This window comes from Manis pentadactyla, chromosome 12 (assembly GCF_030020395.1).
Source record: "Manis pentadactyla isolate mManPen7 chromosome 12, mManPen7.hap1, whole genome shotgun sequence".
Lineage (NCBI taxonomy): Eukaryota > Metazoa > Chordata > Mammalia > Pholidota > Manidae > Manis > Manis pentadactyla.
Window position 1 is genome coordinate 613,639 of NC_080030.1, and position 60,948 is coordinate 674,586.

The 60,948-nt window shown below is 56.2% G+C and overlaps 3 protein-coding genes and 1 long non-coding RNA gene across 7 annotated transcripts; 1 reads left to right on the forward strand and 3 right to left on the reverse strand.

Annotated features, from left to right (window-relative positions):
* Positions 1-4,636: 4,636 nt before the first annotated feature.
* On the reverse strand, positions 4,637-11,041 carry PLPP2 (phospholipid phosphatase 2). Of its 3 annotated transcripts, none has more exons than XM_036889893.2 (6): positions 10,871-11,041; positions 7,901-8,052; positions 7,421-7,698; positions 5,758-5,815; positions 5,383-5,547; positions 4,637-5,153 (listed from the first exon to the last, which is right to left on the reverse strand). In XM_036889893.2, exons 1-6 carry the CDS (start codon positions 10,920-10,922, stop codon positions 5,004-5,006), a joined length of 855 nt encoding a protein of 284 aa, XP_036745788.2. In that variant the 5' UTR covers positions 10,923-11,041; the 3' UTR covers positions 4,637-5,003. The 3 variants fall into 3 exon arrangements, with proteins under 3 accessions (XP_036745788.2, XP_036745787.2, XP_036745789.2); XM_036889892.2 differs by having other exon boundaries at positions 5,383-5,559; positions 10,871-11,040; XM_036889894.2 differs by having other exon boundaries at positions 5,383-5,559; positions 10,912-11,036.
* A 5,883-nt stretch (positions 11,042-16,924) lies between these two features.
* Positions 16,925-39,315, reverse strand: MIER2 (MIER family member 2). 2 transcript variants are annotated; one of them, XM_036889914.2, is made up of 14 exons: positions 39,278-39,315; positions 32,453-32,540; positions 31,178-31,320; positions 30,061-30,186; positions 29,335-29,458; positions 28,717-28,805; positions 28,265-28,334; positions 22,028-22,179; positions 21,646-21,727; positions 21,449-21,543; positions 19,670-19,794; positions 19,458-19,585; positions 18,218-18,647; positions 16,925-17,796 (listed from the first exon to the last, which is right to left on the reverse strand). In XM_036889914.2, exons 1-14 carry the CDS (start codon positions 39,284-39,286, stop codon positions 17,775-17,777), a joined length of 1,683 nt encoding a protein of 560 aa, XP_036745809.1. In that variant the 5' UTR covers positions 39,287-39,315; the 3' UTR covers positions 16,925-17,774. The 2 variants fall into 2 exon arrangements, with proteins under 2 accessions (XP_036745809.1, XP_036745810.1); XM_036889915.2 differs by lacking the exons at positions 31,178-31,320; positions 32,453-32,540; positions 39,278-39,315 and adding an exon at positions 30,395-30,606.
* A 101-nt stretch (positions 39,316-39,416) lies between these two features.
* On the forward strand, positions 39,417-40,629 carry LOC118914765 (uncharacterized). Its single transcript, XR_008992935.1, has 2 exons — positions 39,417-39,534; positions 40,525-40,629. It is a non-coding gene; the product is annotated as an uncharacterized LOC118914765 (long non-coding RNA).
* On the reverse strand, positions 40,511-51,977 carry SPMAP2 (sperm microtubule associated protein 2). The gene is made up of 8 exons (XM_036889962.2): positions 51,670-51,977; positions 51,196-51,312; positions 50,527-50,588; positions 49,832-49,898; positions 48,527-48,644; positions 45,684-45,843; positions 42,389-42,535; positions 40,511-42,354 (listed from the first exon to the last, which is right to left on the reverse strand). The coding sequence occupies exons 1-8, from the start codon at positions 51,975-51,977 to the stop codon at positions 42,206-42,208; spliced, it is 1,128 nt and encodes a 375-aa protein (XP_036745857.2). The 3' UTR covers positions 40,511-42,205.
* Positions 51,978-60,948: the final 8,971 nt, after the last annotated feature.

Below are 60,948 nucleotides of genomic sequence, written 5' to 3' on the forward strand. Positions count from 1 at the left end.
TGTGCCTTCACATGTGATCGATGCTGCAGAATGTTCTGTATGCCCTTGAACAGAATGCATTCTCTCTTGCCGCTAGGTTGAAAATCCTGGATATGTCTGTCAAATCTTTACTGTTACTCAGGCTGTGTTTGTTGGGGATTCTCTCTGGTGGATCTATCCACTACTGATAATGGATACTGAAGTCTCCTACTCTTAATTGTACTGCTATTTTTCCCTTTAGCTTAGTTTAGTTGATGAATAAGAATTCCAAATAATCGATGAACATGCTCAGCCAGCAAGGATGTGGATCTCAATCCCCACTCCTTAAATATGACCTTAGCCCTAACCCCATCCTGACCCTAACCCTTACCTTAGCCCCTAACTTTAACTCTAACTCCTAACTGTAACACTAACTAAACTGCCTTATCTTTAATCCTCTAAACAAAAACTTCTCAATACACTTCGGACAATGTCCTTCATCTTCCCCGCTGGCTAGTGGGCACTTTAAATATGGCTACGAAAACTGGATAATTAAATTTGTATTTTGTATTTTGCATTTATTAAAATTAAAAAAGCCGTGTGTCACTAAGGGCTTCCATACTCGGAAAAAACAACCAACGCTGTGGCGCGACTGGCCTAGGAGATGATCGCCACATGCATGGCTGGGTTTGGATTCCTACACTTTTCCCCAACAAGTGGATATGCAGCAACTACATGCATGTCTGGCCTTTGGGATTACCACCGAGGAGATCCATGGGAACACCAGTCTCCTCCCTAGCGTGTCCTTACGACATCATGTCTACGTTGCCTGGGTCACCGACCCAAGGACCTTGCCAAGCTCCCTGGCCTGTCTGTCAGGACCCAACCAGACAGCATGCTGAGTTCAACTGTGAGAAGAACAAAGCCTTGGAGGTCACTTGAGGAAACACATCAGCTTTTCTTTATACAGAGGGACACTGCTGGAACTCTACAAATCTCCACAGGTGTCGATGAGGGTGAGGCGGGGCACAGATGACAAGGTGATTTTGGCAGAGACGTGAAAGGCCAGGAAAATGAGTGAGGAGAGAACACCTGCACCGCACAGCACTCTGGGAGGGGACGCTCTCTATTTGCCCTGGCAACGATGGCGAAGAGAATGGGGAATTCGTGGACTGAAGGAAACCTTAGCAGGTCCTGCAATAGCTTGTGAGCAATCTTTCCAAGGGGCCCTTGCAGTGATGTTGAAAAGAAACTATGGTACTGAAAGGAACCGCTGCAGTCTCACTTCTTATTGATAACAGAGCTGCTCGATATCCGGAGTATTCTTCATGGCATGTGAAAAAAAGATGTATTTATTACTCCAGTGAATACCACAGAAATAGTCCCTCTTGATTGTTTCTTCAGAAAACAAAATGGGCCAGGTTCTTTTCTTCCCAGTTAAGTCACCTAAGTTCCCTTTCTCTTCTGCTCAGTGTCAGGGGTCACTCTCCGCATCTGGACCACGAGGCCTCACTGGTGGTGTTATCACTGTGTCAGTGCTGGACCTGGGGGGAGCCAACTGTCTGTGATGACAGAAGCAGTCCCTCTGGTGCCAAGGGAAGGCGGAGACAGGGGGATCTACCCGCCCCACGTAAAGAAGGTCTGTTGTCAAGGGACTCTGTCCTCCTTCTAATTGGAAATTCTTACCCAGTTTCCTAGATGTGCACAAAATGTGGCCATTAAACATGGAGACTGAGCTGCTTTGGTCCTACAGATCACAACTATTAAAAGCAAGCCTAACAGAAAACTTGGCCATGAATGATTATGTCTCAGACATGGGGAGTCAACAGGCTGGTAGACACCTGCTGGCTATCCAGGTTCTGAAAATAAGCTGACTGGGGTTTAAGAAAAAAACAGATTTTCAAATTGCAATAGTGTGTGTGTGTGTCTGTCTCTCTCTTTTTTGGACAAGAGGCGCTAGGTGGCTAAGAGTGCCATGCGGAAGGTTACCCAACCAGGCCTGGGGCTCAGCAAGCCTCCAGGAACCGTGCCCAAAGCCCATGGCCTCTGGGGATGGACGCCAGAATATCCCTACCAATGCTGGCTTGTATTCAGATGTGGTGATTGCACAGGGAGGTCACAACCACTGCTGGACACCAAGGGCACTCCCATATTTGAGGCCAGCTGGGCTCTTGGCCACGTCGTCGTCCTGCCCTTCCTCTGCTCCTCGCTCTTCACTGGCCCTCCCAAAGCAGCCATCTGCATCCTCCACAAACCACATTCGGCGTGGTCTTCACTGTGGGTGTTTCTGCATTTTGGGTCAACCTGTGGCTGTGCTCTCAGCTCCTGGGAGGCAGACGAGGCACCTGGCCCCTTCACTCCCATCTGCGCCCTGATCCACCTGACTGGAACCCAGCAGGGAGCCCCTGCCCCCTTCCCGACAGACACATCCAGCCTGGACACGGCCTCCTCCCGTGCTCAGGGCTCGGCCACTGTGTCCTGGGCTACCTGGGCTCCTTGGCCCTGAGCAGCCTCACCGTGGCTTTCCTAGTGCGGAACCTGCCTGACACCTTCCTGAAGCAAAGACCCTGACCTCATGCTGGTCTTCTGCAGCGTCGGGGTCACCTTCCACCCCACCGACGGCAGCGCCCCAGGCAAGGACACGGCGGCTGTGGGGGTTTCTCGCGGCCCCGCAAAGAGCTGCACTTTCCTGCTGAGTCCAGAGAGGAGCAGCCCGCAGGGCATACAGGGTAAGACGGTTCCAGGTGCAAACACATTAACACGTCGCACTAGATCACCCCTTTTACAAAGACTAAAAATTAAATTTTCTACTCACCCTGTCATCGAAAAGATGACTTATGTTCTGTAATTTCAGGACAACAGCCCCTCAGTTATCAGTACAGAAGCTTCAGTGTCATCTCAGACATCTTCTCAGCACAGGCAATCTATTACTCATGGCGCGCTCCACTTCTTTTCATTGTTTTTTTTTTATGAAATGAAATACAGTTTTCAGGTGTACAACATAGTGGTTTGACATTTACATACCTTATGAAAAACGTTCACCATGGTTAAGTGTAGTTACCACCTGACACCAGTGTTGTTACTATATTACTATATTCCCCATACTGTATTTTTCATCCCTGTTCCTTATTTTACAACTGTAAGTTGACACCTCTTAATCACCTCACCACCACCCACCCCTCTAGCAACCACAAAGTTGTTCTGTGTAATCACTAGACTCTTTTTTTTTCAGATTCCACTTGTAAGTGAAATCATATACTATTTGTCTTGTTCGTACTAACTTCACTGAGCACAATACCCTCTAGATTCGCCCATATACTCAGACACGGCAGGATTTCGTTTTTTTGTGCCTGAGTAATATTCCTGTGTGTGTGTGTGTGTGTGTGTGTGAGATATACCACATCTTTATCCATTCGTCTATTGATGGACACTGAAGTTACTTCCATTATCTTGCCTATTATAAATAATGCTGCAATAAACACAGGAGTGCAGAGAAGTTTTGAATTACTGTTTTTGCCTTCTTTGTATAAATACCCAGAAGTGAAATTGCTAGATCATATGGGACTTCTTTTACCTTTTTTAGGAACCTCCAACTGATTTCCACGGTGGCTGCACAGTTTACAACCCCAACAGAGCCCAAGGGTTCCCCTTTTTCCACATCCTCACCAACACTGGTCATTCCTTGTGTTTCGTGCTAGCCATTCTCCTGGCAATGCAGGTTCCACTCCTTGAAACACTGCTCTGGCCTAGGCCCTGGGTTTCCTTCTATTTCACTTTTGCTATTCTGCCCAATTACTGACCCAAACAAAGTTCCTAACACACTCTCTTTAAAAATATATATATATTACTAGAGGTTTTTTGTGGCCTTCTCTGTTATGCTTCCTTGGCATTTGTTTTTCCAAATGGTAAGAAGTTATCATTACAGGGCAGAGAGTAGGAGATGTGCTGGAGCCCCCTGTGCGCAGGGTCCATGTGACAGAGGCAGGGAGTCAGGACGGAGGGTCAGCTGTGGGGAGTCCTCGGGAACACAGGAGTGCACAGACGGGAGCCGGGCAATCCCAGGCACCTGCAGGCACATGGGCACTGCCAACAGGGAACACCCATGGAAGGGGCTTTGAGGCCTTGGGGGAGAGGAGCTTGTCTGACTCTGAGCCGAAACCCTTCATGTGATCACTCACTCAAGCACAGCGATCTGGAAGGCTACACACCGCAGAGCTGGCGAGCGCTGCCCTCCCTGAACACGGCCTGTGCAGGACCCTGAGAGCTCTCTCATCCGAATCTGAACTTCTGCCCCAGCAGGTCCACTTGGGGGCCTGTAGCAGGGGCCTCCGCAGGGACCTCCTTACTGGACGAAGACCGTGTGGTGTTTTCCCCACTCTGCCTCCAAACTCGGGCCCCAGAGTTTGGACGACTGCAGGCATCCTCTGTTCGGGGACAGCCCAGGGCCTGTGAGCACCCACCTGGCCCCTGAGTGCAGCACTGTGCTGGGGAAGCAGACCAGAGAGTGCCCTCTCCCAGGACCCTCTTGCCAACAGGCTGTCAGTGATTAGGGCCTCAGCCATTGCTTTCTTTTGCCTTGTTGACTTAACCAGCGAAGCCCGAGCTCAGCTGGGCCGGACCAGGAAGGGTCACCCTGTTGCAAGAGTTCTTGGACAGACAAAAGGAACAGAGGCACTGATAACATTTGTCAAGCAAACGCCCTATTTTACTAAAAACCCATATAGGTTACATTGTATAAAACACATCCACCCCATCTCTCGGTCCCTTCCTGCCCAACCAAAGAAGGGGAGAGAACTGAGAGCTCATGAGGACAGGGTCCCCCTTCCAAATACTGGGGCTGCCCTGGGCACTCTGATCCCTGGTCCAGTGCACAACCAGTGGGGTGAGTGGAACCCCCTCTTGGAAACAGCTAGGGCACCTGGAGCCTGTCCAGAGCCCTGTCACCATCACAGGCAAGGGCCCTGCTGGGACCACAGACACACCGGCCCACAGCCTGAGCCGCCAGTTGTGTGCACACATGGGCCCTGGCCCAGCAGCTCCCAGCCTCAGGAGGAGGAGACCGGGTACCCGTAGTGCCTGCGGCCAGCCTCGCCCAGGGTCAGCGTCAGTGACAGGCTGGGCTTCCGCTCCAGCTCTGCCTCTGGCAGGCAGTGCTGCGGGGGCCGCACCTTGAAGAAGTCGGAGACGTAACGGACCTGGAGGGGACAGGGAGGAAAGGCCTCACTGGATGGGGACAGCAGCGGGACTGGGGGAGGAGTGGGGTCTCGGGAGGGGCCCTGGGAAGGGCACCGTGAGAGAAGCAGGGCCTGGGAGGGCCTGGGAGGACTGTAGAAGAGAGACAGGGGCCAAGGCAGGCCTGGGGAAAAGAAACAGGGCCCCACAGCCGGGTCTCCGGAGCAGAGAGGGTCAGGGCCCCAAACTCACAGTGAGGCCAGCCACCAGTGCACCCTGCAGGAGGCCGACCAGGACATCGCTCCAGTGGTGTTTGTGGTCAGACACGCGGGTGTAGCCCACATAGAGGGCAAAGGCCACCAGGAAGAACTGCACCGTGGGCCTCAGCAGCCGTGCCCACTTCCAGCAGAGCCGCGCCTGCACATAGAGCTAAGGGGCCAGAGGGCTGGGACTGGGGCTGGGGCTGGGGCCCAGCCCACACGCACTGCAGACGGCAGGTCCAGTAGACTTGGGGCCTCCAGGTGTTGGGAACAAAACCGGCAGCCCCTCCAATCACCACGCCCATCCTTCCACCCTATTTTACAGAGAAACAGAAGCCCAGTGGCAAAGGGAGTGAAATAGACTCACCGCCAAGAATGTCATGCAGTACATTCCAAAGGAGGAGTGTCCGGAGTAGAAAGACAACCTGGGAAGGACAGCGGGGGTCAGGAGGGCCCCGCTCTGAGACTAGGCAGTTCACTCCGCGTCTGCCTGCGGGACCCCTGGTCCCCCGCCCCCTCCCACTGCGTGTCCCGGGTGGGACCCCGTAGGGCAGTATGGCCCGTTACTCCCTTTCCAACTCCCCGACGGTGTGGGATAAAGGCTCTGATTAGGGCTCACGGTCAGACCCTCCGGCCCTGTGCTCAGAACCCAGGGCAGAAGAGGGGTGCGGCAAACAGTTACCACTACAGCTTTCTTCTCACAGTTTCTTTTCGGGATCATGTTCCATCTGCAGGAACTGACAGCCCTGGAGGCACACAGACTAACCAACCGCTTGGGAGTGAGATGCGGAGGCCACGGCGGGACACATCTCAGGACAGGACAGGCCTGGGGACAGGCTCTTGCCTCCGGCTGCCCCTCAGGGCTGCACCAACAGGAAGGCGGGCTGACATGCAGGCGCCAGCTGCCCAACTCAGCAGCCACAGCCCACCTCCAAGCTTGGGAAGGCTTTCTTCCCTGAGTGCAGGCGTTTAAAGGAATCTCTGTCCCATCACTAGATCACTCAGTAACCGAGCCACAGGACTTTACAAGGTCAGTTCAGAGTCACCAAGCCGCCAGCTACAACAAAGAGTGCTGACCACCCCTGGCGCGGAGAGTACACACTGGTTTCCGAATTGCTAGCTCAAGGTATTCAAACTGCCCAGTTCTCAACAAAAAAATTACAGAGCATGCAAGAAAGTAAGAGTGGCTGGCACACGGAGAACAGAAATCTAATAGATGCTGCTCCTGAGAAAGTCCTGATGTGAGACTTAGTACGTAAAGCCTTTCTACCGACCGTACATGGATGTTCAGAGCTAAAGGAACTGTCAGAATAATGTCAACAACAGAACCACAAAATACATAAGCAAACACCGACAGAAACTACAACATGGGAGAACTTAAGAGACATTAAAGAAGCCAAGCACAAAAGACGTGTGGCCCCATTTATGGGAAATGTCCCAACAGGCGGATCCACAGACACAACGTGGGCTTGTGGGCCACAGGAGCTGATGGCTAATGGACTCTGTAGTGTAATGAAAATATCTTGGAGTAAGATAGTGAACATGGCTGCATGACACTGTGGGTTCACTAAAAATCAATGAATTGTACACATAAAAATGGCTACGCTGGTGAACCGTATGCTGTATGAATTGTATTTCAATTTTTAAAAAAGGAAAATAAGGATGTAATTAAATGACAAGTTTATCAGTAGAGACGGTTGGTGACTGTCAGTGCCCACAGACATGCAGTGGGTACTGAAAGTTTAGGGCAGATGGGTCGCCCCTCCTGACAATGGCTGCCTGCTCCAGCGCCCCACATCCCCAGCCCCATCTCAGCCCCTCGGCAGGATCCAGGCCCATGGGCTCCTCCTGGCCTCCCTCCGACCTTGTCCACTCCACAGCGACTTTCTTCTCGGCCCTTCTCCACGTGGCAACTCGTTCATGAATGCCAGCTCTGGAGGGCCCTTCTCTACCCTCACTGACCCCCAGTGGGTGGGAGTGTCTGTGGCTTGGGCTACCCCAGCATGCCCAGAGCGAGGGCCAGCACCTACCTGGACTCGGTGATGTTGGTGGAGCTCCCCCTGCACACCTTCTCTACCTGCACATAGACTGAGCAGTTGACGCGGCTCCAGTCAGGGTCACACACCGCCAGGAAGTTGGGCCGTAGACGGCCTATCATGTACTTGGCCAGGTCTGTCAGCGACTGGCTCACTGCAGCCCCAAACAGGAACGTCCCCAACACCTTGTAGACGGCAGCCACGTAGTTGTTGAAGTCAGAGCGGGAATAGAGACGTTCGGTGTACACCAGGTAGGCCTCCCCAGCCGAGACCTACAAAGGCAGCAGCCACTGTGGGGGTCCCCACCAGCCTTTGGTTCATGGGCCTTGGACCTCCCCAGTGAAAGGGGCTTAGGATCGCTAGTCTCCTTGAGGCCGCTGGGAACCTAAGAGGTTCTTCCCCACAAACCACCCTGGGCATTACTTGACCCCCACCATGTCCCACCCCATCCCTTGCAAGCCCCTCCTGCCTTACAAGGACAATGGTGGCTGTGATGGTGACCCCAGCCATGAGCCCGTGGGTGATGGTGTCTGGACGGTAGGGGTAGCGGATGGAGTCATCTGCACAGTAGAACCCGCGCTTGTATGGGGTGTTCACGAGTGTCAGGATGGCGAAAGGCAGCGAGGCTGGGGGTGGGGGAAGAGGTGGGTGGCCGCGTGCTTCTAGCCCAGCTGCGGCCCCGACCAGGGGAGCCCCAGGGCCCACAGATCGTCCTTCCTCTCGCCCTGGGACACCCAGCCTTCTGGTTTCCTCACCTCTACACCCACCCAGCGGCTAGAAAGAGGTTCTCTCATGGCAAATGGGAGGCCGCTGCCCCCATTAAAACCCCCTTCTGACCCCCACCATCCTCGGATGAACACTCAAGTCCTCCCCAGACCCCCTGTCCAACACGCACCCTGAATCTCCACCCCTATGGCACCCTTTTTGCAATTCAAACACACCCGGCGAGCACCCACCCCAGGGACTCTGCACACGCTCTCTCCCCGATTCATTTCTGACGAACTTCCATCCGGTCCCAGCTCCACCCTCCCTCCCTCCCTTCCCACTACTCATGTCACTTCCACTGAAGGGAATCTCCCTCTCCGTGTCCCTTACCGCTGTGGGCAGTCCTGCAACCACTGTGTGACACTTGACTGTTCCCCCACCCGTCTGTGAGCACCTGAGAGGGTCTGTCATGTTCACGGCTGTCCCGGGAACCTGCTCAGTGCCTGGCTGAGGCAGGTCTTTAAAAGCATCTGTTTAGAGAAGGCAGGCTCCCTGCTCCGGGGGGCACACCACAGTAAGGGCGGAGCGGCCGTGCCTGGGCTTGCCTGTCTCTCGCTGGGCACCCAGTGACCAAGACAGACCCACCCTGAGCCTCGCGAGTTCAGTTCAAAGACGCCCTCGGGAGCCACAGCATGAACAGTGTCACTGTGGCACTGCAGTCCTGGGGACTTGCTGAGTGAGGGCAGCCGGGCAGAGGCCTCCTTGCCCCGTGGGGTAGGTACACAGAGGCAAAGCCAGGCAAGGTGCTCTTTGCCCCCGGTGGGGCAGGCGACAAGTGTAAAAAGGTGTGGCGCTTCTGGGACCCGAACACAGGGTGGGGGGGTGGGGGGTAAGGCTGACTCCTCCTCCTAACAGGCCAAGTTTGAGGAGCCCGGGGACCACTCAGGGAAAAGTGTTGAGCACCTCTGGTGCTGTGTCTGGGGAAAGACTCAGGGAAGGACAGGCGGGCCCAGGACCAGAGCTGAGGGGCTGGGAGTAAGAGCGGCCAGTAAATGACAGCCCGGGGAGGCTGTTGGGAGGCCGGAGGCAGTCAGGGCAGAGGGAGCAAAGTTCTGGAGGTGGCACCACGCCTGCACAGCCATGCCCTGGGGCCTGGAGGACATTAGAGAGTGCAGCTCGCTGTGAGTGAGGTGGGAGGTACAGGAGGGTTGGGACGGACGGGTGCAGGTTGTTTTCAGAGCTCTGGCTGCTGAGTGAGGGCAAGGGTGGAGGCTAAGGCCAAGGAGGAGACCCTGACGCTGGGTGGAAGGGCTGGGAGAGGCTGAGAAATCAGGACCAGCCCCATCCTCGCAGCTGAAGGTCAGGGGCTGGCACAGGGGCCTGGAGTGAGGTCAGCAGCAGAACCCCTGTCCACAGCCCCTTCCCCTGAAGGCTCAGACACCAGCAGCGGAACCAGAGCTGGGCTTTCATGGGATTCAGGAAGCAGAGCTCAGAGCCCTGGACGGAGGGGGGGGGGCCTTCCTCTGCCTGGGAAGCTCTGGCTCAGATGCCCGCACGGCTGGCACTTCCGGGCCTCACTGCCCTGACCACCAGCTGGCCGCTTCCTCAGGGCCCTGTCACCATCTAACGCTGGTCAGTTCATGTCCTCAAGCTTCTAGAGTGGGATCTGCGTCCGCCTGGGCTGCCAGCACACAGCATCGATGCGCACCAGTCTCAGCTCCACCGCCTCCTGGGCCGAACTGGGGATCATACCAGCACCTCCCCTCACAGGACGTTTGGAGGAAAAGGTTCAGTTACTTGTATGTCCCTTAGGGCCTGGCATACAGTGAGTGCCACACAAATGTTTAAATAATTACACAGGTGCTCAGGAAACCATGCTGGGGGCTGGCAGACGCCCACTGAGTACTTGTTCTTGCTGCCACATCGCCCACCCCAGAAGCGGTCTCATCTCAGACATGGGAGGAGGGGCTGGCCTCTGCAGCCGGTCGGAGCTGATCCCTCCATCCATCCCTGCGCGCCCTTCTTCCCCAGTAGAGGAGCGGGAACCAGATGGGGGGCGGGGGGGGCGCTTAGGCCCGAGGGCCCATCCCCGCGCTGGGGTAGAATTCCGGGCTATTGTCCGCAAAGCCTCAGAGCAAACACTCGGCCTTTGTTCCCGGGACCCTGGGGGAGGGGCGGGGAGGGGGCCTCTGGCCTCAAACCCGCCGGACAGGTTTGGCCCCGAGCTGCCCCGAGGCCCCCGGGTCTCTGTCCCTCCGGCCCGCGCCGGCTTCGCACCCCGCCGACCAGCTGCTGTCCCGGGCCAGCGCCCAGCCCTCCCTGGGCCCGTCGGGATGCCGACCCCGGGCGCTGGTGGGGGACCCCCGGCTGTGGCCGAGACCGCGCCCCCAATCCCGCCTCGCCCCAACCGGGCCGCCGCCCGCATGAATCACCGTCCCGGCCGGGCCGGGCCCAAGAGGGAGGCGCGAGGGGCCCATCGGCGGCGACTTCCCGCTGCCGCAGGCAGGGCACGCTAACCCCCTCCCGAGCGGGGGCAGCCGGGGAAACTGAGGTCTGCGAGGACGCGCGGGGCAGGCGCGCAGAGGCAGACCCGCGGCGCCGGGGTGCTCCCCCACCTCCGGGGAGCCGAGAGGGGCGTGCCGCGGCCGCCCCCACCAGCCACACACACCTTCGCGGGGCCCGGCGGTGCGTGCCTCCTGGGAAGGGGTTCCCGCACCCCCGGGCCCCAGCGTCTCTTACCGACCAGCACGCACAGCACGTCGAGCAGCACGAAGACCCACCTCCGCTCCATGCCGTCCCCGTCCCTGGCCGCGCCCGCGACCCCCACGTCCGTCCCAGCGCGTCCCGTCCCGTCGCGTCCCGACCGGGCCGCGGGGGTCACATGGCCGCTGAGCCTGGCCCGGCGGGGCGGGGCGGGGCGGGCGGGGGAGAGACGGGGCGGGGCTGCCGCAGGGGAGGTGCGGACTCTGCCCCCGGCCGGCCCTCCGCGCGCAGGGAGGGGCCAGGGAGGAGAGTTCGGGGACCCCGGGCGCGTACCCGGCCCGCCGCTGTGGGCGAGGAGGTGTCCCTGAGACGGGAGGGGTTGTCAGCCGCCAACGCTGCCCCCCCCCACCCGGGCCTGGAGGCGGGGACTCAAGGACAGCGAGTCCGGGGTCGCCCAGGGCGTCAGGGTCCGGCCGCGCGTGCGCGCGCGCGGCCCCCCCGGGGCAGGCCGGCTGAGTCGCGCTGGGGAGCCGGGGGCGAAAAGGAAGGAAGGAGGGTGGGTGGCTGGGTGGACTGTGAGTAAAGCTGCAGTATTTCCGGACCCACTTGCCGGGCCTTAGCGCATCTCCGTATCAATAGGTATTTCCAAGGGGCGGGGAGAAGTGATGCATCTCCAGATCAATAGGTGGTTATAGGAGGAAGTGAGGGTGTATCCGGACAGGAGAGGTGGGGTGGGGTTCCTTCTTGCAGCAGGGTCACGGGACATGGGTGAGCAGAGGTGGACTGCTAGTAAGCAATAAAGGGGTTTTCTCCCACTTTATTTCTCCCTTTGACTGATTTCGGCTTCAAAGGTTATTTGCCCCAGGGTGGGCACATATTCCCCCCACACACCGAGTTACAGTGGGCGACCCCGCAGATCTGTGGGGTGTGGAGGAAGACGGAGCTCGCACCCCTCCAGTCCACTCTCTGAGCTCGAGTCGCAAGGCCAGGTGGCACTCTGCTGTGGCCGTCTCAGTACCTCTGAATCAGCAAGTGCCTAAAACTTGGGCTGTTGTGGCAATTGCCCAGGGTTTACCTTCACCCTGAAGCTTAGTCCTGGCTTTCCTGCCATCTCTGGCATTTCAGATCGATCAAGTTCCTCAACAGCCGCCGTGGAGGCTGCTGGTCCTGGCAGCTCATGCATTAGCCGTCTTACAGAAAAGCAAACAGGCGCCAGGAAGTGGGAACTTGCTCACAAGCTGAAAGGGTTACTTACGGTCTATGCCCTGGAGCCCTGAGCTGGGAGGCACCTGCGGGGCCAAAGCACCCAAGCCAGGGCAACAGACCTGAGGGACCCATCCCATCCACTGCTCCTCACTGGATCCTTTGAGCTGGAACCTCTGAAGGCCTTGGAGGGTGTCACCACCTCCCGGAGAACCCTGCCTTGAGCTGGCAGGACCCCTGACACCTGGGAGGCTCTTCCTCTCTGGACGTCCCACAGTGAAAGTGGGCAGGTCTTGGAAACAACCCACGTCTGCCGCCCTCGACCGCTAAGACCACACCCACAACCCCACCTGCTCCAACAATCTCAAACTGTTTCCCGGCCTTTTTCACAGATGAAAGGGGCCAGTTGAAGACGGGCAGCCCTGGCCCAAGGTGGGGCAGCTGGACTTGAACTCAGAGCCCTTCGACCCTACTTCCCAGAGGATGACCAGAAGTCTGCAGGACGGGGAGGGGGTTCCAGGACAGGGCCAAGGGGTCTGCGGAAAGGGCGCTGCTGATCTGTGACTCCTGGCTGTCGGCCAGACGGTGGGCTGGGAGTGTCTCTGGACCAAGTACTACCCTATGCTCCGAAACACTTTCCTTGACCAAGTGAGCAGAGACACTAAATAGCTCAGCTCACCCCCAAGACATGATGCGGTCCTGCATGGAAACTTGTGGACCTGGATTTTCCCTCTGCGGTGCGGCGCAGAGATGGAGTAGGAGGAACGCCCCGAGTGGGAGGGCACATCCTAAAAACTGTAGCTTTCTCTCCCGCCCCGACTTCCTCCGAGGCAGCCAGGGCTCAGAATCGCTGGCCCGGAGGGTTTTGCCAGCGTCGGGCGGGGTGGGGCTACACCTGCAGCTACACCGACGAGCTTCAGGCGCCGCTGGGTCCAGCGTCCCTCCTTCCGCGCAGGACGGGCCGGCCGTGCACTGACGCCATTCACGCTGTGAGGTCGCAGCCATCAGCCACCTCAGGGTGGAAAAGGTGCAACAGGACTCTAGCGTCAAGGAGGGGCAGGATCGCTTCCGGAGCACCTCCTGAGGGCAGGGCGGGGCCGCCAGGGGCGCGGGGACCACACGAGGTGGGGAGGAGGCTGCTCCCCAGGGCCAGGTACCTCAGGCAGGAAGGAGCTCCGAGAAGCGGGACATCCAAGCTCCCACCTGCCCCCTCCCTACTGCCCTCGGTCTCACCTGTCCTTAAAATACCTGGGCAGGGTCAGGATTAAAATCTAGTGAGGGTGGCAGGATTAGGACTGGAGTTGGGATTGGGGTCAGGGCGCTCCATCTGCTGGCTGGGATTCCCCACACTTGAAGGACTTTTCACAGAGGGCATCTGCTATCCAGCCTTTGGTGGGGCACCTGAGCCAGTGTGGCCCGCTCTGGCGACAGAGTCTGGCCCACAAGCCAGGCCTGAACGGCTTCTCCCTCACCAGCACATGCAGCGCTGGGCCTGAGAGTGCCAGTCCCCTCTAACTGAACCAACTCCTTGGTGCCTGGCGGTCCCATGCAGTGGCACTGAGGACTCAGAGATCATCAGTTCTTGTCATTTCGTGGCCTCAGCTCAAACAGGTGGGCCCCCGCGCCTGATCTCCACATGGGAGTGTTGTCTAGTTACTAAGGGAGATGCCCGGGAGGTGGCAGGGGTGCCCACTGTGCACCAGGTGCCAACACTCCCTCCAGCTTCTGGCACTTCTCGGGCCCAGAGGCCACTGGACCTGGGGCTTCATCCCCTGCTGAGGGTCCTGGAATGGAGCCTGTACCCCTGGGCACACTGAACAGGTGGATGCTGCCCTCTCCATATGCATAATGGGACCAGGACAGTAGCTACCCACTGAGGTGTAGTGAAGTGCCTGACGGGCAGCCACCGTCATCAGGAAGCACCAGGGAAGGGGAGGGCTAAATGAACATAAAATGGTGGGGGTGGCATCGGGGGTGGCCTTTGTCCAAATCCAGCAGGCCAGTACTGAATGGGGCTCTCAGGACTTCATGATCCCTGAGGCACCACACAACCTCGGAGGCAGGGATAGACTGGGCACCCCAGAAGCTGAGTGCTCGGCAAGGCTGCCTCATGCAGACCACCGACAGCAGCCCCTGCCCGCCACCTCGGCACCAGCTCAGTCCACACTCACGTCTTCCTCGACCCGGAGCTCCAGGAGGGCAGACTGGCACAAACTAGGGCTGGATCCATGTTATTGAAACAGGACCCAGCAGATAGTGAGTGACCTGGTGCCCGCAGCCTGAGGGTGAGTCAGGCGGGCTCTCCGTAAGGGAGCATCAGCAGGGCCACAGCCAAACAAGACACGGATGTGGCCTGCTCCAAGCTTTGGCGGGAGCCGTCTTCACGGTGTCCTCCTGCTGACACATCCGCACGACCACCACAAAGCTGCCAGCCTGCCTCTACGGTCAGACACAATCCAAGCCATCCTACAGGTTCCAACCAAATCTGTCTCCCTGAAGTGCAACCGCCACAGCTCAAAAGCCATGAAGACCACCTGCTCCCTACCAAGGATATGTCCAACTCCTTGGCTATGATGGTCTAGCACAAGGCACTATGCTGCCCTCTGGGCATAATGGCCCACCCCATGCAAACAGATGTCTGCTCCTGTACACCCAGCTGCCACTCCCTGCTGCCCACGTGCCCTCTGCTTCTCATTCCTTCTGCCAAGAATGCCAGTCCCTCCCTGGGAGGCCTGTCCTACTGCAGGCAGCCAGTCAGAAAAACCCTTCTGCCAGGAGAGAGTGGCTGGTTCAGTTACAAGCGACCCAAGAGCTAGTCTCCCCCAAGGACTTTTGCTGGAGCTGCTGGGGAGGAGACATATGCCTTCCGAGGGACCACAGGTGCCTGGAGCTCCTGGTGGGAAGTGTGTGCAAGCACGAAAGTACCTGGGGCAGAGACAAGAGAGGCGGCACGCACTGTGCTCCTGGATCCGCTGCAGAATGTCCCTGACTGTCCCCAGAGTGCAATCTTCCTTGCCTTCCTGAGAAGTGCGAACATTCTCAAGATCAAGAAGGACAGAAAACTTGGTGCAGTTGGCCAAGGAGAAGGCATTCCCAGCACCCCAGTCACAGGCACAGCTGGGCAGGGTGTCCGATGATCCACAGCAAGCCCAGCAGGAGACTGCGACCCGCGATCCAGAGGAAGCAGTGAACAGAAGGATGTCCAGAAATGACCTGGGTGCTGACGGGGCAAAGACTTAAAAGTAACAACTATAAAAAGGTTAAGGAATGTAGAGGAAAAGACAAAAGCAAAGGAGAATGTCAGCAGAGAAATGAAAAAAGCAAGTGCAAATACTAGAAACGAATATACAACAGGTGAGTCACACTCAGTCGGGGCCAGAGGATTAGTGACTTCAGGGACGGTCACTGGAGCGAGTCCATGTAGCATCAGCCCGCGGTCCACTCTGAAGAAGTGACGCCAAGATGGCCCAGGACTGATGAAAGGCATCAGCCCTCAGGCTAAAAAAGCTCCATGCACCCATCAAGCTGCATCCACACGTCGGAGGAGATGACACCACATTTGGGCAAACAGCAAGAATTGTGAGTTTCCCATAAAAAACAATAGAAACCAGAAGTAAATGGAACATCTAAAAATGCTGTAAAAAGAGAGTCAACCAAGAATCCTGCATCCAGAGAAAACGTGCTTCAAAAACAAAGGCAGGATTAGGACCCTGCAGCCAGTGGAGACGCACACCACAGCAGCAGCTCAGGCAGAAAGACGGTGACCCCCCCAAAACACTCATGAGAAAAGAGCCCCGGCAAGGGTGACACTGACTTGAAAGGAGATGGAAAACGGCAGGGTCCCCCAAAGGCCTCAAGGTCCAGCCAATGGCTCCAAACGCAAGGATGCTGCTGGGGGTGAAAACGCTCAGCCACTCCCTGTGGGGTCCCCCACAAACGCGACCTCGCAGTTCAGCTCCTGAGTGTTGCTCAAAGGAATGACAACCTGCATCCACAGACAGCTGCGCACGGGAGCACAGAGAAGCGCACCCCTAACGCTGCCCAAACCGGGAAGTGACAGCATGTCCTCCAGCCAGAGAGTGGGAATGAACTCTCCGTGAAGAAACGAAGACCAAGCCAGAGAAACACATGCACGGGACTAAGGCTGTCCAGCCTGAAAAGCCGTATGTGCACCTAGCACCACCCCCAGCAAGGTAAGATCCTGATGAGAAGTGGTCAGTGCCAGCAGAGGTCAGGGCAATACAGCTCTCTCGCCGAAGCAGAGCCGACCAGGAAACGAAGAGCAACATGTCTGCGGGGCTGAAAGAAAATGTGATTGGCTCGACACTCCCACTACAGTCATTCAAAATCTTGGGCCACCCCCATGCCCTGGCTCCCCACACTGTAAGAACTCAGCTCCAAGTTCTGGGAGATGCTGTGCCTTCCCACACAGCTGAGCGTTAACTGGCCCCAAACCCACATCTTGGCCTACACACCCTCAGTCCAGGTCAGCCTCCACCTTGCCGCACCCGTCCCAGTCCCCCCCGCCCCACCATGGGGTGACCCACCCAGCCACACCCCAATCCCCATGCCCCCCACCCTGCCTGTGAGCTGGGAAGACTGCCCATCTCATGAAGAGCCCCTATTTTCCCCAGGGCTGGGACAGGGGTATAGACCCAGAACCACACCCGTGGCCCCGGCCCACCTCTCAGCGGCTCTCACCAAGCAGGGCCTCTCCCCTTCAGGGTTCGGCCTAAATGTGCCCCAGTGAACCGAACCCCCAGCACTGCACGTGTCTGTGACCCCGAGCCATCTTGGTTGTGACTTAGCCCAGACCCTCGAGCATTCCCAGTCCCACGGTGACAAGATGAGCTGCAGCTCCCAGTGGCTCCAGCACCCACAGGGCTTCAAATCAAGTTTAATAAATAAAACAGCAAGGGGATCAAGGCGGCTGTCACTTCACAGTGTGGGCCGTGGTACGAGGGAAGCCGAACCAACACTGCAGACAGGCTCAAGCCGAAACCCTCTCTGGGTGACACTCTGGGCTGGGGAGCACTGCCCTGCCCCCCTGGGGAACCCCACTTCCATGTGTGAACAAAACATAAATAAAACAGGAAGTGGGGGGAGAAAGGGGCCAGGACCCCAAGCCACCTTGCTAGGGAGCTTCAACAGAAATATGACCTGGGGGGCTGGGGGAATGGGCAGCAGGCGGCAGTGCCTTGGTACCAAGGGGGGTGCAGGTCACCTTCCTCCTCGAACCCTTGTGGGGGAGAGGGAGGAGGCAGGCGGGCGTAAAGTGCGCTTTTCCTGAAGTGGAGGGATGGGCGGGGCGGGCTGACTTCGAGGTATATGGCTCTGTGCCCCATGGGGTTTGGCACCGAGTGGCAACCGCCCACCGAGCCCTGGAGTCGCCTGGGGCCCTGCCAGGAGCACAAGATGAGCCGAGCAGCAAGCTGAGGTTGCCCAGGCGGGGGCTGCTGGTGGGGGGCGGCGTCCTGCTCTGTCTCCCTCCCAGGATGGCGGGACCTTTCCTTGCCTCGCTGGCTGGCCAGCACCAGGCCCTTGGCACCAGCTGCCTGGCGGGTCCCACGGCGGGGGCGGCAGCCCGGCCACCGCTCACCCCAGTCCTTGAAGAGTTCTGAAGCAGAGGATGTGCGACCCAAGGCCCGCGATGGGGGGAGGGTTGGGAAGACTGACAGGCAGGTCCCAGTGACCCCAAGTCCAGTCCGGGCCACACACGCCTACCCGAGGCCAGGGATCAACAGGTCATCACATTACAGCTGCAGGGGAGAGACCAAGAGACCACGGGTCAGTGCGGCCCCACAGCCCCGTGACCTGGTGCCGTGTGCCGACCACATGGCTCCCGGCCGTGCCGCCCCAGCGCACTGTGTTTTCGTGCACAGATAGGCCCCCTAGGGCAACACTGTCCTTGGAGCCAGGGGATGGCTGGTGTCTGGGGCCCAGCTGGGGGACCTGGCACCAGCCCATTTTTACCTTTTTGATTTTGAACCATATGAATGTATTACCTAGTCAAAAAAATAAGCCAAATTAAAAGTAGAGAAGAAATCAGAGAACAGCCTGTTCCATGGGGCCTCACTGTCCTGGGGCCTGGGGCCAACCCTCCCACACTCCTCTGCCCAGCCTGAGGCTGGGGGCACGACAGCTGGGACATGGGGGGCCCGAGGCAAGGGCCACACTCACTGTGACAGGGGCTCCGCGTGCAGCCCAGGGGCCGGGCATGCTGGGTGGGCAGCCAGGAAGGGGTTCACGTCCCCGATGCCGATGAGTCCAAACTCGGTGACCGACAGGGCCACCTGGGTGGGGGCCACAGCGTCCTCGGGACCCCCGCTCACATCTGCCTGGCTGGAGAGGAGAGGAAGCCCTTCCGGGAGGACACCAGGAGAGGCCAGGTCCACGGCCAGTCGTGGGCTGGTACTGGGCTCCGGGGAGGCCACAGCCAGGGGGCAGAAGGCAGGCTCAGCAAGGGCTGGGGGCCGCCGGAGCAGGGGCACAGTCGAGGATGTGTCCAGCTGCTGGAACGGACAGGGCCCTGGCTCAGAGGACGATAGGCCATCGGCACCATCCCCAGGCTTGCCAAGACTGCTGGCCGTGCTGTCCACGCTGAGCGACTCTGCAGAGGGAGGACACGGCTGAGGTCAGGCCCCTGCAGGACCCCACATCCTGCTGCCTGAAAAGTCACCCACTGAAAGTCACACTTCTGCTGACAAGCTGCAATCCGCAGGCCCCTCATCAAAAATATTTTCATGCAGATAAAGAACTACACACAGGCACAAAAGAAACGAGTCACACTGACTGCACCCACTGAAGAGGCTCTGCCTCAGGAGCCTGTGATCCTGTCTTTCACATCAGAGCAGACCTGGGTGAATACAAGCTGCCTGTGTGCACAGCAAAGTGAGGGTGAATGTGAACCTTGCAGGGCTCCTGCACATGCCCGCGTGACAGGCTCTTCTGGGACCAGTGGGTATGGACGCTCTCTGGACAAGCCAAGGACCCAAGAAGAAGCTGGAACCACGGGACAGGGAGCCCCAGAGTCCAGCAGATCCAGAGAGCAAAGGTCCTCATCCTCCCCTTCGTGGTCACCTTTGGAAACTCAAGTCACAACCCAGGCCTTGCCTCGCCCCTGTGTGGCAGTGGGCGTGGGACGGTGGGGAGCTGGGACATGGTCCTGGTCTCCCATGTGGTGGAGGGGCCTGTGGAGGAGGCTCTCACTTCAGGCCATGGGCACACACGGTGCCCACCACATAGAAAGCCAAGCCACTAGAAAAAGTCATGGGGGTGACCCCACGTACACATGACATTCGTGACTAGTCGTAAGGGTGGAGTGGCATGGGCTACCAGACCTCCACTCCTCAGAGCCCACCAGCCCCCAACAAGGTGCCATGAGGCAGGGGCCTCCCAGAGGAGCCCGTCCCACTCTCACCTGTGTGCATCTGTGCCATGGGGTCCTGCTCAGAGCCCAAGCTGTCGGTGGCAGGGGGCAGAGGTGGCGAGGAGCGGGGGCGTCCAGGGCCATCAGGGTCGCTGCTGTCCAGATCCTGGTCGGCGTCCCTGTGCGGAGAGGGCGCCTCAGATGGCAGGGGCCTCCCCACGACCCCAGCCCCTCGCCCCCTGCTGGGAGCCGGCTGTACGTACGTGGCTCCTGGCGGGCCACACTTCCTCCGGCCCAGCCGTGTCTGCTGGGAGAAGTACTCGTAGCGCTCTGACTTCTTCCACAGGTAGTAGTACTCCACGCACTCGCCCACCGACCGCGTGCGCACCTGGGGGCGGTGCCACGTCACCTCGGCCCCTGGGCCCCGTGCCCACCGGCCTAGCCCCCTGCCTGCGGGACAGTGGGACAGGCCTCCGCACCCACTGCTCTCAGACAGGGCGCTGACCCGCCCTCAACCTGCAGTCCCCAGGCCCAGCCCGTCCTGGCTGCAGCACAGTGGTGCCCCAGTGCATGCCGCTGCACTGTGTGGGCCCTTTCTGCCCCAGGGCCATGTGCCTGGCCCACATCCTTCACCCCAGGCTGCAAGCTCCCAAGGACAGTGGCATCGGCCATCCCTGCCCCTCTCAGGCCCAGCAGAGAGGAGGGAATGATGCCTAAGAGCCAGGAACAGAGCCTCTGCCGAGGACAGCACGACACGGCAAGCCACTCTCCCACTGGGCAGAGTCACTAACACTCACAGGAGAGCAGCCTGCAGTTGCAGGATGCCGCTGAGGACTCGTGAGGGTTCGTGACCCCAGGCACTGCTGCACTTGGGAACGCTGATGCACACCAAGCACCCTAGGGGGAGGTGGGTGCGCCACCTGGGAAGGCCTCCTGTGGTGACGGGGGCGTCCTCCCCCTGTGGAGGACTCCCCCAACAGCTGTTCACACATAGAGGGCCTGCACCAGTTCCCAGGGAGGGTCTGGGGACCATCAGGGGTCAGGGGCACACTGAGACTGCCCCACCTTTTCAATGAGACCCCTTCCAATTCATCCTTCCTCCCCGGGGTCATCTTTGCTGCAAACAGGAAACGTACACAGCCAGAGAGGCCACAGCCATGACCAGGGCACAGAGGAAATAAAGGCAGCGTGCGCACGGCAGCATGCCCACAAGGCACTGACCTCAAAGGGTGGGTCGGCGCCAAGCGCAGTCCCATCCCTACAGCAGTGGCAGGGGTGCCACATTCACCACCACCCTCCGGAGGAGACACCCTGCTCCTCTCCAGCTGCAAACCCATGAGGAGCGGGAAGGGGCCAAGGAGGGCGGTCCTGTGGGTGCAGGACCTTCTCCGACAAGGCTGAGGAGGGGGGAGCCGTGAGACACAGGGAACAGGCTCCCCGGCAGAGCCACGGAGTGCGTCCAGGTGTACCTCGGGCCTGCAGGCCAGAGCGGCCAGGGCTCTGTGAGTCATCACTCAAGAAAGCACGGCCAGGGGCATCGCTATGGGATGTACAGAGACCAGCAGTGACCCGTGGCCAAGGGAGAGGGACCCAGGTCCAGGGAGGGCAGGGAGCCCGGCACTTGGCAAGCCCTTGGGTCATGAGCCTTTGCCACAGTGACAAAGGGCCTGGGCTGTGTTTTGAGGGAACCAAGAAGCCCTACGAGCCTATGGCAGGGGTTGAGGGTGGGGCCCAGACTGGGGGTCGTGCTGTGGACCGGCCCCAGGCACTGGGCCACAGCTGTCATCCAAGGGCGTGGGAAGGGGTGCGACAGACCACCGGGGTGATAAGATGGGCTTCGCTGTGAAAATGCACCTTCAGGCCAGTGCCACCCAAATGGGAGCCTTCTCCTTGGAAATGAAGATTGGCCAGCAGACGCACCAGGACCCAGGACAAACACCAACAGGTGCAGCCAGCGAGGGGCTGCTCTGGGGCACAGTCCTCAGCTGCGGCAGCCTGCCTGTTGGCCTTGCGGCTCCCAGCCGAGGTGCACACACGCTCACCTTGTTCGCTTGGATCAGGTGGAAGTTCTTCCCGTGCACTCGGAAGCCGTGCTCAAAGTTCCGGCACTCCTCCTCGCCCCAGGCACAGAGGCCATCTGCACAGGGACAGCGGGCTCAGCAGGGGCGAGGCAGAGGGGAGGGAAGGGGCATGGGTGAGGCCAAGCAGGGGGCAGGCAGGGAGCCTGGAATGCACTCACCTCGGATCACCTTCACGTTGAAACGCAGCCTCCTCAGGGCTTCCTCTGCATTAAAATTGCATTTCACCAGCTCGTATAGCGCCTGGGGGAGTCATGTGCACACTTGTCACTTGCTCACCCAGGAGCAACAGCAGGGATGTGGGTCAGGGGCTTCCACACTACCAGGGCCCCTGCGACGAGCGATTCCACCTGAACCCCTGCCATCGCGGGACCACACCATGCTGCCCATCTGGCTTGGCTTCATGACAGGTCCTGATCCCCGTTCCAGGGCGGCCTCTCCGCTCCCCACACCCCTGCAGGCCTGACCACCCCGTTCCCCCAAGGTGTTCCCTCCTTCTCAGCACTATAGTGCCGCAGCCCGCTGCTCCCGCGGCAGCCCCACCTGTTCACTGTCCCTCACAGCTTCTCCGTCTGGGAGCTGTGGCCCGGCCACCTCGTGCCACCTCCTCTTCACAGCCCGGTACAGGAACTCCTCCACCTCCCTCTCGGGGAGGATGCTGGGGTCCCAGAGCAGCTGGTCTTCATTCTCATAGACTGTGTAGGAATGGGGCCAGGTCAGTCATGGGAGCCTTGAGGGGCGTGCACTCCCTCCCCTGTTTGTCTCCCCAAGCACCCGCCAGGGCAGGCCACCTCAGCACCCCACAGCACAGGGTCCTGGTTCTTTCACCCCTCCAGGGCCTGATCTGGGCACCCACACACCACGCGCAGGCTGTGAGGTCACCAGGCCAGGCTGCTCAGGGTCACTGAGTGGTGAACTGCAGGGGACCCACAGGGCACGGACCCAGCCAGGGGGTCAGAGGCGGCCTCCTTGAGGCGGTGGCAATGGGCCTGCACTGCGGGGAGGGAAGCCTCTGGGCGTGATCTCTGGGAGAGGGTTGTAGGTGACCGGTTCCAGGTGAGACCCGCCTGAGGCTGAAGCTACGCATCCAGGAAAAGCAGAGGCCCAAGGGGTGAAGAACCTAGACTGGAGAGTGGCACAGGAACCAGACGCCAGCGGGCTCGCTTAGGCAGGCTCTCCTGCGGCGGCCATAAGCGCACTGACCGTGGCCTCACAGGAGCCGAGAGTGTGCAGCCCTGAGGTGAGGAGGACCCTCTCCGCGGAACCTCCCCGAGTGGGACGCCATGCAAGAGCCGCACTCAGAACAACAGCTCCCTGTCGGGGAACTGGCTAGAGACCAACACGCCTGGCCAGTGCCGAGCACCTCAGGGCCAGTGGCCTCTCCAGGGACCAAGAGCTCCACAGGGCCTGCGGCCACCTCTCTCCACCTTCACAGTCAACACTGGCTCCCAGCCTGGACCGCGGTGCTCAGCCCGGAGGAGAGCAGGCCCCCATCTGGGAAGAAGAACACCCTCTGCGACTTTCACACTCTGTCCGCCTAGCATGTGAACCTGAGAGGAAAAGCATGCAAGGACAGGAGCCCGCCAATGGCTGCACGTGAGAGTGACTGAGCTGCTAGAGAGACCAGAGCACACGGGACGCAGGCACGTCCCAGCAGAGAGCCGGAACCCGTACAGAAGGATCACACGCACATCCTAGGACTGGGGCTGCGGTGTGTGAACCTAGGAGCCTGCTGGGCAGCTCTGACAGCAGCCTGGACAAACAAAAGACATGATTATCGAAGACAAAAAGAATTAAAAAAAGAATAAAACAAAAGAACGTGGAAATGAAGCTTCATAAGAACATACTTTAGGAAGTGTAAGATGGTCAAGCCAGCAGGATACGGACAAAGCAGGGGGCAGCAACATATTGAGGAGACAGTGGCCACAAATTGTGCAAAACTGGTGAATGCCACGGAACCAGAGATCCAAGAAATCCAGGATAAATACATAGAAATACACATAGAGGCACATCAGAGTCAAAATGCCACAAAACAAAAAGGTTATAAGCAGGCAGGGGAAAAAGGAATAATGGTTTCATAGGAAACAGTAAGACAGGTTCTGACTTTTTAATTGAAATGACAGACACCAAAAGACAGTGGGATGGAATCAGTCAAGTGCTGAAAAAAAGAAAAGCCTATAATCCTAGACATATATACCCATGAAAATATTCTCAAAAAAAAAAGGAAAGCGAAATTAAGACTCTCAGGCAAACTATAGATCAAATAACTCATCAACTCATCAACACCAGACCGGCACAAGAAATGCCCAAAAGGAAGTTCTTCACACTGAAGGAAGGGGTCCCAAACGGACACATAAACAAACATCCACTGTTCCGAACCACAAAGCGGTGATCTTGTGAGATGTGACGTCTGGAAGCAACAGCACAAGGATAGGACAGAGCAGGGATGAGTTAAAACTGCTCTCAGGTTCCTCAACGGGGAGCTAGGATGCGTTGATTTAAAGTAGCCTGATGGATCACTGAAAAGATATTAGAAAAATTAAAACTTACAAGCTAAACAAGGAAACAGAATCAAACCACTTGGCTAATCAGCAAGAAGACAAGGAAATACAGAACTCGTGGAACACACAGCGGGACGTGGACTCACACCCAACTGTTTCATAATCTACGTGAAAAGTAAGGGTTCCAAATACAGACTAAATACTCCCATTAAAAGACAAAAGACAATCAGACTGCATAAAAAGTTAGATCCAAATATATGTCATTTGCAGAGAATTCACTTCCAATAGGAGAAAAAAGACAAATCGTGCAACTGCCTGAGAGAGCAGCAAGCACACGGAGCATCGGCCACCAGACGACACAGCGGCCCTCGGGAGGGTCGGCTCAGGTCCCAGGCTGCTGTCACCCCGGGTCTCCGACACGGCGGCGTCTGGCTGAGAGTCAGCGACAGAAGGATAACCGGAAAATCCCCAGTGTCGGGAACTAAACAGAAGGCTTCTAAGTAGCCCATGGGACAGAGAGGGTTCCAGGACGCAAACCAGAGAATGACAAATGCAAACAAAATGAGATCGAAGGAAGGAAATAAAGATAAAAGTGAAAACCAAACAGGCAGAGATCAGACAAAAGAGAAACATCAACGAGCTGAAAGTTAGATGCTCACAATGGGTAATAAAATCCACAACCTTGAGAAGAATGAACAAGCGGGAACCAGAAAGGAGAAGACACAGACTTAACCAAGACCAGGGCTCCAAAGCGGTATCAGCACAGCTCCCCAAGGACACTGAGGACAGAAGGGGCTGCTACGGGCTTTTTGAAAATACAGGTGACAATGTAGGGGAACGTGAACAACTGCTCAAAAATGCACCTTGTCGAAACAGAAACACAAGCTCTGAACAGACATATATATATTATGAAAAATGGATTTGCAATATAAAACGGTCCACAAAAATGAAGCTAAACCACAGGCACACACAGCTTCACTGAAGAACCCTTCCCAATACCTAAAGGAGAGACGGGAGGAGCGTGATACAAACCTTAGAAAAGGCAATTGCAGCAGACGTGAGAAGAGCCTGAAGTACAGTGAGATGACAGGCTGGCACCCCTATGACATGGGCAAGCAAAGTCAAGCACGGATTTACCGTGGTAGCCACATGCTCTCAAGGCGCCACAGACCCCAGATGCTGAGCGCTGAACCGCTGCTCCTGGAAAAGCACCGGCAGCTTCCCGGAGCTTCTGGTCAGAGCCCTCCCGCCCACTGACCAACACACAGCCTCACCACCGGAGTGCTTCTGCGAGGACCCTCACAGCACTCTACCTCTCTGCTCACGCCTGAATAAAGCTCCTCAACGTGTTTTCTCCAAAAGGCACATTGCGGCTTCCCTGTCCTTATTTCACCAGACAGCTACACATGAGGCCAGTTAAACATCAGAACTGCCAACAAACACCATGAAGATGTGAAACACGGGTTTTGGAAAAGACACATTTATGGTGTGAAGGCCAAGAGGACAGGCAGGGCGCCTCCTCGCTCGAACTTGGCTGGGAGGCGCACACTGCAACATAACTTTCCTGCCATTCTGTATGTCTTCATGTCTAAGTGTTCACGAAAACAGCCCAAGAGGCAATTCTGGGGCTACAAATGAATTTTAGCCAGTATGAAAATTCAGATACCGGATACACAAATGAGACGGGCTGAACGTGCGTGCAGGAGTGCATGCAGGCACACACACACACGGCCCGACTGAACATCTGTCAAAAGCACATACTACACTAACAGAATAAAAGGAAAAAAAGGCCATCTCCATATGGGCAGAAATATGATAAAATTCAATATTCATTCATGGCAAAAACGTCAGCTACTAAGAACAGAAGGAAACTTTCTCATCTGATAAAGAGCATCTGCAAAAATCTTACAAGCAACATCGTACTCCATGGGAAAATGCTGAATGCCCTCCCCAGGTCTGCAGACAAGACCCTCCATCACCACCTCTCTTCGCATCAACACCAGGTCTTCCCAGTCCAGGAAGGCCAGCAAAAGCAATAAAAGTTACAAAGAATGAGGAATAAAATAAAGCTATCATTCACCGATGAATGATTTAAACCAAAAAAATTCAAAAATCAGCAAAATACTAAAATTAGTAAGTGAATTTTGCAAAGTCAATGTGTACAAAATCAACTGAAATATAAATATTCCATTTCAACTGGCAAAAATCAGGTAGTAAATGAAATGTTACATTACATCCCTTACAGTTATGCCAACAGGAGAACAAGCACACACAGAACCCCTACACAGAAAGCTGCCAGGCCGGAGACTTACAGACCTCAACACAGAGGTGGACCATTCCGCGGCCAAAGCGTCCAACTGTTAATGGATCAACTCTCCTCAAATAATCTAAAGATTCAATGCAACGCTAATCAAAACCCTAGTAGGTACTTCTCAAGGCATGTGATGAGTTAATTAAAACCTCTGATGGTGCAGTGAAACTTGTGACGTTGGAAGACTTGCATCATGTCAGACTTACTTCAAAGCTACAGTAATTAGGATGCGTGGAAATGACCCAGGAGCAGAAGTTAATGGAACAGCAGCCCAAGCAAGACATCTGCGTCGTGGACACTTGGCTTCTGCCAAAGGCACCACCCCAGCAGTCCAGTGGGGAAGAAGGGCCTCTCAACAGGTAGCATGGAAGCAAAACGAACCTGGACACGCGCTTCCGACCACACACCAAAAAGCAGACCAAGTGAGATCACAGCCTCACAGTGATGGGGAGAGTGAGGGTGGCCATTTTCAGCGCCTGCAGAATCTTTGACCAGCACACACACGCATGGCTAAATACGAGTAGCTAAGTTGGACTTCAAGACACTGAAGATGGAGAAAGCGTCTGCAGTGCATGTGGCCAACCAGCACCCAGAACAGAAAGGGCCCCCGGGTGAGAGAGACACAAGTGCTCTAGAACTGGGGAAAAGCCTCCGGCGGGGCACACCACAGGCAACATTCTGATGGCCAGTGTGCATACGAGTACTCATCACAGAAATGCCAATGAAAGGTGGGTGAGACACCACACCACCCACTGCCAAGGCACCTCCAGAGCTGCGGAGGGCGTGCATGACCATAACCTCACACGCTGCTGGGAGGAACCCTCTGAGCAGCTGCTATGGACCCAAGCACAGGCATCGCATACGACTCAGCCACCTGCCCAGGACCCAGTCTGCAGGCCCACAGGAAGACACGAGTACATTCATGACCACAAGTAGAAGCAAGCAGCCCGTGGATCCCCCGCAGAGATCAGCCAGTACGGCGTGCCGGCACCACGTGTGCAGGGACCTGAGCTCACAGGTGTCCCGCGGCAGGTGGCCAGTTTCCACCCCGAGGGACCAAGGGCTGGCTGCTTCGTGGGGCAGGCTTAGAGGACAGAGAGAGCGGGACGACAGGCTCCGAGGCTGAGTCCTCCCAGGCTGAAGCCAAGGCATGGGCACCAAGGCCGTCTTCTGGGTCAGGGTCCTGCGTGTCCTCACACCCAGAGAGTCCCTGCTGCCGTCCCGACCCAGCCAGGCCACGCTTTCCTGACTCCCATCCTTTGCCACCGAACCCACAGCCCACCCTCCAGCCCCGCAAGGCCTTGATCTCTTTACTGAAGGTCCCTGTCTCCCTTGTCTGTCCCATCCCACCCTGATCCCAGCTACTGAATCATCTCAGATGGGCCACGAGTGCCAGCCCATACCCTACAGAGGCTTTGGGACAAGAAAAATATGACCCAAGTCACCAAGCAAGTGACTTCCCATCCAATTTTCTTCCCCTATACACAGAGATAACCATTCCTATTTCAAAGAACAGAGCCCAGCTGTCTACTCCAGTAGAACAGGGCAGAGGGACACCAGCCTCTGGAGGACATCAGAGACGAGACCTGGACAAGGTGAAGCAGTGACCTGCAGGCCAAGTGTGGAGGAGAGAAACCAGGCCGAGAGGGAGAGGGATGGAGTGGATGGAGCCGAAGGCAGGGCACGGGCTGCCAAATGCCCATGGTGGCGGGACCACTGAGCATCAGGGTGGACGTCAGCTGAGCTGCCTTGGCCACAGGGTCAACAGTCTCCCCACTCCCTCTCCCACTGGCCTCGGCCCACTGAGTGCCCTGCAAACTCAGGGTGGCACAGGGCGGGCACCTGCCTGTCCTGCCCCCAAGTTCCCCCAGGACCAGGGAACTGGCTCTGGCTAGACAAGCAGCAAGTTCCTTCCTGGCGGGTGTGGGGTTTCATGTCTTCGCTCCCCCATCACCAGGCCCCACTTACTCTTCTCACTGTGGCGGTTCAAGTGCAGGTGGCTGAGGTCAGCTTGGAACTGAGGCCCAACCATGATCTCCTGCAAAGGAAAAGGCCTGGAGGAGTTAGGGCAGACAGGAGGCCCGGCTGTGCGGTGCTGACGTGGGCGCCGGGCTGCCACACACACAGCCCCAGGCTGCCTCAGTCTGTGCGACCTGCCCGAAGACACCAAGTCCTGTGGCCCCAAGAGGCCTGGGTGTGGGTGTGACTGACTGACTGCACCCACTCACCCATCTCCAGGGGAGGCAGTGGGGTCCAGAGCCCCCAGGACAGGACCCCAGGGCCACGTCAGCAGAAGCAGCACGGTGCCAGGTCCCAAGTCCACAGTCAGTGGCCGGCCCACCTCTCGGGAGCTGCGCACTCAGCCTCCCCAGATGGGCAGAGGCCAGTGTGGAGTGTCCCATGGGGTAAGAACCACGCACCTTCTTACACTTGTTGGCAGGAAGAGGGTCCTCCGTGTCCGACGAGGTGGAGGAGCCAGGCTCTTTGTCTGCGTCAGCCAGGAGGCAGGCTTTGGGGACAGGGGAGCAGGTGAGGCACACCCATGACACCAGGCAGCCCACCCAACCCAGGGCCCAGGATCTCCACTGCCTGCAGCCTGTCCCCTATTCTCCAGCCACCTGACCCCCACAGGCTGTGCCCCTCGAGAGACCCTGGCCAGGTGGCAGCGCACCACAGGAGCGGGAATAGGGATGCCGGAAGCCTCCCTCTGCCGGGGTTGCTAAGCCACCAGGCCCTCAGCCCAGCACCTCATGCTGAAGGGCCTCACAGGCCACGGAGGCAGGCAGAACTGAGGAGAGGCAGACCTTAGGACACCGCCCAGACATGATGGTCTTGCGGCTACAGGATCCAACACATTCCCTCCTTGTCCAGCTCACAGGCCAGGGTAGGGAAGATGGGAACCCCAGGGCACCCCCAGGGTAACAGACACCTGTTGCACCTGTGCATGAGCTCCCTGACAGCAGCCCGGGGGCCCCTCTGTCTGTGCCACCAGAGCCCTGCCCCACCGGTCCAAGTGGAGGAATGGGTGGGACACCTACATTCACTCTGGCTAGGAAAAAGGTCGGAGGCCTCATGGGAGGTCACAGACGGGGTGAGGTCGTCGGCCGAGGACTGTGTCTCTTCCTCTTCTTCCCCTGAAAGCAAATCCTTCGCTATTTGTTCCTTTTAACAAGAAAGTAAAGAACATTTTTGCAGCGTGTTTTAACAATCTCAAAATAACACGACACTGATGGCACTAATGCAATGAGCCTCCCTCTGGGAGCGCCCTGAGCCTCAGGTGGGGTGGTTCTTCCCACTCTGCAGATGGGGAAAACAGGCGCAGGCCAGGCCAGGCCAGCCAGGGACGCTGGCATCAACTGCGTGCAGCCCCCGAGCCCATGCCCTGCATCTGGAAAGGGACACCGCCCACACCCAGAGCTGGGGCATCAGAGCCCCGTCGCTTTCTCCACTTGGGCACCTGGTTGTCAGCTTCAGGAATCAAGCCCTCCCTCCTGACTCCCACCCTGGACTCGGTCAGGCCCGGCCTGGGTAACTGGCTCTGCTTACCTCCGTCCGGCTGCAGCTCTCCTGGCCAGTCTCCATCAGCCTCCCTCCAGCCTGTGGGCAGGGTGCCTCTGCCCCCGCCCCCTCCCTGGGCCTCTCTAAGCCTGAGGAGGAGAGCGGGGCCCCGAGGGGGCGGACCAGCCTGCGCACTCTGCTTGCCCTCCCCACTCCGTGTCTGCGGTCCCCGAGTCCTCCCAGCCGTTCTGGGAAGAGCCCCTCACCTTGTCCAGGGTCATGTCCGGGAGGTGGGCTGCAGGGCCGCTGCCTTCGCTCTCCCGCTCTGAGATGGGGTCTGAGGGCTCATAGCCGTACAGGGCGAGCAGCTCATCAAGGGGCATGTCCCTGCTCTGGGGGGAAGGCTCTGTCAGGCAAGGCTGCTCTGGGGGTCTGTTCCCCCTCCTGCAGCTGAGCCCTGTCACCGACCCAACGGGGACTGCTCGGTCACATCCCAGCTCTCCCCAGTCGGGCCCCAGGCCTGGTCCTTCATCCAGGGACTCCCTTGCAACCCAGGAGTGGCACAGACGCAGGGCTGCACCTGAGCCCCAAGGGGCTCACCGTTTGCCTTAAGTCAGAGCCTGAAGGGTGCAGCCAGCACCGGCCTGGCGGTGCCGCCCAGCAGCGTGGCAGAAGGAGGTGCACACACCACCACCAGCAGTGCTACAGGAGAGTGCTCGCTGGACGTGGCTGTGGAATCCACGCCACTCTGCTCTGCTTTCACAAAGCTACCACTTGCTCTAATTTGCGGTAGCAACAAAATATATCCACAACTACCTGAGAAGGTTGTTAAACACGCTTCCCTTTTCCAAGAATGCATCTATGAGGCTGAATTTGTGTTCAACCAAAAGAATGCACCAGGACAGATTAAGGTCTGTTTAAAAGGCAACAGCTGGAGTCTCGTATCTGCTTCTACACTTAGAGATTTAGGCAAATTTCACTGTTTTCCCTAATTTTTTTTTGGTCCAGAGAACTGTTATTTTTTCACTTTCATAAACATGTATTATTTCCATTAATAGTGGATTTACTGTATAAGCTACATAAACAAAGCTCCTTGAGATTCTCAAGAATTTTGAAGAGCATAAATGGGGCTCTGAGGCCACAAGTCTGCAAGGAGGGTGTTAAGCTAGCTGCCCCATCTGGAGCCTCGGGCCCGAGGCAGGACCACACCAGGGCCGGGGCCTCAGCCAGGCGCTGCCGAGTGCTTATCGGCCACGTGCAGGCAGTGCTGGTCACTGCAGCGCCTGGGCAGCACGGACACTAATCAGCCAGATGAAGAACCATGTAGCTTGCCCAGGTGGGCTCCACCCACACAGGGGACAGGGGACAGGCTCAGCCTGGTACCTGGGACATGAATTCCTTCTCCAGCTCCTCCTCAGACTTCTCTGGGCCTCCCTCGGCCTCCTCACTCTCCTCCCGCACACCGTAGCTCTGCGACAGGATCTCTGCGAGGTGAAACTGGTGGTCCGCAGAGCCCATGGACACCACTGTGGAGGAGGCGCCAGCCCACATGAGCTCCTCAAGCCCGCCCCCATCATCGCTGAGCCTGCAGACGCCTGGGGCAGAGGAGCAACCGTGGCCCAGCTATCACTAGGGATGAGGCCTTAGCACATAGACGTGTGTGCGTGCATACATGTTCCGCTATGTGCGTGAGACTGTGTGCATGTGTACAGGCAAGCACACATGCATGCTAGTGGTCACCACTGTCAGTACACATGTGGAAATTCCCAGAAGAATGACTCCTGACCAAACAGCACACACAGATTCTGGGAATCTGGCAGATGTGTTCTCCTGGGGGATTGCTTGGTCTTCCTGACCAGACACCTGCAAGGGTTTGGGAGAGACCAAGTGGACTAGGAAGAGATGAGCACCAGTAAGCTAGGATGGGAAGAAGCAGACAGACTTGACAGAGCTGGGTCCCTGCCTGATCAGAGCGGCTCCTGAAATGCAGGTGTGATGCTGTGCGCCCACCTCTGTGAGTTTCCACAGGAATGCACAGGGCAGGGGGGACGCTCATGGGCAGCACGCCGTAGGCCCCCCAGTGCCAATCCCTTTTCCTGCCACTCAGTGTCAACTGTACAGCCCAGCAGGTGATGGAGGATACCACATTTTGGGGTTTCCCAACAGAACCAAGATGTGTTCTCTGCTATCTCTGCATGACCGGTCTTCAGTAAGTTAAAGTGTACAAAAAACAAACAAAAAAGGACATATCTAGGGAGCAGCGCCCCCAAACCAGACAGCAGTGACTCCCCAAGGTGGGTGCAAAGCTTGCGGCAACAGGGGGTGGAGCTGCAGGAGGCCAAACAGGAGGGGCAAGAGGCCAGCACAGGGTGGGTGGAAGCCACCCAGGGATGGTGCCCACACAGCACCAAAGTGCCCAGTTTTCCTTCAGCAAGTTACCCAGCCCACAGTCCTGACAAAACCTGCCTTGAGGGAGGAGCTCTGATCTCCTCCTGGGTTGCCCGGCCTCCGCTAGAGAAGGGGGAAACCCACACACCCCTGCCCTGGACTCTGGGAGCCGGTGCACAGTCTCTGGCTCTCCCAGGTGGTGGAGATTCTGTCTCTCACAATCACTTAGACCCTGGCAGCCTTGGGCAGGAGGAAGGGATGGGCAGGTACCTGCTGTCTGCACGCTGGGCTGCCCGGGCCCTAGATGGTGAGTGAGACAGGTGGCCACACCAGGACTCCGCCTCTCCAGTGAGGAGGCCTGTGAAGGAAGACAGGCAGTGAGCTCAGCTGGCCCAGACCTGCTGGCAGACATGGGGGCAAGGCACCTAAGAGTAGGCACAGGTCAGAGCCTGGCTCCCCAGTGACCTTGGGAAGTTGCCTCATCTGGAGGAATCTCAGTTGCTTCCAGGCAGAAACTGACAGATTCCAAAAATCACATGGAAACTCAAGGAACCCAGATTACCCAAATAATCTTGAAATTGAAGAACACTTCCTTATTTGAAAATTACTACAAAGCTCAGTAATCAAAACAGTGTGGCACTGACACAAGGCTAGACATTTAGACCTGGAACAGATTTGAGAATACAGATATAAAACCACACATTCATAGCTAACTGAATTCTGACTAAGGTGACAAAATAATTCAACAGAGAATCGTCAGTCAACACATAATGTTGGGACACCTGCACACCCAACACCACAGACAGCTTAACTCGGCATGGATGGAAGGCCTCGAACATGAGCTAAAGCTAAACAACTCACAGAAAACTGGGATAAACCTTCATTACCTTGGACTGGCTAATGACTTCTTAGGTAAGACTCTAAAAGCATACACAACAAGAAAAAAAGATAAACTGGACTCATCAAAGTAAAAAACTTCTGTCCTATAAAGAACATTATCAAGATACTGAAAAGATAACTCACAGAATGGGAAACAATATTTGCAAATTATATGAAAGGAAAGGGACTTGTACCTAGAATACAGAAAAAAGTTCTTACTACTCAATAAAAGGAAAACAACCCAATTTAGAAATGGACAAAGAATCTAAATAGGCATTTTCCCAAAGAGATACACAAATGGCCAATAAGTACAGTAAAAAATACTCAACATGAAGGGAAAGCAAGTCAAAACCACAGTAAGACACCCCTTCATCACCACAGAAAGGTTATGATCAGGGGCAGATCACGCAAGGGGCACCTCACAGAACCAAGGGCAGCAGAATGCGGACACCCACGCACAGACGTCGGCTGGAGCTCCCGCTTTGGAAGACAGTCCAGCAGCTCCTCCAAAAGTTAAGACAGTGTCAGCACATGACCCAGCCATTTCACTCCTGGGTATATGTGGAAGGGGTTCTGAGTACGCCACCCCAAAACACACTGCTCTAACATATGAAGCTGAAGGCAACTAGGGAAAGAAGACACAGGATGAGCTCTGCCCCCAGGAGCTTGAGAGCGGAACATAAACCCCTGCAAGGGTGTCTCCCCCTTCCCGGACCAAGAAGGTATGGCCATCTCACCCCTGGAGACGAGATGGCACCCGAATCTGCACAAACAGACCTTACCAACTGGCTTGATCTCCCACTAGCTCCCCAGGGATCTCCTCCCCATGACCTGTTGCCCTTAACAACCCACAGGCCTCCCGGGCCAGTCACTCCTCTAGATTTACTGTCCTTTCGTTAAGATGCTGTAGAAGCCCAAGCCCTGACCACCCTTTGGGTCCCTCATGGCCAAGGGCTCCTGGGTGCTGTGCATCAGCTGCTCGTTTCTCTCATTAGTCTGTCTTTTATCATCTAAATCGCAGGGCCCCAGCTGAAGACCCCAGGACAGAAAGTGCAAAGTCAGGCTTCACCTCCCCTACAATACCAACAGGAAAGAAAACATACCTCTACACTGAAACTGAATGTTGAGTGTTCGTATGATTACACACAATATCCAAATGTGGGAGGACCTGAGTGTTCATCAGCTGACAGACAAACCAAAATTAAAAAAATGGGATGGTATTCAGCCAAAAAAAGGAATGGGGCCCTGCCAAGCGCTCCACGTGGACAGGCCCCAAGCCCACAGTGCTCAGTGAGCACCACCAGACACAGAGGGCCACATGGAGTGTGACCCATTTCTGTGACACATCCCCAACAAGCGAATCCACAGACAGAAAGTGGGCCTGGGAGTACCAGGGGCTGGGTAGGGACAGGGGGTGACTGAGGAGTGTAAGGCTTCTTTGGGGGTGATGGAAGATTCTAAAATCAGTAATGATGGTCACACAACTGTGAATACACCAGCCATCACTGAATTGTGCACATTAAAATAAATGCATTGTATGGTATGTGAATCCTACCCCAGTAAAGCTGCTTGCAAAAAAGAAAAAGAAAAGAATAAGAATAAGAATATTTAATGAAGTTTAACAACTTAGAAACTAGTTTGCTATGAATTTCCCCACTGACTTCCTCACTGGGTCCTCAAGAAGACCTGACAAGGTTGTGGAATCATCCTCTTAATGAGAAATAAGGGCCTCAAAGCTCAGAGAGGTCAAATCACTTACCAAAGTTCACACAGCAACTTAGGTGATACAACCACAGGACAGAAGGTACAAAGTCAGGCTTCACCTCCTGGAGACGAGATGGCACCCGAATCTGCACAAATAGACCTCACCAACTAGCCTGATCGCCCACTAGCTCCCCAGGGATCTCCTCCCCATGACCTGTTGCCCTTAACAACCCACAGGCCTCCCGGGCCAGTCACAAACTCAGGCTGTGACTCAGAGCCCCTTTACAGACCCACCACTCTGCATGGAGCATAAATGATGGTACAGGAATGTACAGTACAGCCATGAGCACTGGAGTAACGCAGGCAGAAGCTGGCAAGGACCAGAGATGAGAAGCATGAAGCCCACTGGGGAAAGAGCCCCATGTTCCCTGGGAGGAAGTGCGGCGCAGGTGGCCTCTGCCGGGAGCACCTCAAGTTTTAAGTTGGAAGTGTCACCACCCAAGCTTTAGCCCCATGATGGCAGAGGCGATGACGCAGAGACGTGGGGGGAAGGAGTCGCAGGAAGCAGGGACTGGAGGCAGGCAAGGAGCACAGAGCACCTGGCAGCCTCGGGGCATCTCACAGAGCCCACGGCCTGGCAGAGGCAGCCTCACCTTCCTTCCAGGAAACAGCATGCTGCCATCAGCTTGCAGGCCACCTGCACAGCCACTCACAAGTGTGGCCATGGTGCCAGCACCCTCTGACGCTCTAGTACACCAGCCTCCCAAGCTGGCTCCCTTCCCACCTTCAGGGCTGGCTTTCTGTCTCTTGCCACCAAGAGCCCAGAGGAGTAGGGAAAAAGAGAGGCCAGAGTCAGGACGGCTCCTCTCCCGGAGGGAGCAGCTCTCTGCCACGCCCCTCTCTCCTGAAGCACAGCCTCAGGTGTGATGGTCTGAGGTCCCTGGCAGGGCCTGGGAGGACCTGGCCCTTATCTGACTTGCCCTTTGACACAGGAGCTCTGGCAGAGAGGACAAGAGAGCAGCAGCTGGGAACGGCAGAAATCAGGAGGCAGCCTCTCCCGGGGGGATCCCAGCTGCCTGCTGCCATAGGACACCAGGTTCCTTTCCAGGTGACTCCCAGTTACCCAAAGTCTCCAAGGAATAGACTGCATGGACGCCCTCCCAATCCCTGACCCATCATCCAGCCTCCAGACAGAGCCCCCTCTCAGTGGTGGGACACCCAGGGTTCCTACTTCCTCCTCCAGAGCCCAGGCCCTCCAGCTGGCTGAGGTGGAGGAAGAGGAAGGACGGGGAGTGGGCTCACGGTGCCCTGGGTAAACACAGTCAGGGTGGGGAAGAGAAGGCAAACTACATTCCGAGAGAGCCGCACAGACCTGGTGGAGGAACCAGTGCTCATCAGCAGCAGGTGGCACCCCATCCATGCCAGGAGGGCCCCGTAGCTAGAATGCAGAGCACAGAGCAGCCCTCCTGAAGGGGCAGCCCCAGGCCTGGCCTGCAATGGTGCCACACTGTGTAACCCAGCTGCACGCTCCCCTGGGGTGATGCTGACACGCCTCCCTTCCAGAGGTGGGTTCTGCACCCCTCCCTGTGCATCTGGCTGGGCCTGGGGCTGTGGTGGAAGTCCACATGACTTACAAGGCAATGCGGTTTCCACCTGGAGTCTTTTGAGACAGTCACTCCTAGAACCCAGCCGCCGTGCTGGGAGGAAGCCCGAGCTACAGAGAGGACATAGGTAGTGTCCCTGCCAGCACCAACAGCCACACACTTTCCCCACCGGGGTTGGGCCCAGCCCAGCCACGCACCTATGGCACCACATGGGACCCCGAGTGAACACCACCAGTCGACCATCAGTGCTGTGGTAGGTAACAATACCTGTAGTTTTGGGAAACGTTTTCAAGGAGTCATTTCACAGCACTAGTTAACCAAGCACCTCCCTCCACCCAGCTCAGGGGTCCGTCTCCACTGAATGCCCCAGCATGGCAGGCCTCCACCCCATCGTGTCCACCGAGCACCTACTGAGAGGGCACGGCAGCTGGGCCTGGGTGCGCTGCAGTCAGCCCAGAAACAGGTTCCACCCGTCTCCACCCACATGAGCTACCAGTCTAGTTGGGACACAGAAAACAGCAGGCACAGTAGTGAGGGGATGAGGGGAGATAGGCAGGGGGGAAACAGTGCAGTCCGGGAGGACCTCCGAGGTGGCCTCAGGATGGGGCCTGCTGGGTGATGGAAGCAACGTGGCAACCAAGTCCCTCCAAGGAAGCAGAGGACATAAAGGACTCCGCAGAGAGCACAGGGGCCAGAGTTGGGGCGGGGTAGATACTCAGGGACCACACCACTGGGCGGGGGTCATGAAAGGAGACACACTTTATCCTAGTGACAGCAAACAGCCAAACAGCCAAGCAAACACAAGACGCAGACGGTGTACTTAGGTTTTTCAAAGATAAATCTGCTATCAGTGAAGAACTCCATCTCCTCTCATGATGCTCATGGCTGCCGAGGTGACACCAAAACCCAGGCAGCCGACGCGGGGAGCAGCCTACTGCTGGCTTACAAACCCCCACTTCCATCTGTTAGCTCGCTTTATTTGGTAAGATTCGGCTTCTCTGTACGAGATTTTGGGAGACTTTTTGGCTCTTCCCATTTCAAAGATAAGGAAGCCAATGCTCTGAGGTGCTCAGTGACCTGCCCGACATCACGTGGAACAGGTCTCACTGGAACCTCTGGGGGGATGCAACAGGTCTGGCCATGGCTCACCATGTGTGAATCTGCACACTTGTTGATCCTTTACTGGCCAGCCTCTCTGACCAGACTCTACACCCTTTAGCACAGGCACACTCACAGCCAGACCCTCAGGGCCTCACATGGAGCCAGGCACGTACGGGACCTCACACACAGGGTTTCTCCAAGCAAACAAACTCAAATTCACTGAACTGGGTACCACCTCAAACTGTAAACAGGGGCACCCAGGGCACTGGCTGCCATAAGGGTTCCAGGGGCTTGGCACTGGGCAGGCAGAGACAGTGGCCAAACCCAGCAGGTCCTAGAGAAGGCTGACTGGGGAGTCTGTACCAGACACCCCCAACACACAGCTCCCTGCCAGGCCAAGAATGCTGCCCAAATGGCCCCTGGTGCCCTGGAAGAACGCCACCCCTGCCCCTGGGCCAGGCACATACAAAAACACACACATTTGACCACCACATCCCTGCTGAGCCATTGGGAGACCTGGCTGCTGCCTCTGACCCTGGAGGCCAGCCACTGCCCCCATGAGACCTCAGTCCCCTAAATGCCCCCTAAGGAAGAACTCTCTAAGAACCAGCTAATGAGGTCTGGCCCTGTACCCGTACGTCCACCCCTCTTCAGCACAAATGCAGGGCCTGTCACTGCCCCTGAGGTGGGTGGTGGGAAAGACCTGCCAGTTCTGCCCTAGACAACACCACCCCATGTTGTGCTAAGACATGAACACCAATGTGGCCCCCATGACCAGGCCAAACATCCCACAAACCTGCCGTGTTTCATTGGGTGGCACCTCCTCCCCTCTGGGGCTCAGCGTCCCCCCACTTGACGAAGGGTCACTTGCTGGGTCTGTGGACTTGTTTGGTGTCGGCTGTAACTTCTGCATCCCCAGACTGAACCAGCATGTTCCCAACAGGTGCATTATCTCATTTCATCCTCACTAGGGCCCTGAAGGATGAGCACAAGTCCCACTGTCTTACCCAACATTCCAAAGTAAAAAAAAAAGTCCGTTTCTCATCCCTGCTTTGACCTGACAGGAAACTCTGATGTCTTTTTATCCCAGGCGGTCCTAGGTGAGTTTGATCAAGCATCACAGCTCCAAACCCCACAGATCCTCAAATGCGGGTCAACTATTACCGCCCACATATACCTGGCCCCTTTGGGCCTGTTCGGAAAGAGAAAGGAGACCCCAAGAAGCAAGTTCAAGCCGCCGATCAAGGCTGGTCTTACTGCCTGCGCAGCGCAGGGCGGGCCCCCAGTCGGAGTTCGAATCCCGCCCCGGACCCGGCGGAAGGGCGAATCGCGGTGCCCAGGCCCCGGAGCTCGAGGGCGGGCCGCGCTGCTGAGTCCCACCCGGGTACCGAAGTGGCTCGGCCGAGAGCGCACTCGGCAAAGTTGGCAATGCAGGGGAGAGCGGCTGCATGCCACCGGGCCGGGAGACCCGGGAACAGGGAACACCGGGCGCGGGCCGGGAACCGGGCCGACAACTGGGCGCGCCTCCATGCTCGCCCGCCCACCCCTCCCACTCCGTGCCCCCAACCCCCTGCGCCCGCACATGCGCGTTGCAGCCCGCGATGTGGCAGCCGGTGGGGGGGCCCGGGGGCGGCTGCCGACGGAGCCCCGCGCACCTCGGGTTTCGACGGGCGCGTCGCCCCGGGCCCGGCCTCAGAGCCGCGGGGCGGGGTCTCGGCGCCCGGGACCGCGACGGGGCCGAGGTCCGGCGGCGGGGGCGCGGGCGCGCAGGGGCGGGGGGACCTGCTCCCCCAGCCCGCTCACTCACCTCCGCCATGGCCGTATGTGCGCGGGAGGCGGCGGCCGCTCGGGGATCCCCGGATGCGAGGCCGCGCGCTCATTGGCTGCTGCGGCCTGGAAGGCGGGAGGACAGGGGCGGGGCCTGAGGGGGCGGGGCGGGAGCGGGCTGTGCGTAGTAGGTGCGCAGATGAGATGCGCGGAGGTGGTTCGCGCAAAGGATGCGCGGACCGAATGCGAGCCCGGCGATGCGCAGTAGAAGGGCGCGGACGGCGATGCACAGACTGGGTACGCAGACCGGGTGCATGGACGGAATGTGAGGACGGGGGTGCGCAGTGGGGACGTGCACACGGGGAGGTGAGGGCGTGGGGAGCGTGTCTGGGGTCTCGTCTGGATTCTGGCCTGGGAGGTGGGGGTGCCAGTAATAAAAACGAATTCCTGATGCCCACACATGCGAAGGAAACAGATCCCGTGTTCTACATCAAAACTGGGGATAATACTATTGAGCCGCAAGTTATAGATGAGGAAACTGAGGCCCGCAGGGCTAGGCTGCCCGATGGCGCATGAAGAGCTGGGAACGCGCGTGGGGCAGGTCCTTCCAGAGACCCCGCACTCGTGCGTCGGTGCCCTGACGAGCTGGGGACAAACCGCCCCGCTTGAGGCTCCGAGGTCCCTGGTCATTTTTAGTTCATGGATTAGATATTGAGGCGGGTCTGCACGAGTCTGACTGTGGCATCCCCGTCCACAGGGTACCTCCCTGTTCACCAACCTTCCAGAACAGTCATAGCTGCATAGAAGGGCTCATCGGGGACTCTGGGCCTGGGGTGGAAGGGGGTGACTGCAAAGCCAAGCCAGGGACTCTTGGGGAGACATCGATGTCGTAATCCTCATTGCAGTGATGCCTGCACAACTTTGTGCTTGTGTCAACGCTGGTAAAGCCATACCCAAGATGGCGTAAATGTTACCGTCTACCGTATCTCAATAAAGCCAAGCACATTTGCGACATGCAGCATGTAATCACATGCTTTATTAACTCATCAAATGACAAGATAGTTTAAATGAACGCTAAAGTTAAATTTTATTTTTTAAAGATATGTTAGTGTGAAGCTTGTTTTTTCTTAGCTTGAATAAGAACATTAAAATGTGAGGTGATCTTTGACAAGAGAACATGCATATCATTTTGGACTTAATATTTTTGTTCTGTTTAGTTTTGAAGGTTACTAAGGGTGAAAACCCCAACTGAACTTCCCCTATTTTGTTGAAGTGTATTAATACCAGCTACAGTGCAGTCTGCCTCGTCAAGTCAACCTTTATGATCTCCAGTCTGCATTAGTTTCCTCTTGCTGCTGTCACAAATCCAGTTGCTAAAAACAACACACATTATCCGGAGTCAAGCAGTTTCACTGGGTGGAAATCGAGGCGTCAGCAGAGCCTGCGCCCACTGAGGGGAGAATGTGCTTCCATCCAGAGCTGCACTCCATCTTGACGGCCAGAGCACATCTCGCTCTGGTGGATAGTAACTTCTTCAGAGGCCAAATTTCCCCCTGCCTCCCTCTTACAGGGGCAGAGACCCACCCACGTATTCCAGTATGTTCTTTCTCAGAATCTTTAATCCCATCTGCAAAGTCCCTTTTGCCATATAAATTAGCATATTCACAGATTTCCACAACTGGGACATGGACATCTTTGAGGCTGTTACTCTGTGGACTGCATAATCCGGTCTGCCTGATTGAACAGGCATTGGAGTCTTGGTTGGTCCACTCGTGTTCCTCCTTTCGACTGCCTCCTCCGAGGCCTTCCAGCTGCTCCCATTACACTCGCCAGAACAACAGGGTCAGCAATTCCATCCGTTAATTCAACAAGGCATCGTCTCCCTCCAGTCTTCAGGAAACATTCACTCCATCACTGCCACATGCTCCGAGTTAGGGGCCCATCCTCCCCAATGTCACACCACTGAATCATTCAAGGGGATGAAGATGGGGTATCTTTTTAACCCTTTTCTTCTGAATACCTATCTAGATCTGTACCTACAACTAGTCAGTAAGTGTCTCCTTTAAGGTATTGAATTAATTCATTTCCTTGCAGTGCTTAGAGTCTGGTAATAAGTCTGGATTCTGACTCGTGGCTCAGGACCTAACATTTGGTAGGCTCTGAGGAGCTGTCCTACCACAGTCAGCATGCCACAGCTTCAGGACAAGTGGTCCGGAAGCAGACCAGACAGAGCCAGCGAAATACAAGGCTTTGTCTGGGTTTCAGAGACAGAAAGGATCTCTCTCCCGTAGTGGTCAGCTGCAAAACCGCTCCCAAAGACACCCACGTTCTTGTGCAGGACCTGAGGACGTGTCCCCTCATGTGGCAGAGGGATTCTGCAGAGGGATCAGTCAAGGCCCTTGAAATGGGGGTGATGCTGGGTTCCCAGGGGACCAGGGTCCTCACAAGGGTCCCTATGAGGGGGGCAGGGGGGCAGGATCAGAGAGACAGGAAGACGCTGCCCTGCCAGCCATGCAGACGGAGGAGGGGGCCCCGAGCCGAAGCCGCAGCGCCTCTGGAAGCTGGAAGAAGGGGACACGGTTCTCCCCGGGCCCCTGGAGGAGCCGGCCCTGCCTGCCTGGGTGTAGCCTCGTGAGACCCACGTCAGGCCTATGACCTCCAGAGCTGTCAGATGTGTATTGTTTTAAGCCGCCCTGTTTTTGCTGACTTGTTACAAGCGCAACACGCAATGGACATTATCCGATTTTATTAGGAGGTCATTGAGCTTGAGGTGCTGTGGACACTCAGGGCAGAATTGGACATAAGGGATTCAGAAGGGAACTTTTGAAGCCTGACATCAGAGAAGTTCGAAATGACAGGTGAAAGTGACTTGGAAAATAAGAGGGCTGTACAAATCACAGGTTGGATGCAGACATTAGTATTTTCCTCATGGTCCTTTTGGCCTTCCAGCCTGCCCTTCCTCCTCCAGTCAAAAATGCCCAGAGCCAGCCACACGCACAGGTTTAGGATGCACTTGGGTGTTTACTGGGAACAGAGCCTCAGAGGCCAGCCTGGGCCACTCACACTTTTTTGGTGATGCTCTTGGGAGTGGCGAGCTCATAGAGGCGAGGGGATGCCCGAGCCACCAGAGCTGCCCGGGGGATATGGTAGGGGTCGTAGCCCTCGTTGACGTCCTTACGCACTTTGGGCTTGGCCAGGGAGATGATCCGGGGACTGGCCACTGCCTTCTTGGTGACGTCCAGCACCTCCCAGCATGGGTCTCGGTCGGGGACACACTTGTCCAACTGGGCTTTGGGCACTGCAGAGAGTAGGAGAGAGGGACGGCGTCACGCGCTGACACCTTGGCCGTGTGGCTCCTCCACCCTGCAGAGACCAACCCTCTAGGACAAAGTCCCCACATTCAGTGTATTTTCCAGCAACAGAAGAATTTGGTCCATCCACAAGTGGACTACCACACAGCCACAAACAGGAGTGAAGCCCTGACGTGCTCCTGGCATGTGTACAGGCCCTGAACACATGGTGCTCAGTGAGACACCGGACACAGAAGGCCTCACAATGTGGCCCTATTTCTGTGACACATCCACAACGTGAGAATCGACAGAATGTGGGCTCGTGGGTGCCGGAGGCTGGAAAGGGGTGGGGGGTTCTCTTTGGGGAAATAAAAAGTGTTCCAACTGATGGGTGCACAATGTGTGATTGTCCTAGGAGAACTACTGAATTGTACACTACTATTTTATTTCTTCTTGAGCTATAATTGTACACTTTAGAGGGGTGAATTGTAAAGAACAATATATTTCAAATGGCTGTATGCCCCAGACAGGGGACCCAGGGGCCAGCCAAGGGTGTCCCAAGGGCTCAGTTCCGCTCCTTCCTCCCTCCCCCTCTCTGCCCTCAGTGGGTAGGGGCAGCAGTGGCTGGTATGGGGGGCATTTGCTCTCCCCGGCTGCTGTTCTGGGTGGCTGAGGACAGCCCCAGGCACGCAGGCCCTTTCGGGGCTCAGCGTCGGCTGCTTGTCTGAGGCCATCCCGCCACACCCTTCTGGGCTCCTGCCCTTGCTCACTGCCCAGTGAGCCTGTGGGGCCCTCCCCAGGAGCACAGCTTTCTGCATTGGCCCATGTGCCCCCATCAGTCCTGTGTGACTATGAGCACCTGATAGGCTGGGATTTATTTTATTATTTTAATGTCATCACTTTAATTTCACTGAAGTACCACATGTGGCCAGTGGCTGCAGTTGTGGCCAGACAGCACTCAAGCACAGAGGCCTGTGGCTCAGCCAGGCTACCTCTTCTCCCTTCCCAGAGCCCTGAGAACCTTTTCACCTGGTCTGTACCTCCTCACTACCTCTCCACCACCCTCTCCTTTGCTGTGAGCTTCAGCACAGGGCCAGCTGGGGACTGCAAAGAAAGTGCCCAACCACCCCTTGAGAGTGTCGGGGCCCTCAGCTTTGAGGGTCCTTTCCAACTCCTTTGCTCAGAGCCTCTGTGCAAAGAGAAAAGGAATGTTCCTTTCTCAGCAGACAAACCCTGGCTCGGGAGAGGCCAGGGTGGAAGGGTAGGCGGGCACAGCCCAACGGGGGCCTATGGCTGGTCAAGGCCAGCACACTGGGCCGGAGCTTGCTGGGCCGATAGCCTGCACAGGGACCTGCCCAAAGTGACGGGGTCTAAGTGGCCCATAGGGGCTGGGAGGACCGTGCCCAGAGCTCCTGTGGGCTTTTAAACTCTGTTGGTCACACCTTAACCATGGTGACACTCTACTGCCACACAGTACATGTGGACTAACTCCCATCCCACAGAGTTCTGTGCACAGGATTTCACTTTTACATGCTGGTCACAACCATTAGTGGGTAGAAATGTGCTGTTTGAAAGATACAACTTTACACCAGTCTTATACACACGTGTGCACAGGTGTATATGGATGAACACATGCATGCATGTATGTACAAATGCACATGCATTTCTATTCCAGATATGTGTCTAATGCAGGGGAGGGCATGATGGGAATGGATAAGTGACGAATAAACAGACATGGGCAAAAGGTCCCGTAGGCACAGTTCAGAGCAGAGAGACAACTGGGAAGAAGGTACTTTGCGATGTGCTCAACAAAGTACCCATGATCATCTTGCATAAAGGGCATCTCCGAATCTGTGACCAGAGACAAATGGGAAATAGGAAACTAGGGAATGACACAGCAGAGAGAACCAAAATGGCCCGTTAAGCTCTCTGGCAATGATGTGGGTACACAGCAAATTTTTCAAAGTCCCTGACACTGTGGGCCGGGCATATAACAAGCGATCAACACAAATGACACATGGACACATAAATCCTGTCACAGGGCAACAGGAGCTATGGAGAACAGCGTAAGGGGGCTCCCAAGTGTGCAAGGTAGGCAGGGCTTCTGGGGTTAAATAGGGCGCTTGAGGGGCCTGGGCAGAGGGCATTCAGGAGTCAGACCCTAGGGAGGCCGAGTGAGCCCTGCAGGTGTCCGGGGAAAGCGAAGCCTATGGGAAGGCCCTGTGCAGCGGAGCTGTGCGGGGGAGACGGGGAAGCCAGGGGGCAGATCACAGGGACTTGTGGGCCTCACCGAGCAAGGCCTCACTGAGAGTCTTGGGATGGCTGGGAGCCAGGAGGGGCCGAATCCAACTTAAATCTAGCAAGAGACCTCTGCCTGCAGTGGGGAGTGGGCGGGGGCGGTGTGGGGACCAGGGTGCAGGATGCAACTCTGGTCCAGGAGCGATGGCAGGCATGGAGGCAAGGGGTGTGGGGCCTGGCTGTGCGCAGGCTCCTGGCGTGCTTGGAAGGCAGGGGCCAAGGAGTCCTCAGCGCACTGGATGTCAGGTGTGTGAGCCGTGGGGACACACCCCAAGCGCCTGGAAGGAAGGACACTTGCATGCATCTGTGGGTCTGTGAGTGCACACCCCGCGCAAACACAGCGATCTGCATCGTTCTGGTGGTGGGACTCCTTTATTCACGCTCTTCTGCATTTCCAAAGTCCCTCCAATGATATCACTTTTGTCCCTGAGGAAATGAGGGATCCAGCTCTAAAGGGCGGGAAGAGGGGCCTCCTCCACCGCACAGCTGCCCTCGCACCTCAGCCTGGCTCTCTGGTCTCGAGCCCAGCTTTCTCCCGTGCACCTACATGGCCTGCTTGGAGACCCCCTCCTACAACACCCTCTGCTTCAGGGCCATAGCCCCTCCATTTTCTGATTTTCTTCCTTGGGGGGAGCAGACCCTCAGCCAGCTCCCGGGGAGCCTGCGAGGGCCATGCTGTGAATGGTCCACAGGGAATTAGACACCTGCTCAGCGTTTAGGGAAGAGATGAGGGAAGAGAGAACCACAAATCCGGCAGAGGCCTAAAATCCAGGTCGTCCAGCATCCCTCCCTGCCCCCCACTGGCCTCTGTCCAGGGGAAGAACAGCACAGGAGCCGAACCCCAGGGGGCCTGCTTACTGGCCAAGTGAAGCAGGCGGCTGTAGTCTGACACGTGCGGTTTGGGTTTCGGCATGGGGTCCCACTCTTCCAACAGGGTGGCTGGGGCCCTGGGCTTTGCCAGCCAGAGGATCCTTGGACTGGGGATGGCCATTTGGGCTGCCCTGGATACCTGACCCACCTGGAAACAGAGTTAGAGGGTAGGAGTAAAACCATCTGTGATTCTTTATAGGCCCTGGGTCAGAAAGACCCCACAAGCAAAACAAAAAAATATAAGACAGACTGGGAAGAGGTTAGTTCGCAGTGTGTTCAGCAAAGGGTTAGTAGCCATCGTATATACAGGGCTTCTCTGAATCAGTGACTGAAAAAAATACAATAGGCAAATCACATAGGAGAGCAAACCTAAGTGGAGAAAGTTATGGAGCCCTGACAAGAATGCAGGAGGAGAGGAATCCTCCTCAGGCAGGGCCAGCAGGAGAGTACATTAGCCTGAGCACTTTGGAGAGCAGTTTGTCCACGTCAGTAAAGTTCAGCACATGCCCATTGAAGACTGCTGTATAAAAGGACCACAAGGAAATGGGCACAGCCATGGTTCCAGAAGCTTGGTTGTGGTGGCAACTTGGAAATGACCTAGCTGCCCATCGATAGGGCCCTGGTAATCCAATCGCAGTTTATTCACAAGACAGGATGCAATCCAGCAGGTAAAACATTGTGTCTTTATAAGTCAGCATGCAGTGCTCCAGAAAATAAATGTTGAGGGGGAAAGCAGGAAAGATAAGATAACACACGTGTCCATTAAAAACACAAAACACCATGACTGCGGTGCATGGGTCTGCAAGTGGAATAAGGTACAAAATGATGTACTGAGGCAGAGTTGGCTGAGGGGGAGGAGAGGGAGGGAAGTCCTGGCAGGTGCTTTGCCAAGGAACCTGACACACGTGCTCCACAGACCACGTCTTGCATTTTCCAGGGAACTCAGACACAACCAGAGGATCTGCTCGGAGGTCTTGCCCACCCAGAGGCAGCGCCCAGAGGAACTGTTAGCTGATGATGAACACCGTCTCCCCTACCCCCACAAAAGTGCAAGCAGCATCTCCTCTCCCCAGCTCCCTCTTGCAGGTACATCCCCTTAACCATGTCTCCTTGGCTCAGCCCACCAGCTGGCTCCCTTGTGTGTGCAAACAATCCTCCTGCAAAAGAGAGTGGGCAGAGTGACCAACATCTGGAAGTCTCTGCCTGTGACAAGTGGAAGACTAGCTGGCCAGTCCTGCAGCGTCTGGAGGGGGATGGAGGAAGAAGGGCCGTTCTACCCCCTCCCTTCTTCTCCCTCCCTCTTTTCTCCCCCTCCCTCCCTCCATCATCTCTGGTCTCTCTCCCTTCCTCCTCCTAGTCCTCCCTGCAATGGCCTCCAGGCTCAGGCCTCCTGCTACGTTGGGTGGAGAGAACAGGCCTGTCCTGTTTCGAGGTGCCCCCACCCCCGAGGGGTCCACAGGCAGAGAACACTCAGTAAGTCATGTACCCGCAGTCCTGACTGTCAGTGTGGGCCCTTCACAGGGCAAGGCAAGCTCTGGAATAATGCCGCAACAAGCAGGAAAGGTGGCCTCTGTCCTCACAGGGTCTCACGGGTGGCTGGAAGAATCGAGTCCACCCGGACCCTGTGCTAGGGGCTGGGAGGAGCACAGGGCACGTGAGCACGCAGGAGGCTGGAGCTGGGCTTCCCGCCAGCCTGAGAAAACAGGAGCACAGAGGAGCTGGATGCGCATGGGAGGGGGTCCTAGGTGGAGGGGACTACATGAAAAGCGTGTCTAGGTACCCACATTTACTCAAAAAAGCGGGTACAGGGAGGAGGAGAGGTCAAGAGGGACCAAATCCTGCTGCACCTTGAATCTCAGGCTGGAATCTGGACTCCCTGGGGTCACTGGGGAGCCTAGAGGGTCTTGGAGCACAGAAGGGACAATGCTGAAGCCCAGGAGCACACTGACGCAGCTCCAGGTAAGAGGTGGGGCCGGCAAAGGGACAGTGCGTGTGCTGTCCTCCGGGCCCTGGTCCAACCAGGTTGCCCATAAAAACTCTTTCCTGGGGCAGCTGGGGAAACTGAACATGGCCCGAGCATTCTGACATCAGGACATTAGTGTTCAGTCTTTTACTGTGACCATCACACTGAGGTTGCTCTTGAATGTCCTTGTGTGTCCGGAGGACACCCCATGGTGGGTTTCTGCTTGGGGCTTTTGCAGATGCAAAATGGTGCCACCCCTTTGGAAAACCGTTTGACCGTTTCTTATGGAGACATAGCCTTGCCCCAGCAACCCCACTTCCAGATGTGCACCCTAATGATATGGAAACGTATCCCCCACAAAACCCTGCACACAAAATGTTCATAGCAGCTTTTTTTGTAATAGCCAAGAACTAGGAACAACCCAAATGTTGCTCAATGGGTGGGCGAGTGGACAAGCGACTTGTGGTCCCGCAGGAAAGAATGGGACTCAGTACTACGGAATGAGCTGCTGATGCCTGCAGGAATCCAGACAGTCACCTAAGCCCCAGGCTGAGGCCCGCACAGGACATCCTGGGGGAGGGACACTGTGTGGCGGAGAAGAGGTCATGTCAGGCCTGAGCTGGAGGGGACCCTTCAACCCGACGACAGATAAGGGTCTGCTTGGGCATGGACACCACTTCCTTGTAATCTCCAACACAGGATTCCTTAAGGCCCAGCGTGAGCAGAGAGAGAGCGCTGGGCTCCCCCTGAGCTGGCTTCAAACTAAAGCTTTTCCTGCACAGATCCCAGTGGGTGGCACTCGCTGCCCTGGAACCTGCTGCCTCCCCCCTCTCTGGGCAGGCAGTGCAGAGGACAGCGGGGCACCTACCTCAGACATGTTTATGCTCCACATGTTATTCCGCACCCTCGGAGTGGCCAGTTCCCGCAGGCGCCTGGACGCTTGGTATTTCAAGGTGGGTCGAGCAATGGGCCAAATGGGGGAGGTCCTAGGGGACATGCACATTTAAAACACCAGTGAGGTCCAGGGGGAGGGGTCTTCATGCTTCTGTGTGTCTCGCCTCTTTTCTCGGCCTCTGATTCTGGGGACCAGGGAGCACCTGGGAGAGTGGAGGTTCTGGAAACACCTCACAGAAGGAATTCCCACAAGCGTCCCTAACAGAAGCGCCTCCAGCCCTCCAGAGGCCCCCTCCTAGGTCAGTGCACCACAGCCCTTCACGCCCGAAGAGGGCACTTCTTCCGTCCCCTCACAGCCCCCCAGGCCATCCTCCCCTTGCCCCGTCATCTGGGCTGGGCCAGGATCAGGACGTAACGGATACAGCATGTCAGAAAGTTGGGAAAGTGAACTTCCACAGACCTTGCTGGGCCCCCACCTCCTGAGATCAGGTCTCAGCTCGGCCCCCGCCCAGAAAGAAATCCATGTTTCCTCAATCCGAGACAGACTTTTCTCATATTTTCCCATCTCTCGGGTTGGAATGCAGCCTGTAAATGCCATTGGAGCTCCACGGTCACCCGCGCCTGACTGGGACGATGGAGCTGCTCACACTGAAATAACCTCAGTCAAGGGCATTTGCCTTCTTGGTTCTACAGATATTATGCCTAACTACAGTGTAAGCAACCTTCATATTATACTATGATTGGGCATGAAAATGAAAAGTTATTGTCACAAACACAGGCGTAAAATCTGTATGGAACATGTCAACATCTCCGAGTGAAAAGTGATAACAAAACATTTGATTTGAACTAATTCATTCTACATTTTCCTATGTATATGGGCATAAAGATAAAGGATAATTAAGTTCTGTGCCTAAAATTTTACAGATCACCTTTAACAAGTTGAAAAGTGAAAGATGTAAGTGATATAGAACTGTGTCACAAGTTGTACATAAAACTCTGTCCTAACGCTAGCTTTTTAGAGCCAAAAGAATTCACAATGTGACAAAACATCTATGGGGCACTTACTGTTCAGGCACGGGGCTGAGTACCTCTTGGGCATGATCCCCACCCATTCCACAGGATGAAGGGTGAAGTCCAAAGGGCTGGGGGTGGCCCTGTCCAGAGGCGTGGGGGCGATCTAGTCCCAGGACCTGAACTTCCCCCTGCTGCACCCTGCCCGGGGAATGAGCGGTTTCCTGCAACGTGCTGCCTGCCAGGCACACCCAGGCCCTCCCCTTACCTGTTGCTGGGATGCTCTGAGTAGAACCTTTTAGGTCGAGACAGGCCTGCCACCCGGTGGGACACCACTGTACAAAATCGGAAGCAGCCCCAACTTAAAAGCCCGTCCACCCAGGGGTCTCCTTCCTGCCAAGCGCAGTATCCCACGTGGTCCTGGTCAGCTGGGCACCCACCCACCAGGGGCAGAGCGGTGACTCCTGCTGCCCCGTGCTAGGCACAGTGGGCTCGAGGAGGCCTGAGGTCTCTTGCTCAGGGCACACAGGCAGAGGGGTGGGGCTGTAACCAGGGCTTGGGCCCATCAGCTCCGTAGCAGGGCTCAGCGCTGCCCACAGCCCCTAGCTGGGAAACTGGCTTTGGTCTGAGGTTAGCACAGGCCTAGGGTCTCCAGGGGGGTTCGCTGGCCCCTAGGAGAGAACTGGCCCTATGACTTCCCTGCAGATGTTTTCTTTGAAGGGACCCACTGTTCTCAACAAGTGTAGAAACCATTGTGGAAGAGAAGGCCAAGGGTCATTTTGTAGAGTCACCACTAACCCCGTGTTGGCTGTGGGGCAGACTGGGATTTCCCCTGGATCACGCTCCCCACACCCCCCACTCCAGGACCAGCCTCCAGCTGCTCTGGCTCCTCAGGGCACAGAGTCCAGAGATGAGACCCTGGGAGATGAGGTGGGGAGAAGGCGGTGGGCGGACCCCACCTACCGGGCACAGTGGCAGTGAGGGTGGTATCCAGCCGCGGCCTCTCCGTCCGGTACACAGATGGCCTGAAAAACACCCAGGGGTGCTCAGGGTGAGGGGAGCAGGCCTGGGCTCCCTGTGCCCTGCCATGAAACAGAGCCCCGGGCACCCAATGGACACAGCATGCACGAGGCAGGTGGTCACCAGGAGGAAGGAGGGAGGGAGAGACACTGGGGCAGGATGGGCAGCCAGAGAGGGCTTCCAAAGGAACGTCAGCCATCAGCGTTGCAGCGTGTTGTGGAGAGAAGGGAGCCCCAGGAAAGGCACAGACGGGGCCCACGGCCCCATGGCGGGAGCAGAGCCATTCCACACGGGGCGGGTACCCCGAAGCTCCAGGTGGAGGGTGTGTGGGGAGGGGGTCCTGGGAGAGACCTTGCCCGCCCTTGCCCTGGAGGAGGGGAGGCGGCTGGTGGAGGGGCCACCCACTCACCAGGTGATGCAGAGCTTCAGGCGCCGCAGGTGGAGGGCGATCCAGGCAAGGCCCTTGCAACAGCAGCCCGTCCTGTGGCAAGACAGGCCATGGCCGCCCTGCTCACGCCAGTTTGGTGACCCCGGGTCCCACCCCGGCCCAGCTCTGGCCCCACACGCCCACCCAGGTCTGGATGAGCCGGAGGATGCAGCATCGCAGCTCACCTGTCCTTCAGGACTTGCCAGTCACTCTTGGGTTTTGCCAGGTCCAAGAGCCGCCTCCTCCTCTTCCTCACCCTGGCCGGAGACACACTCGGGAGCCTCTGGGCAATGGACAGGTGGCTGTGGGCGGGTGGATGGTGAGCAGCTCGTCCTGCCCGAGAACCTCCCACCCTCCCAGGGCCTCTGGGGGCATCTGGACCCAGGTAACCAGCCACGCCACCTCAGGTGTCCCCTGAGGGGCAAAGAGGATCCCATTCCCACCCAGGGGAGGCTGCCACTACTAAAGAAGACCCTCGCACCTCTCACGAAGGTATGGCCGGTGCTGGCCGTACGCCAGGCCCCAAGAACCCAAGGTGCAGGGCTGTCTGCCTGTCCTGGCGGGGCAGCCCGGGCTGGGGCATGCGGGGGGCCGCCCGTCCCCTGCTCCATGGCCCGGCCTGGGAGCCTCTTGCCCGCCAGCCGCTCCCCACGGCCCACCTCGTCTCAGGCACAGCCTCCTCTGTGTCCTTCTCCAGTGCCTTCCCCATCCCCGAGAGGGCCTCTTGTGGGTTCTGGGGGCCTGAGAACTCCTCCCTGGCTGTGTCCTCAGGGGGAGCCTCCTCCTCTTCCTCTTCCAACCTCAGCTCCCTGACGTCCAGGTCCTGGTGCCTGGGGTCCTGGGGCCCTCGGGTCCTGCGCACAGGGCTCTGGAGGGCTAGGGAGGCTGCGTCTGGCCCGCTATCCGACCTGCCCTCTGCCTCCAAGGCGTGGCTGCTGCGCAGTGACCTTTGCCAGTGGTCCCCCATGTCCTGAGACCCCAGCTCTGCAGCCTCGCTCCCACAGCACCCAAATGTATCTGTGGTCACCCGGCAACGGGAGAATGGCCTGGCCAGGTTCTTGGCATCCACATTCCAACTCCAGCCTGCCAATGGGGCTGCCACCGAGTGGGACAGTGGCTCTGCACGGCAGCCCCATGGGCCCCGTGAGGGCCCACGCGCCCGTGGCCTCAGCCCCTCCCTGTCCTCTCCTGCCACTCTGCCTCCCTGCTCGGACACGTGCAGCCGAACCCACCTCAGGCCTTGGCACTTGCTCACTCTGCCCACACCGTCAGGCAGGCTTCTGCTCAGAGAGGCAGCCCCATTCCCAGCCCTCAGCACCCCGGCGTCCTCTGGGATTCCCATCTCTGCCTTACAGAAAGTCACCTCCCCCAAGAGCTGGCCCGGCACCCAGTCTGCAGAAGGCTCCGGGGAGATCTGCTGCCTGACAGCTCAGCTGAGAGCAGGATTCAAGGCTGGTGCCCCAGCTCCGTCCTACACTTCCTCTTAGTAAGAGGCCCCACTGGTGCTTGGACTGGGGAGTCAGCGCGGGTGCCCCAGCTCACCAGGTGTTCCACCCCTACCCCAGACTGGAGTAGGAATGAGACATCAGGGGGCACCTGCAGGGGGCTTCTGCTCTCTTGGAAGGAGGCACAGGGCTCTTCTTCTTGGTTATTTTTGGGCCTATCTGATGTCCAGAGCAGAGGCAGGCATCTTGTGACCATGAGATCGGCTAGTCTGAGGACAGTGAGCTGCTGAGCATCTTGAGGTGGGCAAGGCTGGAGCCTGCCCCGTGTCGCACTTGACACGACAGATTCTTAGCCCTAAGTTGTTGCTGGGTTTTCTGTTCCTTGCAGCCCACAGCACCCTGACTCACAGACCCTCCAGCCCTGAGGTCTCCTGAGAAGCACCTTCTGTTGCAGCTGGAGCTGGCAAATCGTCAAACGAAGCAATCATTGTGGTAACTGGAGCCACACGCCCCAGGCTCCAGCCTTGGGGAATTCCTTACAGGCCATCAAAGAGCCGCCCCTCCCACCTCTGCCGACTAGCCAGAGCCCAGCCATTCATGCCCCTAACTCGCAGGACTCTCCCCTTCTTTGCCAGGCTGTTTCCTACTCTTTAGGACCCAGACCTGTCACTCCCTTGTGTAGGAAGTGTCCCTGACCACCTGCAGCCTAGGGCCCTTCTGGCCCAGCCCTGCTCCCAAGTCCTGTCCCCCAGCACACAGGCAGCTCCTCGAGGGCCAAGCCCCTCTCCCTGGACACGAGCATCACCCGGCACAGGCTGGCCATCCAGAGGGCCCCAGTGGACCCTTGTTGTGTGAGCCAAGCAGGTCCTCAGTTACAGTTTGCAATGCCCTGTGCAAGACCCCGTCCAGTCCCTCTGATGCTCTGCTTCTGAGTGTCCTTGGCACCACTGCTGCCAGGAAAGCGGGGGGATAAGGGGATCTCTTGGAGGATTCCAGACAGAAAGGCCTTGAGAGAATCGGGTCCAATCTGGGCAATTCTCAGAAAAACCCCCTTCTTGGCCTGTGGTGTGCTAAAGCCTCACCTAGCACGCAGTGGGTTATTTTTCCCTCTTTAGTGAAATCCGACCAGGATCTGCTGGCACTTTTCACAAAAAGATGAATTCCACGTTCGTGCCACCAGAGGGACCTGTCATTGCTGCAAAGCTCTGTAAGGAAATGAGTCCACAGTAAATCAGACTGCTTCACCAGGGCTCGGAGTGCCGGCAGCGGCCGGGCATTGCACTGAGCTCATCAAACGGCTCATGCCTGCGGGGGCCCAAGAAACCACTGCTCACGGCAGGCTGCACCCCAGGGCGGCAAGGCAGCAGCAGGGTCTCCAGAGCGCCTCCCTTCACCCTTGCCCCACATGGGTCTTTTCAGCCCAGCACTCATATGAGTGGGATAGGGAGTGTCCGACAGGCCAGAGCTCCACCAGCCCTGGAAGGGAGCCAGGGGGCCCCTTCTGGGGCTCAGACACACAGTAAAACAAGAGTTCACAGCCCAGGAGCTATGGCGAGGGTGGTGATTTCTGGGTGTGTGACATTGTTTTCAACAGAAAATAAAGCACAGCCAGGACAGGGTGAGGGGAATATGGGAATTTGGAGGGTGATGGGAAGGGATGCAGATGCTGGCCGCTTGGCGAAGGATCACGGCATGCATGTGGCAGAAGGTACTTCAGGCCTCTCACGGGTTATTTTTCTCCCTGCAGACCAAATCACAGACTTAGAGGCCGAGAAACAGCAGCACAGCGGCTTAGGGTCCTGGCCCACACACACTTGAAACCCACCTTTAACTTCCTGCTCCCCAGAACCTCCTTGTGGCCTCTACCACCTCCTGTATATCCAGTGGGTCAGTTAACTTCAGAGTAGACAAGTAGGAAAGAAATGGGGGTGTTACACCTAGCAGAGAAGGGAGAGCAGGCAGAGGGCAGCCAGCTGCTTGGCTGGTCCCCCGGGCTGACACCAGCCTGCCAGTGGTCAGGCCAGACTAGGAGGGGCAAGGGTCTCCCACCTGCATCCTCTGACCCGACCTTCCCTCCTCCCACCTCTCTGGTCCTGACATTTCTTACCCGGCTCTCTCTGAGTGGCCAGTTAGTTCTGTTGATTAAAGCCTGTGCTGGTAACAACTGTTCCTTCTCCATTTCTATTAGCCACATCACCTGTGGAACCTGCTGCCTTACATCCAATTACAGATAATGTATATTTACTGAAAACATCCACAGAGAAGTGGACCCCATGAGTTCAAACCTGTTGTTCAAGGGTCGCCTGTGATTTATCATCTGACAGCTCTGCAGGTGCAAGGGGCTCCCTGGTCTCAAAACAAGAGTCGGCTGCTCCTTCCCGAGGCCCTTCGCGTGTTGGCAGGAGGGGGCCTCATGAGGTAGGACGGGGGCCAAATTTCCTGTGCTGTCAGGCGAAGGCTGCGCAGCTTCCAGAGCACCGTGTCCTCCACCCATGGCCCCCTCCACCTTCACAGCCAGTGGTGAGCCCAGCCCCTCCCACACTCTCATCTCTCTGATCAGAGGTGAGCGAGCATTGGCCTTTAGGGACCCACGGGTGAGCCGAGGCACCTGGCAGTCCGTGACAGCCCACCTCAAGGTCGGAAACCTTCATCACACCCCCAGTCTCCTTTGCTATGTACAGAGCGTGTTCCCAGGTTCCAGGGATGGGATGCACATCTTCCGGCACTGCTATTGTCCCTGCCACATCTACCTCACACCTCACAGAAAACTCAACTCTAAATGAATTCAGCATTTGAATGTCAAAACAAACTCCAAAACTTACAGAAAAAAATTAAAGTATCTTTCTCCTCTTGGGGTAGGGTGGATTTTTTTTTTTAACAAGACACAAAAAGTGCTAGTGGTAAATGACCTATAGATTTTAGTACTTCTGATCATCAATACGTCTTAATAAAATGAAAAACCTAGCCACCAAACTGGAAGACATTTGTTACATGCATAATTAATTAGTACCCACAATATGTAAAGAGCTCCTACAAATCAATAAGAAAAGAAGCTAGATCAACTAAAAGTAGGAAAAAGACATGAAGAGACATTTTACAGAGTGGAGAGTTACATGGAAAACATGAGCAAATACTCAGTGTCACGAATAATCAGGGAAATGAAAGTAAAAATGAATGAGGTCACATTTCACAAAAATTTTAAAGACTGGTCATTAAAATATTGGAGAGACTACAAATCGGTGACCCCTCTTACATACTGAGTAATTTGGTCCAACTTTGGAAAGTAATTTGGCATATCTCATGAAGCCAAACATTTGCATGCCCTAAAACCCAGCAATTCCACTCCTGGATTTATCCGTAATGTGTATGATAGGAGGCCTGATGAAGGATGCACCGAGGTGGCTGCAGCTGCTCCACACATCTCATCATGAAGCTGCAATGGCTGAAGGCACTGGGCCTCCCTCTTAAGGGCCAGGAACTTGCCTGTGGTCAGCAGAATAAGAAATCCCCAAAGATGTCCACAACTAAGTCCCCAGACCTGTGACTGTTTTGTCACACAGCAAGGGGCACAGGAGTTTGCAGTTGGAATTAAGTTGCTCATTGGCTGACCTTGAGATGCAGAGATCACCTGGATTATCTGGGTGGACTCAGTGTAGCCAAAAGGCCATCGTAAGTGGAAGCAGGAGGCAGAAGAGAAAGAGCCCAAGAGACGGCAGTGAGGTGCCTGTGCATGTCACTGAAGGGGTCATGAGCCAGGAAATCTGGTGGTTTCTAAGAGCTGCCCCTCCCAAGGGCCTCCCTTGCATCTCATTGGGCAGAAGGGCATCACATGTCCACACATAAACCAGCCCCCAGCAAAAGGGAAAGTGGTGGGACACCAGTGAGGATTTATGCCAGCGCCCAGGCAGGACAATTTCCCTGAGTCACTAGGGGTGGGAATGGACACCCAACAGCATCCAGGCTCTGCCCACAAGGAAAAGGAAACTGGCAGGCGGGTGACGGCCGGCAGTGTCCGGAGTGAGAGGGACAAGGGGAGGCAGCATCGTGTGCATGGAGCAGTGATGGAGAGCCTGCAGGACTAGGGACAGCTTGGAGATGCCCAGATGGGCCGATTACAACCGGAGACAATGCCCCCGGCTTCCAGCAACGCCTTGACTAATATCTAAACCCTGTGAATCCAGGAATTTAGACTCTACCTTCACTGAGTTGAATTGTACCTCCCGAAAAAGACATTTTCAGTTCCTAACACACACCCCTAGTGATCTGAGAGGACCAGGAGGAACTTCACCCCCCGTGGGCCCCAGGGCTCCATTAACCCTGACCCTGGGGCCACTACCATCTCCAAGCTTGGTGAAGCCACCCTCCTCCTCCCCATGGGCCCCTTCCCCGAGACTGGCTCCCCAGGAGAGCCAGCCCAGGCATATCTGAGCTGTTGCCTGCTGACCTGGCTGCCAGCATCTGTTGCCATGGCAACGTGCTAGGGTACCAAGCCCCCTGCCACTGGAACATCATTAAAGCAGCTGGTGACATATGAATATGAACAGTGGGTTATATATGTATATTCTATCAGTGTGAATTTTTCTACTCTTGGTAACTGCACTGGGTTATTAAAGGAAACCTTGGTTTTAGACAATATACTGTGGTGTGTTTGGGAACTGTACCTCCAACACAGTCCTAACCAGTTCAAGAAAATGCATATAAACATATGCAAATGCTTATAGATAATAGATACCTGTAGGTACAGGTAGTAGATGCAGACACAGGACAGAGCAGAGCAAATGGGGTGAATGCAACCAGTGGTGAATCTGAGCGGAGTCTGTAGGAGCTTCCGGGACTTAATTTAGTTACGCTGGAGTAGGGTGGCCCTAAATCCAGCTGCGCACAAGCCAAAGTGTCTGTCCTCCTGAGCTGACGTCTTAGCAGGGAGACCCCCATGCACACAGGGGAAGCGGGTTACAGAGTGTCAGGAAAGCAGAGAACCTCAGGGATGGGAGGCGGTGTGGGGTCAGGCTAGACGCGAAGGCACGCGTGGGAGGGCTTCCTGGCCTGCCTAGGTGAGTGTGCAAGGGCGGACATAAGAGGGAGCCGGGCAGGTGGACTGTGATTCCCGTCTGCTCACCACTCACCCACCCTCACTACTGTGCAATGAAAACGCTCCGGCTGACTGTCACTAAGTACAAAAGCTCTTCCCAGTGAGCCAGAGGGGGTCTGCAGGTAGAGCGAGAGTGGGGGTCTGCAGCTGCCTCCAAAGGCGGGAGGGGCTGAGACGTGTGCCAGCCCCGTCCCCCATCCCCCCAGCCTTGCTGACTCCTCAAAAAATTCAGCATCTTAGCGTTGACGGTCTTTCACTGGGTCATCCATTCAGCAAATATTTGCCGCGCACCTGTTACGCACCAAGCCCTGCTCTAGGCCTGAAGGCGCAGGGAGGTGGTCCTGGCCTCCCTAGGGTGCTAGGAAGAAAATACAAGGGGCTGGGAGTGCGTCTAGGCTGGAAGGCCTTTCTGCGATGAGGGTCCTGTGGAGATCTAGGGAGGGACCCTCACGAGGGGCACGGCCTGGGGGCAGCACCGGCCTGGTTTGGGAGGGGCAGCCAGAGGCTGATGGGGTGGGACGAACTCGGTGAGAGAAGTCGACGGGGCGCGGGAGCAGGTCGTGGGCCTTGACCCCCGGGACGCGGGGCCGGAGGCCGCGGGCGCAGCAGGGACTTGGGCCCGGGGCTCACATGCGCCCTCTGGCGGCCGCGGGGAGGACGGACGTGGGCGGTGCCGGGAAACGCGCGCGGAGGGGCCGCTGGTCCAGGGGGGTCAGTGCGGGGTGGAGGCGAATGGGGGCGGGGAGAGGGGGATGGAGAGGGCAGTGGGCAGGGGTCGGGTTAGAGGGTGGGGACCCTGGCCCAGGAGGGTCAGTGGGGGTTGTGGGCGAATGCATGGTGGGGAACAGTGGAGACAGGTTGGGGAGGGGCAGTGGGGGAGGAGGAGGGGAGAACATTTTGGGGAACGGAGGGGAGGGTCTCGGGGTGAGTCCAATGCTGCCAGGGGTGGAATAAAAGGCAAGAAATTTGCAGGCTCTGGCAAATGGTTTTTCATTTCCTTTTTATTGAAATATTGTTTTTGCTTATATAAAGTGTGCAGGCCATCCTGCCTAAAGCAATCTACAGATTTAATGCAATCCCAATCAAAATACCAACAGCATTCTTCAACGAACTGGAACAAATAGTTCTAAAATTCATATGGAACCACAAAAGACCCCAAATAGCCAAAGCAATCCTAAGAAGGAAGAATAAAACGGGGGATCTCGCTTCCCAACTTCAAGCTCTACCACAAAGCCACAGTAATCAAGACAATTTGGTACTGGCACAAGAGCAGAGCCACAGACCAGTGGAACAGACTAGAGAGCCCAGATATTAACCCAGACATATATGGTCAATTAATATATGATAAAGGAGCCATGGACATACAATGGGGAAATAGCCTCTTCAACAGCTGGTGTTGGCAAAACTGGACAGCTACATGTAAGAGAATTGGATTATTGTCTAACCCCACACACAAAAGTAAACTCAAAATGGATCAAAGACCCGAATGTAAGTCATGAAACCATTAAACTCTTAGAAAAAAATATAGGCAAAAATCTCTTGGACATAAACATGAGCAACTTTTTTATAAACATATCTCCCCAGGCAAGGGAAACAAAAGCAAAAACAAACAAGTGGGATTATATCAAACCAAAAAGCTTCTGTACAGCAAAGAACACCATCAGTAGAACAAAAAGACATCCTAGAGTATGGGAGAATATATTCGTAAATGACAGATCCAATAAAGGGTTGACATCCAAAATATATAAAGAGCTCACACACCTCAACAAACAAAAAGCAAATAATCCAATTAAAAAATGGGCAGAGGAGCTGAACAGACACTTCTCCAAAGAAGCAATTCAGATGGCCAACAGGCTCATGAAAAGATGCTCCACATCGCTAATCATCAGAGAAACACAAATTAAAACCACAATGATATCACCTCACACCAGTTAGGATGGCCAACATCTAAAAGACAAACAACAAATGTTGGCGAGCATGTGGAGAAAGGGGAACCCTCCTACGCTGCTGGTGGGAATGTAAATTAGTTCAACCATTGTGGAAAGCAGTATGGAGGTTCCTAAAAAAACTCAAAATAGAAATATCATTTGACCCAGGAATTCCACTCCTAGGAGTTTATCCTAAGAATGCAGCAGCTCAGTTTGAAAAAGACAGATGCACCCCTATGTTTATCGCAGCAGTATTTACAATAGCCAAGAAATGGAAGCAACCTAGGTGTCCATTAGTAGATGAATGGATAAAGGAGAAGTGGTACATATAGACAATGGAATATTATTCAGCCATAAGAAGAAAACAAATCCTACCATTTGCAACAACATGGGTGGAGCTAGAGGGTATTATGCTCAGTGAAATAAGCCAGGTGGAAAAAGACAAATATCAAATGATTTCACTCATCTGTGGAGTATAAGAACAAAGCAAAAACGGAAGGAACGAAACAGCAGCGGAATCACAGAACCCAAGAACAAACTAACAGTTACCAAAGGGAAAGGGACTCGGGTGGGTGGGTGGGAAGGGAGGGATAAGGGGGAAAAGGGGGCATTACGATTAGCACACATAATGTAGGGGGGGTGGCATATGGGGAAGGCAGTATAACACAGAGAAGACAAGTAGTGACTCTATAGCATCTTACTACGCTGATGGACAGTGACTGTAATGGGGTATGTGGTGGGGACTTGATAATAGGGGGAGTCTAGTAACCATAATGTTGCTCATGTAATTGTGCATTAATGATTCCAAAATACAAAATAAATAAATAAATATAAAGTGTACAAACCATGAATGTATCAAGCTCAGTAAGGTTTTATAAAATTAAACATTTTATAGTAAATGATAAAGGGTCATTTACTACATTCACAATATGCAACCCGCAGAACACCCCATCACCCCACAAGCAGCCTTGTCCCCCCACCCTTCCCCAGCCCTGGGCACCCATGAGTCCATGTTCTGTCTGTGGATTCACTTGTTGTGTACGTGTCCCAGAAGTGGAGTCATGTGCCATGTGGCCTTCTGTGTCTGGCGTCTCACTGAGCACCGTGTTGAGGGCCCGTCCACATGCAGCGTGTGGCAGGGCCTCACCCCTTTTTGTGGCTGTTTGGTGCTCCATGTGTGGAGGGATATATGTACCTGTTCATCCAGTTGATGGGCATTTGGGTTGTTTCCACCTTTCGGCTGCTGTGAATCCTGCTGTTATTTACATTAATTTACAAATTTTTGTTTGAGGAAAAGTTTTCCTTTCTGTCCACCTGCCGGTGGATTTGCTGGGTCACGTGGAATTCCACGTGAAACTCTTTGAGGAAATGCCAGTCTGTTTTCCACAGCAGCTGGCACTATTTTACCGCCAGCAATGCAGAAGCCTCCACGGTCTCCACAGCTTCACCAGCACTTGTTTGCCGTGTTCTTGA

Excerpts from the sequence above, each read along its gene's own strand:
- PLPP2 (XM_036889892.2), bottom strand. The coding sequence starts at position 10,922 with ATGGAGCGGAGGTGGGTCTTCGTGCTGCTCGACGTGCTGTGCGTGCTG. Across the intron at positions 8,053-10,870 it reads CGTGCTGTGCGTGCTGGTCG|CCTCGCTGCCTTTCGCCATC; the intron begins GTAAGAGACGCT and ends CCCCACCCCCAG. Across the intron at positions 5,154-5,382 it reads CACTGGTGGCTGGCCTCACT|GTCCGTTACGTCTCCGACTT; the intron begins GTGAGTTTGGGG and ends TGTCCCCTCCAG.
- MIER2 (XM_036889914.2), bottom strand. Across the intron at positions 28,335-28,716 it reads CTGCCAACAAGTGTAAGAAG|GAGATCATGGTTGGGCCTCA; the intron begins GTGCGTGGTTCT and ends TTTCCTTTGCAG. Across the intron at positions 22,180-28,264 it reads GAACCGCCACAGTGAGAAGA|TCTATGAGAATGAAGACCAG; the intron begins GTAAGTGGGGCC and ends ATTCCTACACAG.
- SPMAP2 (XM_036889962.2), bottom strand. The coding sequence starts at position 51,977 with ATGGGGGACCACTGGCAAAGGTCACTGCGCAGCAGCCACGCCTTGGAG. Across the intron at positions 50,589-51,195 it reads TGGCAAGTCCTGAAGGACAG|GCCATCTGTGTACCGGACGG; the intron begins GTGAGCTGCGAT and ends GGTGTTTTTCAG. Across the intron at positions 45,844-48,526 it reads GGAGCATAAACATGTCTGAG|GTGGGTCAGGTATCCAGGGC; the intron begins GTAGGTGCCCCG and ends CTCTGTTTCCAG.